General features: G+C 44.9%; 1 protein-coding gene across 1 annotated transcript; it reads left to right on the forward strand.

The window, feature by feature from the left end:
• Positions 1 to 250: 250 nt before the first annotated feature.
• ism2a (isthmin 2a) lies at positions 251 to 43,133 on the forward strand. Its single transcript, XM_068038256.1, has 6 exons — positions 251 to 807; positions 9,611 to 9,862; positions 24,190 to 24,505; positions 39,768 to 39,908; positions 40,929 to 41,006; positions 42,009 to 43,133. Exons 1-6 carry the CDS (start codon positions 673 to 675, stop codon positions 42,524 to 42,526), a joined length of 1,440 nt encoding a protein of 479 aa, XP_067894357.1. The 5' UTR covers positions 251 to 672; the 3' UTR covers positions 42,527 to 43,133.
• Positions 43,134 to 72,089: the final 28,956 nt, after the last annotated feature.

Below are 72,089 nucleotides of genomic sequence, written 5' to 3' on the forward strand. Positions count from 1 at the left end.
ACGCCCCTCGTGTGACTCCCACTCATTCCTCCCAATTTATCTAAACTTTGCTATCATTTCCCGTCCGTCCCTAACTCCAGGGATTATCGCCTCTTCTCTCCCCCTACCCCTTGACCCTTCTCCCCTTTCCACTCGCTTTGAGAAGTATTTATCCCTTCCATTTAAGACTCTCCCCCACCCACACGTCACTAAAGCCGTTGACGTCTCACTGATTTTGGGCTTTTATTCAGCAGCCGAACAGGAGCCAGAGAGAACGACAACGAAATATATTCAACATCCTCCATCCAGAGAGAGAGAGAGACAGAGAGAGGAGCGACCCCAGAGACCGAGAAAGCAGCGCAGGGGACCAGAGGGAAAGACGAGCCTGGGCTCCGGACACTTGTAGTTCCAAGACTCAAAACTTTTTTTGTTGTTCCCTCCTTGTCAATATCGACAGTGTCAGTTTCACCTCGCCCAGACTTTGAAACTGACAAGACATTGATCAGAAGTCATGAGGCAGGCTATGAGGTAGAAGGTTATTTGGTAGCAAGGAAGGCTATTTGGGGAAAGACCGTCTTTATCTTGTTTAGACTGTATTGTGAGAGGGGGGTCAAGCTGCAGGAGGGACCAGCCACTTCTTAAGAGACTGAATCTGTCTTCACAACACACTGAGAGTCACACAGGGCTGAGGTGATGCGGCTCAGCAGACAGACAGTCCGGCTCCTGTTCCTTATATTTCTGACTACTTTCTTCGTTCTGCTCCGGGGAGTTCCAACAGGGAAATATGAGCCCAGCAGCCAGCAGGAAAGTGGCAGTTCAGTGCTGGAGGTGAGTGTTTAACTCTTTTTTCAAAAAAAAAAGTCTTAATGAAAACACAATCCAGCTCATAGAATGAAGAGGGGCACAGCACCTGGAGATGTGAATCACAGATATCATTTCTTTTTAAATGAAATAATTGGAAGCTGGGAATTTATCTCAGTAGAAACGGGACTCCGTGTGGCACTGGAGATTTGTGTGTGTGCCTTTGCCCAGGCTTCACGTTGTAGAGAGTTCTTCCGCTGTTAATGCAGACAACGCGAGGAGATTTCTGTGTTGGAGTTTAACTACAGTCCAATGTGGTCAAACCCCCGGGACCAGGCTGGCAGGGCTCCGGGAGTCTGACCCCAGGTGTTAGAGAGGTGTGGGGGAGGGGGGGGGGCGCGGAAACAGGGGACCGGAGTTATACCGTACCTGTGGGCGTCCCGAAACACTGGGGCTAACGGCGGAAATTTCAAACTACTTCCAGTGAGAATCACAAGATCAAAAATGCACTGGTGGGTGGTGCAAAGTGTGATTTTATAACACGTGAGATTCGTCCCTTTCTAAACACTTTATTAAGCTTCAAGAGTGTTTCCCCTACAACCCCCCTGGGATGATGACCCAGGGAGTGATGAGGAGATGCGCTTGAAATTTCCTGTGCTTCCTGCGGGCTGGTTTAATATTTTGGGGTGAGTTTTGCTTGAAACTGATTTATTTATTTTTGAGTTTTCAATTAGTAAGGGCTTTAATCTCTCGATGTTACACAGTAGTACAGGCATTCCTCCCTCATCCAGTCTCCAGAGTTCAAAAGTCCAAAAATCTGCGAAAGCTGCTCAAACCAGAGGGGGTGTGAGTAGGGGCTGCAGAGATTTGCAGGGTTAACATCCCCTGCTCGGGGGGGGGGGGGGGGGGTTGCTTTGTGAAGGCCGGTGTTAAAGTCAGGGCTCCCTCCCTATTCTCCCCTGGGAGTGGGGGGGGGGGGGGTAGGGGGAGGGAGGGGGCTGCTTCTGCTTCAGGCAGTCTTTCTGCCTGTCGGATAGTCTTTCCTGTTTGTCTATTTGAAGTATGTTTTGTGTTGTGTGTTGGAGCGGGGAAGAGGTTCCAGGTCCAGCAGCAGAATTTACACAAGAAACTACAGATGTTTCCCAAACACACGTGTTACATTTACAACAGATCGTGTGACATTCCTGATGGCGACACTGTCTGGTTAATAGGGATTCTAATGGTGAGACTCAGGTTAATGGAGATCCTGATGGTCAGAATCTGGTTAATAGGGATTCGGATGTGAAACCTCTTTTTAACAAGGTGCAAATCCAGTAAGCCTAAGGAATTTGAACTAAACAAGTTTACCAGATGCCCCACTTTCAGAGTGTTTTATTACCAATCCCCCACTTTTACAGGATGATTTATCTGTGTTTCGAAAGCTCTCATAACTGAACTTCAATATGTTGTGGTGAAGAGGCACAGCTACTTGCTGCTGTCTGATCCCTGATCTGCTTTTGATTTGCTCCAGTGAGGAGGATTATTTCAGAACTCATCTGTTCCTGATTGCAGGTGGAACAAAGTCAGACTCTGTCAGCGAGAAGGCTGGGCACAGCTCTGGCTTTACTGAGTTTCTGGAGGCTTATTCAGCTTTAATGCCTCAGTACTAAAATCCACACATGAACCAAACCCAAACAACGGGCATTTAGCTAAGGGTTAGTTAATGGGCAGTAACATTACTGCCGGTTTCTGGGTGTAACTATGAGGCTGAATATTCTGCATTTTAATAACTTGTTTTGCATAAAAGTAATAATAGAAGGCTCCCCTTAAAAAGCTAAGTGGCTAAGTCTCACCCATTACTCACTGAGGACGGTCCCAGGTCTGAATCCTCAGTTGAGTCAATTAATCTGAGCTCCAGTGCTCCGAGTGGGTTTAGTGTCAGTAGACTAGGGAGTGGAAAGATCAGCCATGGTTTCTGCTCCTGATCCCTATCCAGTGAACCCTGCTGAAAGTGTGCATGTGTGTATATGTGTGTGCATTTGTGTAGATGCATGTGTATATGTGTGTGTGCAACTTCCTGGGTTTCTGACTTGCTCTTCCTCTCTTCTTCCTTACATTCTTTCTCAGTCTTTATTCGGCCTTCTGTCTCATTCCTCTTTTGTTGTCTGTGTCTCATTCTACTTGATACCCTCTCCATCTGTTTCTCCTTTGCAGCTCTTTCTGTTTGCTCATTCTCCTGTCTGCCTTCCTCTTTGTCCACTTCTGTCTGTCAATCTTCCTCTCTCATTCCTTGCTCACTCTCCCCCTCTGTCTCCCCTCTTCCCCCTCTTCCCCCTCTCCTCCATCTCTTCCCCCCTCTTTCCTCTCTCTCCCCTTCTCTCTCTCGCCTCCTTCTCTTCCTCCCCTCTCTCTCTCCCTCTCTTCCTCTTCCCCCTCTCCCTGTTTCCCCTCTCTCACTCTCTCTCTCTTTCTGTTGCCCCCCTCTCTCTATTTCCCCCGTGCTCTCTCCTTTTGCACTCTGTTCATATGTTCTTGGGAGTGCTGTGGACGTTGGGTTGAATATTAATGTGAATGATGTCCTGATACTAGGAACAGGTCAGTAGTTGTGTGGCGCGGTCCTGAGCTTCACTCTCCAGCTGCATTCAGTAGTATCGGTTACACTGTGCTGGGCTGATCAATCTGACATTGAAACAGTTATGAGGCAAAGGGGAAGTGGAGATGACCGAGATTACAATACTACACTCAGGTCCTAGTGCCCACTGGGTTCATTCTACTAACCAAATAGTTATTTAGTTTGCCCTATGACAGCCATGCTCGTTGCCTGCAAAAAATCACTTATTTTTCCTTTTCTTGAAAACCAATAAACAAATCTGAAAGAAAATAAACATACAGGATTTTCTGATTGAGTTTCCGTGTTTTTAACCCTTTATCTCAACTTTGCTCTTATTCTGAAGCTGTTGAATAATAGTGTTATGGAAATCATAGAACATTTGCGAATTAGAAGGGGGCCATTTGGCCCATTGCGTCCATGCTGGTCTTACAGATCCTGAGACACAATGAAATTTCATACAAATTTAAATCTTCATGTAAAAGAAAGACTTGCATTTATATAGCACCTTTCACAACCTCAGAACATCTCGAACCACTTTACAGCCAATGAAGTTTTGAAGTGTAGTCACTGTTGTAATGTTGGAAATGCAGTAGCCAATTTGCACACAGCAAGCTCCCAAAAACAGCAATGAAATAAATGACCAATTAATCTGTTTTGTGATGTTGGTTGAAGAATAATGTTGGCCAGGCTACTGCTGCTCTTCTAACAGTGGCTGTGGGATCTTTTATGCCCACCTGAGAGGGCAGAGAGGTCATCGGTTTAACGTCTCGTCCAAAAGACAGCACTTAAGGCACTATACCTCACCCTCAGTACTGCACTGGAGTGTCAGCTGAGATTACATACTCAATTCCTGGGGCTTCTGATATCAACTGAGCCAAAACTGACACCAGACAGGAAGTATCAGAAGGCTATTTGACTGTGGGAGGCTATGCCTTGGCACATGCTCACACAACATCCACATTCCTGCACTTTCCTGCAGTGGTCAGTGGATAGCAATCGGGAGCAGGAACACCTCCCACATCAGGAGATGCTGAGGTCAATTGAAAACAAATTAATATCAGTTGAATCAGCTGACTCAACACAGACTAGGGATGGAATCTTGTACCTTGCTGGCACTGGGCAGTGCGTTTAACCAATGAACTATTGGGGTCAGTGTGGTCATTATTATTTCTTTAAGAAGGATGGTTTCAGTGTAAAATGGCGTGATTGAGAAAAGATCTCTCTCTGACTTGATCATAAGTTTTCAAACTGCAAGATGCCAATGACTTAGAGGCTGTGCAGTGATCTTAAGAGTCCCACAAGTCCATTCGCTCTCTCAGGTGGATGTATAAAACCCCATGGGAGCTGATTGAAGCAGAGCAGGGGAGTTCTCCCCAGTACCCCGGCCAATATTTATCCTTCAGTCAATATCACAAAAACTGATTACCTGGTCATCATCACATTGCTGTTTGTTGGACCTTGTTGTGCACAAATTGGCTGCCTCATTTCCTACTTAACAATAACAACTTGCATTTATATAGCACCTTTCATGAAGTAAACAGGAGTGCTATCAAACAAAACTTGACACTAAGCAACATGAGACACCAGGACAGGTGAGAGGTAGGTTTTGTAGAGTATCTTAATGTAGAAGGGGAGAGGCTTGTGGGATGGGGGCAGAGTTCCAAAGCTTAGGGGCCTAGACAGGTGAAGACACCCAATGGTGGAGTGATGGAAATTGGGGAATGAACAAGAGGCCAGAATTAGAGAAGCACAGAGATGGTGGAGAGTTGCAGGGCTGGTGAAGGTGACTACAATTCAAAGGTATGTTGATATCTATGAAGTGTTTTGGAGCATCCCAGGGATGTGAAAGGTGCTGTATAAAGGAGAGTTTATTCTTCTCCTTCATCTGGGAATGGGCAGACCAGGAGCACAGTGTTGAGTGACTAGCACATTATTTCTGTTAGTGTGCATTTAATTAAGAATATTCTCCATGGTGGCAGCACTATTTTCCTTTGGGTGTGCAGAAAGTTAGGATAATGAGTCCTCAAGAGTGAGTCACTTTGAAAACTGCTGCTTTGAAGGTGGCACCCCCTCGAGCAATGGTCCACCGTGCATTTTGTCAACACTACCCTTCCACAAGGGTTGGTAGAGTTGCAAACCGGGCTGGGGTTTCAACATTTCTGCCAGAAAGTAGATCAACTGGACGACTCATTCAAATTGTCAACTCTGGTTGGCGTATCCTTGGAGGTTTCATCACAGGACCTCCTGCCCTTAATTAGCCCACCCAGTTAAACAACCTCCTCGCACCCCCCTCACCCCCAATTTTCCAATATTTTTATAACTAATAACAAATATGCGTTCAAAGAAAAGAAGACTTGTTTTTTAAGTGCCCCAATGATTTTGCTCTCAGGTAGCTCACAGCAGCGTCCAGGAGATTAATCTTTAATTCCTGGAGACTTCAGGTCCTGGAGTCCCGACCACTCTTGGTAGCCGGTTACATTGGTACAGGATTGGGAATGCTACTGATTCTGAGACATAGGCAAACTGTGATTTTCTTTCACACGGGACATTGGACTCCTCTGATATAAGCCCTGCTACATAGAATCATAGAGCATACAAGGAGGCCATTCAGCCCATTGTGCCTGGCAAAGGACTATCCCACTGCCTCATCGCTTGTCCATATTCCATTTCCAAGTAGATGTCCATTTTGAAAGTTACGATTGAATCTACCTCTACCTTCAGGCCTTACATTCCAGATCACAACAACTCGCTGCATTAAAAACCTTTCTCCTCATTTCCCTCCTGGCTCTTTTGCTCATTATTTTAAAAGACATTTTAGCCAACAGGCAAAACTGGTGTTAAACAGACAGCTTTACCACACAGCCCTGCACTTTAGATGAAATATCTCTTACCCAGCCAGATAAAATGCTTTGAAAACATTTATTGAGTAAAATAGGTCCATATTCTTGGAGTTTAGAAGAATGAGAGGTGATCTCTTTGAAAAATAGAAGATTCTGAGAGGGGTGGATGACAGGATAGATGCTGAGAGATGGTTTCCCCTGGCTGGAGAAGCTAGAACAAATAGTATAGTCTCAGGTTTAAGGGGCCGATCATTTCAGACTGAGATGAGAAATTTCTTCACTCAGAGGGTTGTGAATCTTTGGAATTCTCTGCTCCAGAGGGCTGAGGATACTCAGTTGCTGAGTATATTCAAGACAGAGATTGATAGATGTTTGGATTCAACTGAATAGCAGAGCAAGCTCGAGGGGCTGAATGGCCTACTCCTGCTCCTATTATGTTCTTATGGCTGAGAATCAGTCACAAAATGTGCACTCTTGTCCAGTAGGGCAATAAGCATGCTGTGAGATTGAGCCCCTCCCTGGAAAATTCCCATGAATTGTTCTCAAATCCTAGTGTTTGGAGCATTCCTCATGGTTTGTCTCTGCAGTTAGTCCATATGAAAGAATGTTAATGCTATACGTGTCAGCTGTGAATTGTACCACAGGAAACCACAAAAGGATATAAAAAGGCAAGAGAAAAAAAAACATGTACATAAGGCAGAGAGAGTGAGCGAACAAAAACACTTGCTCTGTGGGTTGGAGTCTCCTTTTGCTGGTGGAATTTGCTGAATTAATCTTGGCAGTGGTGTCATTCTAAGAGCACTCAAACCAAATGCCTCCGCTTTTGTTGTTCTCCCAAAGATATTTCTCTTGCACCTCGTAACCTTTCCCCTTTTCAACAGCGGTATCCTGGCAGAGGCAGCTACGCAGTGTTTACCCATCCCATTTCCTCTGACAGGCCTTCCTTCCTCTGCGATTTCCTTCGAGCTTTCTTCCCATATCCTTCACATCACAGAATACCATCGGAGCAATGGTGGGGAAAAAGCAAGGAGGGATACGAGCCTGGAATTGGAACAGAAAAATAAAATGTTGGAAGCCCAGAGTGCTTTGATTGCTCTGTCCTACTCTGCAAATGCCCTCCAGTTCCACGTCTCGGCTTGCACCCTCTCAACTTCCAACTCTAGTTTATTGTGCACACATCCGCACCCCCTCAGTTTCATGGACCATCAATGGCAGAGCCATTAGCCATCCTGTCATCACACTCTCCTGGAAGTTTTATACCTCTCACCTTCCCTACAGAAAAAACCTCCTTGAGATCTGCCTCTGCAACCACACCTTAGACTTTCTTGTTCTTAGGAACAAGAGTAGATCATTCAGCCCTTCAAACCTGTTTAAATCATGGCGGATCTGTACCTTAACTCCATTTACCTCATTCCCGTATCCTTCTTCAACAAAAATCTCTCAATCTTTGTTTTTCAATTAACCCAGCCTTTTTGGGAAAATGAGTTTCAAACTTTTCACTAGCCTTTGTGTGAAGAGGTGCCTCCTGGACATCACCCATGAATGACCCAGCTCTAATTTTAATGTTATGCCCCCTTGTTCTTGACTCACCTGCCAGAGGAAATAGCTTCTCCCTCTCTACCGTATCTTTGCTCACCTTAAACACCTCAATTCGATCATCCCTTAATCTTCTACATGCAAGGGAATACCAGCCTGGTCTACGCAACCTGGCCTCATAATGTAACGCTTTTAACTCCTGCTTAATGTGTACTTGCCTTTATTGTAAAGCAATTTAAGACCTTTCTATACACTAAAGGCTGTGCAGATTGTTGTTGAGAAAGAAAAACTAGATTTAATGTTCTTTTTATGAATGAAGGATCCATCTTTTCACTTTAAAGGCAGATCAATTTCAGTTTAAATGGAACAAAGTTTTGTGAAAGCTATTATTGTATATAAAAGTTTTGAGAGAAACCGCCACACTGCAGATGTCCCACTTCAAATGTCAAAAGTATAAAAAGGGAAAGAAAGACAGCCATCTTGTGCTTGTTTGCAGTGACCTGGAGCCCAAAATTTATAAATTCATTCTAAGCCACACAAGCTTCATTCACCAAAAAGCAATTAAACTCTGATTGACCTCAGCTTCTGTTTAAAGCCAAAAATTAGCATAACTCCATCTCAGCAGCAGAATAATACATACTACGTTACACAGAGTCGAAGAGACTTAGTAGTTGACAGGAAAAAAGACAGAGGCGCAAGTGGAGAGCCAACTGTGTAACAGCCCCGACAAACAAATTTCTCTGCAGCACCTGTGGAAGAGCCTGTCACTCTAGAATTGGCCTTTGTAGCCACTCCAGGCGCTGCTTCACAAACCACTGACCACCTCCAGGCGCGTATCCATTGTCTCTCGAGATAAGGAGGCCAAAGAAGAAGAACACAGTAAGACACTGCTATCGTTAAAAACTGGAGTAATGCCACGAGAGCCCCTCTAACAGTCAATAAATACAATCCTTCCAATTGATTTGAGATTGGAACAACTTATGAAACCCATGAGTTCATTGTTTCACAGTGGGTCCCACAAACCGAAAATTGCTTGCTGGGTTTACATCCCCATAGAGGCAGCAGATACCCTGCTTAGGTTGTCCCAGATTAAGGAAAATACATGCTGTTACTAGGCCAGTGAGGTAAGAACAGGGGATACAGTGGTGTAGTGGTAATGTCACTGGAGTAATAATCCAGAGTCCACGAGAACATGGGTTTGAATCCCACCATGGCAGATGGTGAAATTTGAATTTGATTAATAAATCTGAAATTAAAAGCTAGCCACTGGTGACTATTGTTGAAAAAAAACCCATCTGGTTCACTAACGTCCTTCAGGAGGGAAATCTGCTGTCTTTCTCTGGCCTACATGCGATTCCAAACCCACAGTAATGTGGTTGACTCTTAAAAAGCCCTCTGAAATGGCCTAGCAAGCCATTAATTTCAAGGGCAATTAGGGATGGGCAATAAATGCTGGCCTAGCCAGTAACTCCCACAAATGCATAAATAAAAAGTTCAAGCTGATCTCTCTCTGTGCCTGCATTCCATCTCCATAATGAAAAGCTTATAACGTTACAAGACAGCTCTCTCTCTCTTTCTCCATTGCTGCTGCTGAATTAGTATTGATCTACTTCAAAGTAAGGGTTTGGCCCAGTTGAGGAGCAGGGAGCGCTGGTCGGTGGGACAGTCATCTCTGGAAAACCTTGGACAGGCGTTTGTTTGAAATATTACCGCAGCAAGAGTCAGCACCTTCAACAGATGGGGAGTCAAGGAAGACGAAAATACATGAACAAACTTCTTCCTCTTCAAAATAAAAGGTGCTCATGATATTTTCTCGACTGTCACTTATAAATCCAATGTCTTGATTTTGTGTTTCCTCTCAAAGGTCAAAAGGCATTCAATTACAAGGTCGACTCAGGGACCAGAGCTGATGCCAGAAAATAACAAGCTGGAGAGCTGGAAGCAGAACATCCAGCACCGCCACAAGCGTCGGTGGTCACCTCAACAGGCACGGGGCACCCAGGCACAGCCAAAGTTTGGGTCCAACTTGGAGGAACTGAATCCTTTTGTCCTGGACCTGAAGAATTTTCCAGACCTGACTAACGCAGATCTTAATGCTCAGAACCCAAACATTCAGGTGAGAGAAATGGTTTCTGTACTCTGACTGATGGTCCATCAAGACCATTCCTTCCACAGTCCATGTGCAACCTAGCCTATCATAGACTCTACCTCACCCATTCAACCCCTGAGGGCAAGTTCTGTATAAACAATAACTGAACCCCAGATATTATTGAGCAAACTTTCAGAATATTCAACCATCCCAACGTTCCAACCAAATATTCATCCAACTACTTTAACCATTGCCTGTTTTTGCTGGGAGTCTGATTGCTCCATGTATGCTCTATTTTGTGAGTAAAATCTCTTCTGGTCTCCCAAACCCATTCTTCAAGAGGGGTGTGATATAACAACTCAAGCGACAATTCATTGATACACTACAGCACAAATCTGCAGAAGATTGTATACTAGAATCTGTCTAACCTCATTTTTACATCACAGGATGGTCCCAGAGCATTTGAAGGAAGGGGAACCTGTTCTGCCTCTGTACACATTCAACCATTCTTCTTCTCTCCATCTTTGAATGTTTTCACTGAGGACTCCAGCCCTTTCTCATTCCCCACCCCCACTGCTTTGCAACTCTCAGTTGAGTTGAGACTTTTCTCCCTTAAACATATGGAGTTCTTAGACATTGGCAGATTGGGGGCTGGTTCATCATGAACAGAAAGTGCTGGAGATATGCAACAGGGTCATCGGCATCTAAAAAGAGAAATGACAGATTAGTAGCTCATTCATTATCTCTGCAGCTGTTAATCTGCTCAACTGCTCACTCACCTCCACCTTAGATACCCTTGTCCTGAACAAAATCTTCACTGTCTCCCATGCAAGTTATTCTCCTGGTATTACCTCCACCTTCACTGCTTCCAGTTCAAGGTGCACAGACTTGGTGTGATTTGGTGAACAATTGATTTAAACATCCATCACCAGATCTGGCTGGATCATATCCAGCACTATTGGGTCTCATTGTCCTCTGCTAAATGCACCCAATGCTGGAAGATCATCCTACGGAACATTCATAACTCCTGGCTTCTATTCTTCATTACTAATGCTTCTTTAATTCCCTCTCCTCTGCCCCTCTACACTCAGCCCGAACATCAAATGCAAGGAGCTTATAGTCACCAAGTTAGAGACCATCTGTTCATTCCCTCTACTTCCTCCCTATTTCACCAATCCAATCCTGTCACAGAGCTTCCGCAACCCTAACCATGAACCCCCGTTTCTCTCTCTCTAGTTTATCTCCCATCTTCCTCCCAAACATCCTCTCCAAGATCATCTTGTCCGTGAATCCCACCTCCTGCCATCTCAATCCCATTCTCACTAAAATGCTGACCATGCAACTTCCCTTCCTGCTCCCCCGACTAGTTGACATTGTAAGTGGTTCCCTCTCCTCAAGTACTATTCCCTCTCTTTCAAAACCACTGTCATCATCCCAATCCTTAGAAGAAACAACCTTGACCCCTCTGTTCTTGCCAACTATCACCCCATCTGCAACCTCCTTTTCCTCTCTCAAATTCTTGAATATCACAGAATTGTTACAGCACAGAAGGAGGCCATTCGGCCCGTCGTGTCTGCACCAGCTGTCGGAAAGAGCAATTCACATTAGTTGCATTCCCCTGCCTTCTCCCCACAATACTGCAAATTTTTCCTTTTCGGATAACTATCTAATTTTTAAGGCTTCGATTGAATCTACCTCCACCACACGCTCAGGCAGTGATTCCAGATCCTAACCACTCGCTGCACGAAAATATGTTTGTTGCTTCTCAAATCCATGCCTATCTTTCTCACAACTCTATGTCTGAATCTGTCCAATTAGTTTAGTGATACAGCACTGAAACAGGCCCTTCGGCCCACCAAGTCTGTGCCGACCATCAACCACCCATTTATACTAATCCTACACTAATCCCATATTCCTATCACATCCCCACCTGTCCCTATATATTTCCCTACCACCTACCTATACTAGGGGCAATTTATAATGGCCAATTAACCTATCAACCTGCAAGTCTTTGGCATGTGGGAGGAAACCGGAGCACCCGGAGGAAACCCACGCAGACACAGGGAGAACTTGCAAACTCCACACAGGCAGTACCCAGAATTGAACCCGGGTCCCTGGAGCTGTGAGGCTGCGGTGCTAACCACTGCGCCACTGCGCCACCTTTCCTAGAGCATAAGAACAGACATAACCAAATGTCACAAGGTCACAAACTATTGTCACTGTGACTGACTGCAGTTCATTATCCCGCCTCTACCTTACTGCAGCCTTTGGTATGTTTCACCACACTATCCTCCTCCAATGCCTGTCTTTTGTTGTCCAGCTGAGTGGGACGACCCCATCTTAATTCCCTCTTACCTATCCGATCATCTCCAGGAATAGTTTCTCCTCCCATCCCAACTGTCACTTCAAGATTTCCCCAAAGATCTATCCTGATACATTTCATTTTGCTCATTTACACCCTGCCTCTCAGCAACATCATCTGAACACTCTGGGTTCGCTTCCACATGTATGTTGACGACACCCAGCTCTACTTCTCTACTATCACTCTTGAGCCCTCCATTGCATGTTTGCTGTCAGACATTCAGTTTCTCCAGCTAAACACTGGGAAGACCAAAACCATCATCCACAAACCCCATCAGCTTTACCTTCAACTCTATCCCATTCTCTCAGGCTGAAGTGAACTGTTTGCAAGCTTGATCCTATTTAACCACAAGCTGAGCTTCTAACCTCCACCATAAAGAATGCCTGCTTCCACCTCTGTAACATTTCCCACTTCTGCACCTGCCGCCACTCCATCTGCTACTGAAGTCCTCATCCATGCCTTTGTCACCTCCAGATTCGACTATTACAATGCTCTCCTGGCTGGTCTCTCATCCTTCACCCTCCATAAACTTCAGCTCACCTAAAACTCTGCTGCATATTCTATCCATCACTCCGGAACTCACTGACCTGCATTGGACCCCGTTGTCCAACGCCTCAGATCAAAAATTCTCATCCTCATCTTGAAATCTCTACCTGACCTTGTCTAATCTCTACCTGACCTTGTCTCTCTCTAGCTCTGTAACCTTCTCCAGCCCTACAACACCCCCTCTACCTAAACTTTCCATTCCTCTGACTCTTGTTTGCCCCTCCTTGCTTCGCCCCAGGTTGTGTCTTCAGGCACTTAGGCCCCAAACTCTGGAATTCCCTCCTAAACCCCTGTACCTCTCTTTCTTTAAAACCCTTTTTAAAACCCTCGCTCTTAGAACAAGATGTTGGTTTTCCTTTCTAATATCGCCTCCTTTAGCTCTCCATCCATTTTGCCTCACGTCTCTGTGAAGCACCTTGGGACATTTTTCTACATAAAAGGCATGATGTAGATGCAGTTGGTTGTTGGTAAAGTCCACACTCCTTGTCAGAACCAGTTAAACAAAGTGTTCTGTGGATGAGTATTAAAGATTAATGTCTTTTTTTTCCTGCTGTGTTCACTGAAGCTAATAGCTAAAAAAAAGTAAATACTGGATTTTAACTGTTAAACTGCCAACCTATCCAGAGAAATTTCCAGCTCTTGGTTTTGGGCAATTTTTAAAAATCTCCTCAGCTCCCACACTGTTGCTGAGAAAAACACTGAGATTGGATTAAAGTTGCCTCGTTGTGAGGAAAGGCATTATAATTGTAATATTAATCCTGTACTACTAAACAAAGCATAATTAAATAAAAAAGACATGTTAAACCCTTCAGCCTACCATATCTTACTCCATTATCCTCGTCGCTCTCTGTCTGTTGTTCTCTCTCTATCACTCTTGCTGGTGTTATCTTAACTTTTTCAACAAATATTATACCCATTTCCAACACTTCCACTTACTTCCTTTAATACATTTGCCAGGCAATGACCATATCCAATTAGAGAGAATCTAACCATCTCCCTTTGATGTTCAATGGCATTGCCATCACTGAATTCCCCACTATCAACATCCTAGGGGGTTACCATTGACCAGAAACTGAACTGGAGTAGCCATATAAAGACCGCAGCTACAAGAGCAGGTCAGAGACTGGAAATTCTGTGACGAGTAACTCACCTCTTGCCTCCCCGAAGCCGACAAGTCACAAGTCAGGAGTGTGATGGAACACTCTCCACTTGCCTGGACGATTGCAGCTCCAGCAACACTCAAAAATCTCGGCACCATCCAGGACAAAGCAGCCCACTTGATTGGCACCCCATCCACCACCTTCAACATTCACTCCCTTCAGCACCATATACAAGATGCACTGCAGAAACTCACCAAGGCTCCTTTGACAACACCTTCCAAACCCGCGACCTCTACCACCTAGAAGGGCAGGGGCAGCAGATGCAAGGGAACACCATCACCCGCAAGTTCCCCTCCAAGTCACATATCATCCTGACTTGGAACTATATCGGCGTTCCTTCACTGTCACTGGATCAAAATCGTAGAACTCCCTTCCTAACAGCACTGTGGGTGTATCTACCCCAACTGGACTGCAGCAGTTCAAGAAGGCAACTCACCACCACCTTCTCAAGGGCAATTAGAGATGGGCAATAAATGCTGGCCTTGACAGCGATGCCCACATCCCATGAATGAATTTTTAAAAATGTAATTATTTTTAGGCTTGGCTTCCAAGGTTCAATCAAGGACTTTTTGAAGTTGGGGTCCCACTATGGGGCATTTGATACACAATTAGTCTAAAGGCCAATTCTTCAGTCTCGTGCCAGAGCTGTAAGAGTTGACTTGGTGCACTTATAAATGCAACTAAGTCAAACTTTTGACACAACTTAAAGCTTCAAACTGAGAGCCATGGCTGTCTATAACTCTTGTCATTTTGCCTTTAGCAATGGTAGGCCCAATTTCATTAAAAGTGATGACTCATATCTTGCACAGAAAGATTTAATAAATACATTCACTGAATCAGTCATAATGAGGAAGGAAAAATGATTTCAATGTACTACAGATACAGTGTACCAGATTGTAGCGAATCTTGTAGCTAGTGACTGAAGGTTTCAAACAGTTTATATATCAGTCAGCGAAGGGATCATCCGGACTGCTAACAGAATCATTACCCTGATGACACTTTCAGATCTATACTGATAACCTTTGACTTGATGACCCTTGGCCTGACAACCCTTATGATAGCCCTTCTAACACATCCCTTGTAACCCTGGCTCTTGACCCTTCTACATGCTGAATGTTGCTCTGTGGATTTCATAAATGCCCATTACAGCCACAGTTATAGAGCTTTACATTGTTTATGTTCTGAATCATGACAATTGATAATAGAAATTACACAGCCCCATGTAATGGACATTACACAATACCTTATAATGGGTACTACACAGGAACATGTATTGGTGCCACACAACACAGGGCGGCACAGTGGCGCAGTGGTTAGCACCGCAGCCTCACAGCTCCAGCGACCCGGGTTCAATTCTGGGTACTGCCTGTGTGGAGTTTGCAAGTTCTCCCTGTGTCTGCGTGGGGTTCCTCCGGGTGCTCCGGTTTCCTCCCACAGCCAAAAGACTTGTAGGTTGATAGGTAAATTGGCCATTATAAATTGCCCCTAGTATAGAAAGGTGATAGGGGAATATAGGGACAGGTGAGGATGTGGTAGAAATATGGGATTAGTGTAGGATTAGTATAAATGGGTGGTTAATGGTCGGCACAGACTCGGTGGGCCGAAGGGCCTGTTTCAGCGCTGTATCTCTAAATCTAAAAACACTGTCTACACAACTCCATGAATGTACACAGGGACCGGAGTTGCCCATATAGCCATGACCAGGATCACAGGACAATAATAACCACTTATGCAAAACTCATGGAACTGTACCTCAACAACACCTTCAAAGGAGGAGTGCAAGAGAGAAGAGAAAAGTGATCAAAAAAAAGAGAAAATTTGCACTGAAGTGAAAGTAGTGCAGTGATTATGGTAGTGGACTAGTAATTCAGATGTTAAGAGTTCAAATCTGAGCTTGGCAAATTGTGAAATTAAATCTGGTAACTTATGGACTGGGATGTGAAAGCTCCTGGATTGTTGTAAGGACTGGTTTTGTTGTGAAAAAAAGCCCCTGGTGTATATATGACTGCAGTCCCACAATATGTGGTTAATCCTTGATGCCAACAGGGCAGTGATGGGGTGTGGGCAATAAATACATTGCCTGCAGGTTGAGCACAACTGAAAGTGAATGGGGACTCTGTATCAAATTGCCTCCTCTGCCACCAAGTGCACAGGTTGTAGTGCAACATTTCAAAGGTCTGGCTTCACCACAAGGCAGACACATTGCCTTAGGGGTTTCATGCTGTTAACACACAGACTGACTGGCCTGGTATAACTGCAGCAATGGAAGGCCAAAGCACCCACTCCTCAACCAGGAGTCCACTGTGGTTTCAACATTCATTCTTTCTGATCACTCGATACAAATAAAATCATAATTGCATAATTAAGACCAACATTAAAAATGACAGGAAGCAAAGCTATCTTAAGAACAGCCCCCAGCAACACAGCTGGCAATAACTGGGCGTCAATAATCCTCAAAGCAGATGACTATTTTGGGTGAACTCATCACTCAGAACAGGGCCAAAAAGAGGTTTTCTGATCATTTCAAAGCCTTTCCCTGACATCCACTACAAATAACAACAATTCAGTATGTTTGATCTAGCCTCCCCTCACTTCCTTCCTGTACTAATTGGGTGCTTTTATTTTCTATTTTTTGTTTTGACCTTTTTAAAAAAATGTACTCTTTGCCACTCTCTTCATAAGGTTTGCTTACCCCACTTATGCAGGCCACTCCACACACCGATCCCCTGCCTGAGAGTGCAGGCCTGAGGCCTTCTCCAAGGCCTTTGTTCTGTAACTGGCCTTAGATTCTTTATACTTATGTTATTATTTTGTCTTACACTCCTCTACATTCCGATGTTCTTAATCTTGTTTCCATCGGCACAAGAATGCTATGTTCTGCTGCAGGTCCTCATCACTTCTGAATGTGTTCCACACGTGGCCCCAAGGGAAGTCTCACACTCACATCATGTCAACTTAAGCCTCCAGCACGTGATTTCATACAACAAACACACAGTGTTACTTTTATCTGCACTGTAACATATTCTCATCTCCTCCTTCCCCATCACCAGCAGCTAGAGTCAACCCTCCAGGATTGACCTGAAGTCCAAGAATTCATCTCTAGGACACTGCTGCAAGCAGTGAAAAAAATCATAGTGGCATTAAAACACCATGGTTTTAAAATTTTCTTTGAACACTTGTTTATTAGTTATAAAAATATCAGACATGGATGGTAAGGAAATGGCTGTCTGATAGTCAAGAATCATCCAATCAGATAATGGCTCATCTATTTGCTTTCCGATTGGCCGTGGGATGGCAGGGCATCACAAGTACGGGCTTGTTGGGCGACCAATGACATGAGTGTGGGGGCGGGGTGGTTGGAGGCAGGAGGTCATGTGATGTCATCTCCAGGGATATATCCAACCAGAGGTGGCACCCCTACCACCATAAGCACCAACACCAGACTTAATTCTCAAACCTCCTGGTTAAAATATGTTTTATCTCCTACCTTGGATTGGTGATTGTTGGGATAGATTCACATCGAAAATTCAAAAGTACTTCATGGGTCACAATGGGCAGAAAACTGTCTTAAAATTTAAGAACAGATGCTAAATCTGCCTGACTGGTATTCACACATTTAAAATTTACTGGGTCAGTCTCGCTGACATCTTCATTCACACATCCAGGTGGAGATGGGGACAAATTGTAAGGAGCACAAATTTAGTGGAGAGGAAATTTTTCTGTAAGTGAAATTTAAAGGGATTTGAACAGTTAAAAGGAAACATCACAATGTATAGACAAAAAGTGCTGAAGGCCTTTAGAAAAGCTCAAAGCAGACATCTTAAGCCATTAACAGTTCTGGCCGTGGCTGAGGTTGCAGGTGAAAAAGAAGCAACAGTTAAGGCAATGGGCAACCACACCTACAATATGGTTGGTGTAATCTTGGTGGGTGTAGCCGACCTTGGACTAGAAGTAACCCTAAATTTTCTTTTAGCCCTTTTAAACGTTTTGACCTTTACCCTAGAGAATGAGCCAACTTCAATTGGGTGCAATTTTCTGTTGCCTTGGAAAAACAGCAGATAGTGTAGAGAAAGGTAATCTTCAGAATGGCAATCCCACATCATTCAAATGTCGCAATGACGCTGCCATTGCTTGAAGCAAGAGCTTCTATCACTTGCCTCCCCCAACTCCCCAGAAATGTACATCAAAGACACTATCAAGATGTATGTTTTTCCTCATCGGAGCACCCAAAGAACAAATGTTAAGACACAACTCACAGACTCTTCTTCCTACCTCCCTCTGGACCATGACCCCACCACCGAACATCAAGCCACTGTCCAAAGGACTGTCACTGACCTCATCTCATCTGGAGATGTTCCGTCTACAGCTTCCAACCAGTCCCGCAACCCCAGACAGCCCGCTTCTACCTCCTTCCCAAAATCCACAAACAGGACTGTCCCAGCAGACCCATTGTGTCAGCCTGCTCCTGCCCCACTGAACTTATTTCTTCCTATCTTGACTCTATCTTTTCTCCGCTGGTCCAGTCTCTTCCCACCGGCATCCGTGACTCTTCTGACAACCTAATTCATTTTGACAATTTCCAGTTTCATGGTCCCAACCGCCTCCTCTTCACATCCAGGACCAGCATGTTCCTGTGAGGAAGAAGGATAAGTTTGGCAAGTTTCAGGAACCTTGGATAACGCGGGATATTTTGAGCCTAGTCAAAAAGAAAAAGGAAGCATTTGTAAGGGCTGGAAGGCTAGGAACAGACGAATCCCTTGAGGAATATAAAGACAGTAGGAAGGAACTTAAGCAAGGAGTCAGGAGGGCTAAAAGGGGTTATGAGAAGTCATTGGCAAACAGGATTAAGGAAAATCCCAAGGCTTTTTATACGTATATTACGAGCAAGAGGGTAACCAGGGAAAGGGTTGGCCCACTCAAGGACAGAGAAGGGAATCTATGTGGGGAGCCAGAGCAAATGGACAAGGTACTAAATGAGTACTTTGCATCAGTATTCACCAAGGAGAAGGACTTGGTGGATGATGAGCATAGGGAAGGGAGTGTAGATAGTCTCAGTCATCTCATTATCAAAAAGGAGGAGGTGTTGGGTGTCTTGCAAAGCATTAAGGTAGATAAGTCCCCAGGGCCTGATGGGATCTACCCCAGAATACTGAGGGAGGCAAGGGAAGAAATTGCTGGGGCCTTGACAGAAATCTTTGCATCCTCATTGGCTACAGGTGAGGTCCCAGAGGACTGGAGAACAGCCAATGTTGTTCCTTTGTTTAAAAAGGGTAGCAAGGATAATCCAGGAAATTATAGGCCGGTGAGCCTTACGTCAACGGTAGGGAAATTATTAGAGAGGATTCTTCGGGACAGGATTTACTCCCATTTGGAAACAAATGAACTTATTAGCAAGAGGCAGCATGGTTTTGTGAAGGGGAGGTCATGTCTCACTAATTTGATTGAGTTTTTTGAGGAAGTGACAAAGATGATTGATGAAGGAAGGGTAGTGGATGTTGTCTATATGGACTTCAGTAAAGCCTTTGACAAGGTCCCTCATGGCAGACTGATACAAAAGCTGAAGTCACATGGGATCAGAGGGGAGCTGGTAAGATGGATACAGAACTGGCTCGGACATAGAAGACAGAGGGTAGCAGTGGAAGGATGCTTTTCTGAATGGAGGGAAGTGACTAGCAGTGTTCTGCAGGGATCAGTGCTGGGACCTTTGCTGTTTGTAGTGTATATAAATGATTTGGAGGAAAATGTAGCTGGTCTGATTAGTAAGTTTGCGGACGACACAAAGGTTGGTGGAGTTGCGGACAGTGATGAGGATTGTCAGAGGGTACAGCAGGATATAGATCGGTTGGAGACTTGGGCGGAGAAATGGCAGATGGAGTTTAATTCAGACAAATGTGAGGTAATGCATTTTGGAAGGTCTAATGCAGGTGGGAAGTATACAGTAAATGGCAGAACCCTTAGGAGTATTGACAGGCAAAGAGATCTGGGCGTACATGTCCACAGGTCACTGAAAGTGGCAACGCAGGTGGATAAGGTAGTCAAGAAGGCATACAGCATGCTTGCCTTCATCGGTCGGGGCATAGAGTATAAAAATAGGCAAGTTATGCTGGAGCTGTACAGAACTTTAGTTAGGCCACACTTAGAATATTGCGTGCAATTCTGGTCGCCACACTACCAGAAGGACGTGGAGGCTTTGGAGAGGGTACAGAAGAGGTTTACCAGGATGTTGCCTGGTCTGGAGGGCATTAGCTATGAGGAGAGGTTGGATAAACTCGGATTGTTTTCACTGGAACGACGGAGGTGGAGGGGCGACATGATAGACGTTTACAAAGTTATAAGTGGCATGGGCAGAGTGGATAGTCAAAAGCTTTTTCCCAGGGTGGAAGAGTCATTTACTAGGGGACACAGGTTTAAGGTGAGAGGGGAAAAGTTTAGAGGGGATGTGCGAGGCAAGTTCTTTACACCGAGGGTGGTGAGTGCCTGGAACTTGTTGCCAGGGGAGGTGGTGGAAGCAGGTACAATAGAGACGTTTAAGAGGCATCTTGACAAATACATGAATAGGATGGGAATAGAGGGATATGGACCCCGGAAGTGCAGAAGGTTTTAGTTTAGGCAGGCATCAAGATTGGCGCAGGCTTGGAGGGCCGAATGGCCTGTTCCTGTGCTGTACTGTTCTTTGTTCTTTGTTCTATGGACGTCCAATCGCTCTACACCTCCATCCCCCACCAGGATGGTTTAAGGGCTCTCCGCTTCTTCCTTCAACAGAGGCCCAAGCAGTCCCCATCCACCACCACCCTCCTCCGCCTTGCTGAACTTGTTCTCACATTGAACAACTTCTCCTTCAACTCCACTCACTTCCTTCAAGTAAAAGGTGTTGCTATGGGTACCCGCATGGGTCCTAGTTACGCCTGCCTTTTTGTGGGATATGTCGAGCATTCTTTGTTCCAGTCCTACTCAGGCCCCCTCCCCCAACTCTTTTTCCGGTACATTGATGACTGTATCGGTGCCGTTTCCTGCTCCCGCCCCGAACTGGAAAACTTTATCAACTTTGCTTCCAATTTCCACCCTTCTCTCACCTTTACATGGTCCATCTCTGACACTTCCCTTCCCTTCCTCGACTTCTCTGTCTCCATCTCTGGGGATAGGTTGTCTACTAATATCCATTATAAGCCCACCAACTCCCACAGCTACCTCAACTACACTTCTTCACACCCTACCTCCTGTAAGGACTCCATTCCATTCTCCCAGTTTCTCCATCTCCCACGCATCTGCTCTGATGATGCTACCTTCCATGACGGTGCTTCTGATATGCCCTCCTTTTTCCTCAACCGAGGATTCCCCCCCCCCCACTGTTGTTGACAGGGCCCTCAACCGTGTCCGGCCCATTTCCTGCACCTCTACCCTCACCCCTTCCCCTCCCTCCCAGAACCGTGACAGGGCTCCCCTTGTCCTCACTTTCCACCCCATCAGCCTCCATATCCAAAGGATCATCCTCCGCCATTTCCGCCACCTCCAGCATGATGCCACTACCAAACGCATCTTCCCCTCCCTTCCCCTGTCAGCATTTCGAAGGGATCGTTCCCTCCACGACACCCTGGTCCACTCCTCCATTACCCCCACCACCTCGTCGCCTTCCCATGGCACCTTCCCCTGCAATCACAGGAGGTGTAATACCTTCCCATTTACCTGCTCTCTCCTCACTATCCCAGGCCCCAAACAGGTGAAGCAGCGATTTACTTGTACTTCTTTCAATGTAGTATACTGTATTTGCTGCTCACAATGTGGTCTCCTCTACATTGGGGAGACCAAACGCAGACTGGGTGACCACTTTGCGGAACACCTCCGCTCAGTCCGCAAGCAGGACCCTGAGCTTCCGGTTGCTTGCCATTTCAACACTCCCCCCTGCTCTCATGCTCACATCTCTATCCTGGGCTTGCTGCAGTGTTCCAGTGAACATCAACGCAAGCTCGAGGAACAGCATCTCATTTACCTATCAGGCACACTACAGCCTGGCGGACTGAACATTGAGTTCAATCATTTCAGAGCATGAAGGGCCCCCCATTTTACTTTTATTTTTAGTTATTTTTTCTTTTTTACATTTTTTACAATTTTTTTTTTGTTTATTTCATTTCATCTTAGTTTGTTCAGTTTGCTTACCCACTGTTTTTTTCATGTTTGTACTTCAATCTTCAGTCCGTTAACACCCTATCTGTACTAGTGCTTTGTCTTTCAACACACCATTAACATATTGTTTGCCTTTGCTCCATGACCTTTTGGTCAGCTATGTGGCCTTGTCCAATCTACACCTTCTCCTTTGTTATCTCTTGCCCCACCCCCGCCTCACTTGCTTATAACCTTTGACATTTCTAATATTTGCTAGTTCCGAAGAAGGGTCACTGACCCGAAATGTTAACTCTGCTTCTCTTTCCACAGATGCTGCCAGACCTGCTGAGTGGTTGCAGCATTTCTTGTTTTTATTTTAAATGTTAAGAGAGTGTGTGCCAATGGGAAAATGGGCAATGATAGTTTATTTGCTCATGGGCCCTTGTAGATGTTGATGTCTCCGGAGGCCAGTAAGCCAGAGTTAAAAATAAAAAAGCAGGATAAATTTTTTTTTTACATAGTCTAGATTGCCTTTGGGGAATCAGAGGTATTTATTTATTTTTTATTTTATTTAGAGATACAGCACTGAAACAGGCCCTTCGGCCCACCGAGTCTGTGCCGACCAACAACCACCCATTTATACTAACCCTACAAGTAATCCCATATTCCCTATCACCTACCTACACTCGGGGCAATTAACAATGGCCAATTTACCTATCACCTGCAAGTCTTTGGATGTGGGAGGAAACCGGAGCACCCAGCGAAAACCCACGCAGACACAGGGAGAACTTGCAAACTCCGCACAGGCAGTACCCAGAATTGAACCAGGGTCCCTGGAGCTGTGAGGCTGCAGTGCTAACCACTGCACCGCAGATTTCCCTCAGGAGATTCAATAAGGGGTAGGGGTAGACTCCATGATGGCATAGTTGCCCAGCCACTGGTTCTCTTGGCACTTTTGGGTGGAGGTAGATATTTGTTGTCCAGTTCCTATACCTTTTCCCTTGTTCATTTGGACATTGGTAGCATTTTCGTATCAGCTTTAATTGAACATCACACAAGCAACTCTGTAGCTAAATTAAGCTTTTCACTGTATAGTCACACCAGACTTACTGCAGATACCTGGAGTGCCCTGTACCTTGTATCCACTCAGTGGCTGACTGGCCCTCCACAGTTTTAACAGACCCTGTTGAATATAAAACATTCGCAATGCAATCTACTGTACAAGTGGGGATAAGCATTTGAATTGGTTCTAACATTGGTCTCAAACCCCCTTGAAAAGAATGGTTTAAAATCCAGTCAGAATCTATTGCTGTATCCTCCCTGCTGAAGTGGAATATATAGCATTATGAAGTTAAATCCTTTGAGTATAGAAGATTAGGGGGTGATGTAATTGAGGTGTTTAAGATGATTAAAGGAATTGAAACTATTTCCTCTGGTGGGAACAAGGGGGCATAACCTTAAATTAGAGTTAGGCCATTCCCGGGTGGAAGTTAGGATGCATTTATTCATGCAAAGAGTATTGGAAATCTGGACTCTCTCTTCCCAAAAAACTGAGGCTGGAGGGGTCAAAATTTCAAAACTGACATTTAGATTGTTGTTAAGCAAGAGAATAGATGGGGGATAAATAGCATTAAGATACAGCCATGATCAGATTGGATGGCAGAATAGGGCTGATGGGCTGAATGGTCTTCATCTGTTCCAATGATAAGGAGAGAAAAAACACATCGTGCCAGCGTGTTAGCAGCACCTTACTGAACACCTGCCTTCACAACTGGAAAGTTGGGAGTTTGAGTCTCTGACTGCTTCCCACTGTTAAGAGTCCATTCACCTATAGACCGATGAAAGTGGAGTTAAGGCCACAATCAGATCAGCCGTGATCTTATTGAATGGAAGAGCAGGCATGAGGGGCCGAATAGCCTACACCTGCTCTTATTTTTTATGTTCTTGTGTTAGATGGAGCGGAGCACCTCACTATGTGTGAAAGGAAGACTGTCCTCTTTCTGGCTGATCACAGAGTGACGATGGTGACATTTGCAAGAATGGGTTACGTCCAACTTTGGTCACCCAGCTGGTGGTGGTTCCTGGAGAGTAAAAAAAAAAAGTGGGGAGGGGAGGAAATTGTTGATTTAAAACAAAAATGGATTTAGGAATTTGTTATAAACAGGCTTGGTGTTTCCATTCATTAGGTCACGATTGAGGTGGTGGATGATCCTCAGGCAGAAATTGAGATGGATCTCCTGAAGGGTAACCGAAATGACTGGTCCATCTCCTCAGCTGAATGGCTATCCCACAAAGACATCTTCTGGCCCTTGTTTTGGGAGTATCCCGACTCGACCGAAGTCGGCAGCTTGGATTCTGCAAACGGGATGGATGGCGACGAAGAGGATGATTATGCTGTAGAGTATGAGGAAGAAGATACATTCCTCAGCACCTTGGATAGCGTCTGGGATAGGAACTGGCCTTTACAGAAGAGCTGGTCCTCCAAAGAGAAGTTTAATTATGGTGAGTCTGTTAAAACGAGAAGTCCTCAGTGTTTCCGGGTATCTATCTTACACTTCCGGGAGTATATCAAGGTATAGAGTGTAACACAGATTGGGAAGAGGACATATTTTTCAGAATGGTTGTGTCATAGGTATTTCCAAGTCCCATTCCCTCTTTCCTTTCTAAGCAAGGCTACCAAATTAATGTCAAATTTGGCGTTGGCTGTTTCATGGGGACTAATTTTAACCTAACCCGCTTGGTGGAAACTGGCAGGGTCGGACCAGGTGCCTGATTTTACTTTCCATTGTAATCTGGTCTGATCTGATCCAATCCGGTCAGTTTCCCACTGGACAGGTTGGGTTTAAATTGACCCCATTACGATCTTAAAAACTATTAAGGTTAGGTGGCCATATGAGCAAGTTGGTTTCAGTACCTGGGCGTACTGCCCAGAGGGTCAACAGCTGGCATTCCTAACCTTCTATCTCCTATAGATATCCGCTCTGGAGGTTATTTTCACCTGTGTTTTCAATCTATGGTCCCACCTACCTCCCTTCAGCATTTCCTGATCAACGGGCTGATTTTTTTCTCTGTGCACTTAAGTGTAGAAGGACTATAAATGTTGCTATGCTACAATAGGGCCTACACTTCAAGAGTATTTCATTTGTTGTAAAGCATTCCAGGAAGTCCTGATGTCATGAAAGGCACTATGTAAATTCAAATCCTTTCTCTTTCTCACGTACATAAGCACAAATGAAATCTATCATGTAGTATCCTAACCCCAGACTCGATCAATGCCACTCCATAGCTGGTTGGCAGGAGGTGGGTGAAAGCAGGATTGCCAACTCTTCAGGATTATCCTGGAGTCAATAGGAATTGAAGATTAATCTCCAGGACACTGCTGGGAGGAATCCAGGAGAAACATCATGGAGGTATTTTTTTTAAAATCCGCACATTTGTTTGTTAATTATTAAATTACTTCGTTTAAGGGTTGATGAGGGTGATACAGTTGATGTGGTGTACATGGACTTCCAAAAGGCATTTGATAAAGTGCCACATAATAGGCTTGTCGGCAAAGTTAGAGCCTGTGGAATAAATGGGACAGTAGCAGCATGGATATGAAATTGGCTGAGTGACAGGAAACATTTGTTGCGAACGGTTGTTTATCGGACTGGAGGAAGGTATATAGTGAGGTTCCCCAGGGGTCGGTGCTGGTACTCCTGCATTTCTTGATATGTATCAATGACCTTGACTTTGGTGTGCAGGGCACAAATTCAAAATTTGCAGATGACACAAAATTTGGAAGTCTTGTGAACTGTAAAGCAACTAATGATAAACTTCAAGAGGACTGACAGGCTGGTGCAATGGGCAGACAAGTGGCAAATGATATTTAATGCAGAGAAGCGTGAAGTTATTCATTTTGGTAGGAAAAATGAAGAGAGGAACTATAAATTAAAGGGTTCAATTCTAAAAGGGGGTGCAGGAGCAGAGGGACCTGGGGTATATGTGCACACATAATTGAAGGTTGCAGAGCCGGTTGAGAAAGTGGTTAATAAAGAATATGGGATCCTGGACTTTATAAATAGAGGCATAGAGTACAAAAACAAAGAAGTTATGATAAACCTGTATAAAACACTGGTTCAGCCTCAACTGGAGTATTGTGTCCAATTCTGGGCACCATGCTTTCAGAAGGATGTTAAGCCATTAGAGAGGGTGCAGAAAAGATTCATGTGAATGGTTCTAGGGATGAGGAACTTAAGTTACATGGATAGGTTGGAGAAGCTGGGTCTGTTCTCCTTGGAGAAGAGAAGATTAAGAGATTTGATGAGGTGTCTGGACAGAGTAGATAGGGAGAAACTGTTCCCATTGGCTGAATGATCCAGAACCAGAGGATACTGATTTAAGGTGATTGGCAAAAGAAGCAACAGCGACAAGAGGAAAAACTTTTATGTGCAGCAAATGGTTAGGAACTGGAATGCGCTGTCCAAGAGTGTAGTAGAGGCAGATTCAACCAAGGCCTTCAAAAGAGAACCGGATAATTATCTGAAGAGAAAACATTTGCAGGTCTATGGGAAAAAGGCCGGGGAGTGGGACGGGGTGAATTGCTCTTGCAGGGAGCCGGCACAGACACGATGGGCCAAATGGACTCCTTCTGTGCTGTAACCATTCTTTTATCTATGATTCTATGAAATGTTGGATTTGTGAAAAGGAAGGCTGTTTGACTGACAACGGTCATCCAGTTGGCATGGGAACGTGTTGCACCAAGAGAATAGACATGTTAGACAACCAATAGTGGGAGTGTGGGGGTGGCACAGTTGGAGGGAGAAGATCATGTGATGATCTCCAGGAATACATGTTGCAACACTAAGTGAGAGTGGCACAGATTCACCCCTGGACTTTTATCAGTGGTAGTAAAAGTTACTAGGAATCTTTGTTTCTACTTAATTGCATTTCTGAGAATTCTGCATTACCCTCTTGATTGACAGACAATGGTGGTTGATGTGTCTCATATGCTTGCTGAGCGGCATTGCTTTGTTGTTGGTTCCCTGCTGATTGTGTTATTCCTGGGCCTCAGTGGTTTCATGTCTTGCTGATGGTTATGTTGGCCCAGATTTTACTTGCAGATAACTGGTAACAGATTCTTTGTATTGTGACCGTTCCCAGTGAGTTTTTTTCTCTTCAATGTGCTATTTTTTTGGTATTGTACACATTTCAGGTTCATAAAATTCAATTGTCAGAATATTACTGAATTCTTACAGGTGGTGCTGATGGATCAATAGTGTTAGTTTGAACTAGTTTTATGTTCCTTATAGGTTGAACGATATAGGAATCATTTTACCGTCATTTCAGCCGTTATTTACCAACGATGTCTTCAGTTTACTGCTTGGGCAGTCTGGTTCAAACTCGGTGCCTCATTATAACACTCAGGCACTGATTATTAAGTCCTTAGCCAATATGCACAACAATAACAACTAACATTTATATAGTGCCTATAAACTAGTAAAATGCTTCACAGGAGCATTGTCAAACAAAATTTGACAGCAAGCCGCATAAGGGGACATTAGGACAGCTGACCAAAAGCTTGGTCAAAGAAATAGATTTTAAGGAGCGTCTTAAAGGAGAAAAGAGAGGTAGAGGGGTGGAGGGGTTTAGGAAGGAAAGTTCAGAGTTTAAGGACCAAGACAACGGAAGGCACAGACACCAGTTGCGGAGCGTTTAAAATCGGAGATGCGCAAGCTGTCAGAATTGGAAGAGTGCAGAGAAAACTAGGAGTGGAGGAGGTTACAGAGATAGGGAGTGGGCAAGACAGTGGAGGGATTTGAAAAACAAGGATGGGAATTTACGTGAGCCACTTATAATTTTCTGAAGTGTGGTGTTGACTGCTTGCCTAGAAGCAATCCATGACTGATAGACACTGGACGTGTTTAATAAATTCCTTTTTACCTGATCTGATTATTATAAATTGACCTTTCATTTACTGACTTTAAGATATTAATCTGGACAGACCACCTGTTTGTTAGGCTGATGTCCTTCTCAGTAGCCATTGTAAACCCTTGTGACTCAATGGCATTAAGTACTGGGCTAGACAAAATCGGAGCAAGGGAGTATCTAAAAGTGCTCTTATTATATCACTGGAGAAACTAGAGGGGTACCTTCCACTGAGAAGGGCTTTACCTGTTTGGTATTATTGATTTGCGGAAATGTCCGCAGTTGAAGGTCTCATTAGACGGGGAACCATTAGTTCCGACTGAAGCCGAGTTCGGGAGCAGCCAATGCTTTGGGGAATTCAGTCATGCAGATCAGGGAGGCTCCAGGGCAAGGCTGAGTTAGCTGATCACAATCAAAGCAGTAATTGGTGCAGCACAGCCAACATTAGCAATCCTGGGCAAGAGAGGGCTGGAAAATAGCCGGCTTTCCCGGTTCTGATTAATATTAGTGTTGAAAGGTGGATGTCGAATGAGAGCAGGATCATGTTTGAATCTAATGCACACTCCATGTTCATCCCCATCCACCCTATCCAATTAAATAAATTGCTAACACTCACTGTCTAAGTTTGCAGAGAAAACCTGGGAGGAGGGTGCTCAGCAGTGCCACCGGGTCCATCCTGCCCTCTGGTGCTTCCATATCTGGAAGAGCTGCACTCAAGGGGACCCAACTTGCATTTATATAGCGCCTTTAGCATGGTAAAACATCCCGAGGCGCTTCATAGGAGCATTATCAAACAAATTTGGCACTGAGCCACTTAAGGAGATAGTAGGGCAGATGACCCAAAGTTTGAGTAACATGTTGGGTTTTAAGGAGTGCCTTAAAGGAGGAAAGTAAGGTAGAAAGGCGGAAGGGTTTAGGGAGAGAATTGCAGAGCTGAGGGCCTTGTCAGTTAAAAGCGTGGCCACCAGTGGTGGAACAATTAAAATCAGGGTGCTCAAGAGGCCAGAATTAGAGCAGTGCAGATATCTTGGAGGGCTGTGGGCTTGAGGATTACAGAGATAGAGAGGAGTGAGGCCATGGGGGAACATAAAAATCGAGGCGTTGCTTAAATATAGGTCAGCAAGCACAGTGGTGAGATTAATGGGACTTGGTGCATGTTAAGACAGGGGCAGCAGAGCTTTGGATGACCTCAAGTTTATAGAGGGTAGAATGTTGGAGACCAGCCAGATGTGCATTGAAATAGTCAAGTCTAGAGGTAATGAAGGCATGAATGAAGGTTTCAGCAGCAGATGAGCTGAGGCAGGGTGGAGTCGGACGATGTTAGAGAGGTGGAAACAAGTAGTCTTAGTGATGGCATGGATATGTGGTCAGAAGATCATCTTGGGGTTGAATATGACACCAATGCTGTGAGCAGTCTGGTTCAGCCTCAGACAGTTGCCAGGGAGAGAGATGGAGTTGGTAGTTAGGGAATGGAGTTGGTTGCGGGGGCTGAAGACACTGGCTTTGGTCCTCCCAATATTTAACTGGAGGGAATTTCTGCTCATCCAGTACTGGATGTCGGACAAGCATTTTGATAATTTAGCAACAGTGGAGGGGTTGAGAGAAATGATGGTGTGGTAAAGCTGGGTGTCCTCAGCACACGTGTGAAAACTAACACCCTTGAGCCATAGGAATCACTCTCCTGTTTCACATTGTAGTATGCTTCCACTCCTGATGTAGACCCAATGTAGGATGGAGGCCCACATATTACTCTGCCTTTGACAGCAACATTCAGGACACATTAAAGATTCAGGTCTCCAGCGCCATCAGCAAAGCAAAGCTCGTGTTGCTTACAATGATGAACAAGGGCGGCGGCACCATGAGGGTCATGCTACCCATACCAAATCGCCATGGTAAATCTGCCCCTATATACCAATCTGAAGAAATCCATCGGTAAAAGAGCCATGTATCCCTGAAATCTGACCTTGCCCAGTCAATGCTACTTAATTAAAGTGATGGATCATTTCTGTTGATGACACCAGTTGCAGCTCACCTCCCCATTATCTGTGATACTTCCTGTTCGATAGATCACCTGGTCTCCATCAATAGGATTCAGCACTTTTCCTGCTCCTCCTCTCGCACTCCAGTTAGAGAAAGCTTCCAGCTTTGGATATATACTTGAAAAGGGGGAAGAGTGGGGTTTAATTGGAAAGCTCCATCAAAGAGCTGGCACAGGCAGGATGGGCCAAATAGCCTCCTTCTGTGTTGTCAGATTCCAAGTTAGATGGAAGTTTGGAACAAAGTTTAGGTTGTAGAGAAGGAAAATTACATTTCCAGATTTTTTGTTGACTGATTAACTGGGCTTTGTTCCTATTCCAAGGATTCTATAACTCTGTTGTAAGATCTTTTGTATCTGTTCCTTTCCTTTGTTGGACCTCTTCCAGTATTGAAATATTGAAAGCAGTTGCTTGAGCAAGACTCCAGCTGCTATCTTGATGTCTTGGCATAGGGTTGGGTGTTTCCTGGGGGCAGGGTGAAGTGGTCTTGGGGGCCTGGTGTGAGACTTGTCACTGGAGCAAGGAGAAAGGACGTTCCAGGTGAGTCAGAGGAAGGCAGTGTTGAGGAGAGAGTGAAGCAGATGATATGGAACAGATTTTTGCAGTGAGGCTCCAGATTGCTGATATAAATGAGAATGTTCTGTTCCTAGTAAAACTGTTTGACACATGAAATCCATGTGGAATATCCACTTGCTACTCATAAACACTTGTGTGTTCACCAGATGTTGAGAACACTGAATGCGCTATTCCAGATGGTGAGCCTTGTGTTCTGTACATGGGTGTGTATCAATAAGATAATTAGAGTTAGCCACAGCTCTATTGGTAGCACTCTTGTATATGAACCACCAGGTTGTGGGTTAATGCCTCACTCCAGAGACTTGAGCACAGCAATCCAGGCTGACACTCCCAGTACAGTACTGAGGGAGTGCTGCACTGTCAGAGGTGCTGTCTTTCAGATGAGACTCTAAACTGAGGCCCCATTTGCTCTCTCAAGCGGAAGTAAAAGATCCCGCGGCTCTATTTTGAAAACAAGCAGGGGAGTTATCCCCTGTGTTCCTCAATCAAGATCACAAAAACAGATTCTCTGTTCATTACCACATTGCTGTTCGTGGGAGCTTGCTGTGCATAAATTGTCTGCCACGTTTCCTACATTCAACAGTAACTATAATTCAGAATGACTTCATTGGCTGTGGGAAATCCTAGGTTGTGAAAGATGCTATATAAATAGGATGGCACGGTGGCACAGTGGTTAGCACCGCAGCATCACAGCTCCAGTGACCCAGGTTCAATTCTGGGTACTGCCTGTGCAGAGTTTGCAAGTTCTCCCTGTGACCGGGTGGGTTTTCGTCGGGTGCTCCGGTTTCCTCCCACAGCCAAAGACTTGCAGGTTGATAGGTTAAATTGGCCATTGTAAATTGCCCCTAATGTGGGAAGGTAGGGAATATGGGATTAATGTAGGATTAGTATAAATGGGTGGTTGATGGTCAGTACAGACTCGGTGGGCCAAAGGGCCTGTTTCAGTGCTGTTTGACTCTAAGTCTTTCTTGTTACTGGTTGCGACCGATTCTCTCCTTAACGTCTGAAATAGTCTGTTCTTCTCCTCCAAAAACTGTGTAAAGGTCATCAAGTACCTTAAATAAGAACTGCATCTTTCCACCAACAGATGTGGTTCTTATTGTCTCTGCATAATTATGCACAAAGTCATATTGACCCACCAATCTGGCAGAGTTGACATCTGTCCCATCGCTAGGCTGTTAAACATAAATCCTGCAGGCGCTGTTATTTGAATTGTGGGACAATGTCTGCTTGAAGTACAAATGTGCAAAACTGACGGGTAGGAAAAGACCAGCTTGTCCATCAAGTCTGCCCCCCACACGATGACGATAGGAGCATCCCCTCCACAGGTATGTATTCTCCTGGGGGATATAGAAAGAAAACCTGAACCAATAATGGGAAAAAGTCTGGAAAATTCCTCTCCGACCCCCTCAGACAATCGTCCTATCCAGTAGAACACATGGACCTCGTGTACGTTAACTTACCTTTTATACAAAGTGATCTCTGCCCCAGTCAGGAACTGGTCCAGCTCCCTCTCGAAGGTGTTGGAGAGTCAGCATCCAGCACATCAGCCAGCAATGCATTCCAGAGGCTCCTTACTCTCTGGGGAAATAGACTGGATGTTAGGCAGTTCTATTCCCACTTCTGTGTTTGTTTAAATGCAAGACATCCCCTGTTCCTCCCCTGGCTGTCAAACTGTATCACACCCAAAAGCCATTTTCTAAGTACAGGCCCAGACAGAGGCTCCTCAGGAGGTCCATCCAGAGTTACTGGCCAGCAATACTGTTGCTCCAGTCGGGCCATCTGAATGCCAGGTGATCTGAATGATGTCAGGATTGTGGAGGATCACAGCTGTAGTGCAATCCAACAGATCCAGTAGAGTGTCAGGGAGAGGTTGGGTGTTGAGACAGAGAGGGCATCCCAGAGAGAGAGACCATTACAAAGAGAGACACTGTTCCAGTGCCACCAGACAGCCAGAAGCACTGCCTCTTAACTGACCCCAAATACACATGTGCCACTCCCGCAGCTGCTGTAGGCCTGCAGGTTAATTGCTGCTCACTTCAAAAGACTTGGGGGAGACATTTCAACAAATACTTCAAACTGGTGATTGAGAAGCTGTCAGTAAAACCCAGCTGTTAGTGTTTACTGAGCATTGAGCAATCATTGAAATCAGTAGCTGCCCTGCTCCTTGTTCATTGGAGCTTGTTAATCATTTGCTTTTCTGGCCTTGCGAGTAAACCAGATGTGAGGAAAATTCCAGAAGCATTACACGCGCAGAGACTTGGTGACAAATCTTTTACAACACAAAACTAGTCGACAGAACGTCAAACTCATGTGAAATTTATCAAACCCACGTCTTCAGGCTAAACATCCTCACACAGCAGTGCTCACAATATGTCCGAGAATATCACATTTTATAAAGACAGAGGTGTTACACCATGGAATGCACAATGCATTTCTGTTGCTAAGTGGTGCTGAGCTCCTTCATGGCTCAGTTGGTAGCACTCTTGCCTCTGAATCAGAAGGTTGTGAGTTCAAATCTCCCTCCAAGATTTCAGCACAAAAAAAAAATCAAGGGTGACTTTCCAGTGCAGTACTGAGGGAGTGCTGCACGATCAGAAGTGCCATCTTTCAGATGAGATGTTAAACCAAGGCCCCATCAGTCCCCAGATGAATATGAAAGATCCCACAGCACTGCTTTGAAAAAGAGCTGGGGCGTTCTCTCTAGAATCCTGGCTAATATTCATTCTTCAACCAACAGTCTTAAAACCGATAATCTGGTCACTGTTTGTGGGAGCTTGCTGTGCACAAATTGTCTACCATGTTTCATACATTACAATTGTGGCTACGCCTCAAAAGTACTTAATTGGCTGTTAAGCACTTTGGGACATCCAGTGGTCGTGAAAGGTGCTATATAAATGCAAGTCTTTCTTTTCTATTTTAAGGCTGCAAAGTCTTATTGTGGTTTAGCAAATACAGGCTGATACCGTTCAGAGTGTTGTTTGCTTAAGGAACTGTGCAGATTAGAACCTAATGGTCAGTTTAAAGCTGAAGGTTAGAAATGGAAGTCAGAAGCGACCAGCTTTTTGAGATTTGTTTTCAATCTGTAACCAAGCAAGACAGCTAAATTTCCATCAGTAATCCTATCATAGACCCTATATATATATATTCGAGAGAGAAGTAGGCGGGACCCTCATTGGTCCTTATAGATTGAGTTCTCATGACATAGTTGAGACACCGATACTATTGTAGGTTTTTTTCGGTGACATCTGCCTGAGGTAAATCAACCCACTACACAAGAGCAGGAAACAGCGAAAACCACCATTGTTTAAAAAGATTACTGGATGCTGGTCTGGGTATTTAATATTTGATCTTCACAAATGTTGGAATGCTCAATGTGAGATATAGAAATATAATTTGTGTCCGTGTGTGCACATATATGAATGTGTGTACATATATATATATATATGTGTGTGTGTTTGTGCACACTCCCATCATTTTTCTGGGTCTAGGAGAGTTGAAACTTCATTCTGGATCAGCTTGTTTGGGTAGCTCATGAGCTACATTCAATTCTTGTGTTGGTTGTCACTCCGTATTGGTCCAAAACTGGTGCCACTGAGCTATAGGTTTTGCGTTCTGGCAGCATCAGAGGAGCCATATTGGGGTAACCTGCTCTAACTTCTGGTTTCCGCTGAAAATTTACACTATTGTTGGTGGAGCATTTCAGCGTGTTTGACCATTCAAAGTTGAGAAGTTAGGAGGAGCTGAATTCATGCATCAACAACAGAATCTCCAATCGAGGGACAGAGGGGTACTGGTGTTCTAGCTAATTTATATAGAACCATAGAAACTTACATTAGAGAAGGAGGCCATGTGACCTCTTGGGCCTGTGCTGGCTCTTTGCTTAATGTGCATCCTCACTTTTTGTCCATAACACTGTAAGTTCCTCATCCTCAAGTAGTTGTCCAACTCCCTTTCAAAATTATTTATGGAATCAGATTCCATCACCTTTTCAGATTGAGCATTCCAGATCCTGGCAACTCTCTACGTGACAATATTTCTCCTCATCTCCCCTCTAGACCTTTTGCTAATGATTTTAAATCTATGACCTCTGGTCATTCCACTCACCAGGGGGGAATAGTTTTTCTCTCTTTACTCTAGCAAAATCTCTCACCATCTTGTAAACCTCTAATTGGGTCGCCTCTTAACCTTCTCTGTTCCAAGGAGAGCAGTCTTAACTTTTCCAACTTTCCTCATAACTGAAGTCCCACATCCCTGGAAACATCCTGGTAAACCTCCTCTACACCCTTTCTTGAAGTGTGTTGCCCAGAATTGTCCACAGTACTCCAGCCAAGGCCTGACCAGTGATTTATACAGTTCTAGCATGATCTCTTTACTTTGATATTCTATTCCTCTATTAATAAACCCAAGTAACCCATATGCTTTTGTTAAACACCTTATCATCTACCCTGCCATCTTTAAGAATTAGTGTTTATGAACACCAAGGTCTCTCTGTTCATCTGCACTTTTCAAAATCCTGCCATTTATAGTATAATGGCTTTCCATATTAGTCCCACTCAAAGTGCTTCACATCACACTTCTCTGCATTAGACTGTATCTGACATACTTCCATCCATTTCACCTCCTGTCTGTGTCATCCTATTGGCAGTTCTATGGGCCAATCCCTGGGCAGGGAAGGAGTTAGAGGTCAAACTTCCTGTGCAGAGGGGCCAAAACAGAACACCGATTCACATGTTCAAGGTCAGCTGGGCATGTGAGCAACAAGAGACAGGATCCCAGGCCTCGCCTGGAAATGAAGAGAGAAATGGCCAGTTTTCATCTTGGGATAGCTGGAAAGATAGAGACCAATATTTAGCCCACTACCTGGAATAGCATAGCATGATTTGTTGTTACAGTAGCACATTAGAAGCTCTGGAATTGATACTTTGCTCAGTCATATATATTCTATAAAATAAACTAACTTGACTTTACGTTCACCTGGTTTCACCAGGGTGTTCCTCGGTCCCACCTTTCTGAGGATTGGAACAACACGAGACGTCACGTGTTAGGACTCAGATATCCAGTTCATATAATAATGGGGTCTCATTGTGGTTTCCCATGTTATGCCATTGTATTAGTATTTAATTAATACCTTTACTTAACACAAATGCCTTTTGCTGCTGTATATCATTTAAACATTCTGCACACTAATATATTCACGCTATGATATTTCAAGGCTAGTGTGTGTTATATCTCCAGATCGTTACAGCAATTGCCATTTTATACAGAAGCTGGGCATTTCTTTTAGAATGCTTTCATGGGAAGGCCAGTATTTATTGCCCATCCCTAATTGCTCGTAAGGCGTGTGTTAAGCCAGCAGCACCCTGAACCGCTGCAGTCCGTGTGGTATAGGGTACACCCACAGTACTAGGTAGGGAGTTCCAGCATTATGACAGAGCCATACACAACAGTTGCAGTTTATTCCAAAATGCAAAGCTGCCCAGGAGTAAAGTGTGCTGATCACACACAATTTTCCATGGTCAGCCCATTATCTTATTGGCTCATAGCAGAATTGTTCATGTGCAGGGAACAAAGCTATTTAAATCTGGTCCAGGTCACTTTTTGAGGATGTTTATCAACTTGCCTTGTTGAAATCATTGAGTTTGTCTGTAGCCTTTAAAGAGATTTAGTCAAAATGATGAGAAAAGAAAATACAGGGTGTTTCTGGAATACAGGGAGCTAAGGTTCCCTTATAAGAGAAGTCTGAAACACAGGAGCCAACAACATCTAGAGTGAGAAGGAAATCTAACTTCCAGTTTGGCTGAAGTGAAATTGATGCTGTGAGAGTTTTTTTTAATTCACTCATGGATGTGGGCGTCGCTGGCTAGGCCAGCATTTATCATCCATTCCTAATTGCCCTTGTTCTTCTAGGTGGTAGAGGTCGCAGGTTTGGAAGGTGTGAGCAGAGTGACCCTGTTTTGTACTTCACAATATCACCCACATAGATCAATGTTGCAGCAAGACTGGAAGGGGGTGGAGGCAGGTTGGGGTCCACAGCTGTGACTGGCTGTGTCAGCCCTGTGAGGCAGGGTGGTGTGGGTACACCCACAGTGCTGTTAGGGAGGGAGTTTCAGGATTTTGACCCAGCGACAGTGAAGGAACGACGATATAGTTCCAAGTCAGGATGGTGTGTGGCTTGGAGGGAACTTGCAGGTCGTGGTGTTCCCATGCATTTGCTGCCCTTGTCCTGCTAGTTGGAAGAGGTCATGGGTTTGGAAGGAGCCTTGGTGAATTGCTGCTGTGCATCTTGTAGATGGTACACACTGCCGCCACTGTGTGTCGGTGGTGGAGGGAGTGAATGTTTGTAGATGGGGTCCCAATCAAGTGGGCTGCTATGGCCTGGATGGTGTCGAGCTTGTTGAGTATTGTTGGAGCTGCACCCATCCAGGCAAGTGGAGAGTATTCCATCACACACCTGACTTGTGCCTTGTAGATGGTGGACAGGCTTTGGGGAGTCAAGAGGTGGGTTACTCGCCGCAGGACTCCTATTCTCTGACCTGCTCTTGTGGCCACAGCATTTATGTGGCTGGTCCAGTTCAGTTTCTGGTCAATGGTGACCCCCCAGGATGTTGATAGTGGGGGATTCAGCGATGGTAATGCCATTGAAAGTCAAGGGAAGATGGTTAGATTCTCTCTTATTGGAGATGGTCATTGCCTGGCACTTGTGTGGCATGCATGTTACTTGCCATTTATCAGCCCAAGCCTGAATGTTGTCCAGGTCTTGCTGCATATGGACACAGACTGCTTCAGGACCAGAGGAGTTGTGAATGGTAATGAACATCGTACAATCATCAGTGAGCATTCCTACCTCTGACCTTATGATGGAGGGAAGGTCATTGATGAAGCGGGTTGAGCCTAGGACACTACCCTGAGGAACTCCTGCAGCGATATCCTGCGACTGAGATGATTGACCTCCAACAACCACAACCATCTTCCTTTGTGCTAAGTATGACTCCAACCAGCAGAGAGTTTTCCCTCGATTCCCATTGACTCCAGTTTTGCTTGGGCTCCTTGATGCCATACTCGGGCAAATGCTGCCTTGATGTCAAGGGCAGTCACTCTCACCTCACCTCTGGAGTTCAGCTCTTATGTCCATGTTTGGACCAAGACTGTAATGAGGTCTGAAGCTGAGTGGCTCTGGCTGAACCCAAACTGAGCATTAGTGAGCAGGTTATTGCAGTTTAAGTGACGCTTGAGAGCACTGTCGACAACACCTTCTATCACTTTGCTGATGATCGAGAGTAGACTGATGCGGCGGTAATTGGCCGGGTTGGATTTGTCCTGCTTTTTGTGGCTAGGACATACCTGGGTAAATTTCCACATTGCCGGGTAGATGCCAGTGTTGTAGCTATACTGGAACAGCTTGGCTGGGGGCGCAGCTGGTTCTGGAGCACAGGTCTGCAGTACTATTGCCGGAATGTTGTCAGGGCCCATAGCCTTTGCAGTATCCAGTGCCTTCAGCCATTTCTTAATATCACATGGAGTGAATCGAAATGGCTGAAGTCTGACATCTGTGATGCTGGAGCTCTCAGGAGGAGGCCGAGATGAATCATCCACTCGGACCCTCTGGCTGAATTTGCTTGCAAATACTTCGGCCTTGTCTTATGCACTCACTTGCTGAGCTCCTCCACCATTGAGGATGGGGATATTTGTGGAGCCTCCTCTTCCTATCAGTTATTTAATTGTCCACCACCATTCATGACAGGACTGCAGAGTTTAGATATGATCCATTGGTTGTGGGATGACTTAGCTCTATCTATAGTATGCTGCTTCTGCTGTTTGACATGCAAGTTGTCCTGTGTTGCAGGTATCCTTGCAGCAGATGGCACAGCTCACCCTCTGGTAATCTGCTGACCCAGACCCTGTAATAATAGTTCCTTACAGTTCTTGGCAGTTAGGCAAGCTCAAGTGTTAGCTGTGGCACTGTGGGTCTTGCCTCTGAGTCAGAAGATTTGTGAGCTCAAGCCCCACTCCAGAGGCTGGAATGCAAAATCTTGGCTGATACTCTAGTGTAGTACTGAGGGAGTGCTGCACAGTCAGAGGTGCTGCCTTTCAGATAAGACATTAAACCAAACCCCTTCTGCGCCCTCAGGTAGATGTAGAAGAATCTATGGCACTATTTTGAAGAAAAACAAAGGATTTTTCCCCAGTGTCCAACATGTATTCCTCAACTAACATCAATAAAACTAATTATCTGGTCATTATCACAGTATCTATTTGTGGAGCTTGTAGTAAACAAATTGACGACTGTGATTACAACAGTGACGATACTCCAAAAAGTAACTCATTGGCTGTAAAAATGCTTTGGGACATCCTAAGGTCATGAAAGGTGCTATATCAATGCAAGTCTGCCTTTCTTTATGCTAAAAATATTGTTATTGGCATCTTGGTGGTTACATGCCAGTGAGGCTACCCCTACGTTTGATGACACTGGTAGATTGTTTGTTCATTCACTACAACTGAAAGAATGACACATTGTGATTGGAATGCTTCTGAAGAACCATTCAGCATAACAGATAATCAGACATCCACAGACTGTAAAATTAAAAACAGATAATGCTGGAAGCAGTCAGCGGGACATGCAGCAACTGTGGAGAGAGAGAAAGAGAGTTAATGTTTCAGCTCGATAGCATTGTGTCAGAACTGGTCACAGATTGTATTTGTGCTGTTGGGGCTGATCTTCTGTGCTTTCTCACTTTTTATATCGGAGATGATCAAGAAATCACACAAGTATTAGAACGAGAGTATACTACTTCGAAATAAAACCCCCCACTACTCCCAGATAACTAACTGTTGGTGTTAGGGTGTTGAAATCCTCCTAAGGGATAGTAGGAGGGATACAGATTCAAAACATGAAACACAACCCCACCGATCCACCAAATCACATGTTTCGCAAAGATTTAAATCATTTTCATTTACGCTCATACCCTTTACCAGATAGAGCAATTAAGCCTTAGTTTAGCACTGTGTAACAATATTAGTCTCATATAGACTATATTGATCTTGAGGAGTTCCCTGTCCTAATATCTCATTGAACAAGACCAAATGGACTGTATGAAAAGTGTTGATGTGATGTATAAATTTTTGGTCCTGTGTTTCAAGCTATATTCTCCCCTATCCTCCCTCTCTCCCTCATGAAGATGCTATGGAATGCACAAGCAAAGCGCTTGCAGCATATCTGACGTGTTTTCCTCTCAACTTCGCAGAATATGAAGAAAACGAAGACTGGAGTGCTTGGTCCCCCTGCACTGTGACGTGCGGCACCGGCAACCAGAAACGCACCAGATCTTGTGGCTACGCCTGCACTGCCACCGAGTCACGGACCTGTGACCTGAAGCGGTGCCCAGGTGAGAGCTGACAACCTCCAAGGGAATATTTGGACACGAGTCAGCACCTGAGCTGCTGAAAAAACGAATTATTTTCCCTAAAGCTATTCGGCAGCATCTGGTATATCTAATATTTAAGGGGAGAATTTGCTGATCTGGAGCCATTGAATTTCGTGAATGCAGCTAATAAAGGAAAATCAAGAGGGAAGGAGTGAACTACCCAAGCAACTTTCCACTCTTTATATTAATAGACAGAAAATCAATTTTTGTTCTTGGGATATGAATGATGCTGGCAAGGCCGCATGCATTGCTTATCCTCAATGTCTTGAGGGCATTAAAAGTCAACCACCTATAGTGGGACTGGATTCACATGTAGACCAGGCCAGGTAGGCGTGGCAAGTTCACCTTCCCCAAAGGACATGAGTAAATCAGTTGAGTTTTCGTATCAGTCCAGTGGTTTTCCTATTTATGTTATCTGATGTCATCCCACAAATGAGCAGATTTATTGATTTTAGTTTCCAAACTTGGCATGGTGGGATTTGAGGTCATAACCTGTAAGCTACACACCTCCCCACCTGATCTTTCCACATTCATTGCGGCCAGGCACAAGTCCGGGAAGCACTTGTCTATCGTGCAACTAATACACAGTCACCCACAGGATCCACGAATTCAGCCACATCCTCACCAAATTGTCCATAAAATATCGGGAGTCCAGCAACTTAAACATTTGCACTATTAGAAAGTGTAACGGGCTAGACATTTAACTCCGTTAGCGGTCCAAGAATTTAGAAACCTACCCAATTTAGAGAATCCAGGATGTTGGACAAACACAATAAGAGCACATGGGAAATTGATTGGAAATTGAATGGTTCTATAGAAATTTTTTTTAGTCCAACAAAAATGAACGCGAAAAATGTTTTTGGGGATGGTTTTCAAATTGGCATTGTGTATTCAAATCTGGATTTACCCCATGTGCTTTGAGTAACTAAAGTGTAGGTTTGTTGGGCCACACTTGACACTCACGGTACTCTTTTCCTGAAGGGATGGAAGATGATCTGAATGCAGCAACTGAAAAAACTCTGGCTGAGAAGGAAAATGGAACAGATTTATTTGACTCGGGTGAGTATTCTAGAACAACACCACTAACGTGACAGGACATCAGCTGAGGTATCTCGAAACATAGAAGAAAATAGGAACAGGAGACAGACCATTCAGTGAAACCTTGGCTAATCTGTCTAAAATGCCAGGGTTGAGAGACAGCCAGGAGTTCATCAGCCTTGCAAAGTCGGGGGAGGGAGAGGGGGAGGGGTTGGTGGACGGTGTGGGAAACCTTGCCACAAGCAGTTCAATCTCTTGATGGCACTGACAGTACAACTATTAGGCTTTGCATGAGCTCCGCTGTTGGTTTATTGGGTAAATGGTGTGGCACTGAACTCTATCGGGAGAAGGGAGATGGGTAACATGTAACTTTGGCAGTGTTGGAAAACTGGAGCTGTTGGATCACTGCACATTATGCAGCCCGTTCGATATTCCTTTTTATTAAAGTCGATGAAAAGAAAATTTGAACAAGCTGAATAACGGGTGCCAGTGCAATCCTGCCAGTTACAGAGAATTACATAGAATGTACAACACAGAAACAAGCCATTTGGCCCAACTGGTCTATTCCAGTGTTTATGCTCCACATGAGCCTCCTCCCATCTCTCTTTATCTCACTCTATCAACATAACCTTCTATTCCTTTCTCCCTCATGTATTTATCTAACTTCCCCTTAAAAGCATCTATGCTAGTCATTTCATTTGGTAGTGAGTTCCACACTCTAACCACCCTCTGGGTTAAAGAATTTCTCCTGAATTCCTTATTGGACCTATTAATGACAATCTTATGTTGATGATCTTTTGGTTATTTTTGTGCTGAACAAGATGAGGAAGTCACTTTGATAGGCTGTGTGGCCTTTCCCTGTTCCCTGCTTTTCTTTTGTTCTTGCATCAGTGTTTAACGATGCATGACTTGACAGGTTTTACTGCAGTCCTTAAAGCATTAACGACCTTGCCAAATGCCTGTGGGCAAAACAGCTTCCAAGTGAACCCATCGTTATTCCGCCCTTTTACTTTCCTTCCACAGAAATGGACAGCTGCGATAGATGGTTGAACTGCAAGAGTGAATTCCTGAAGAAGTACCTCATGAAGGCCCTGACCGATTTACCCAGTTGCCCCTGCACCTATCCCACTGAAGCTGTGTACAGCATCGTCAGTGTCCATGAAGATGGCAAGGGAAGATTCTACCGATGGCGAGACGCGAGTGGGCCGAAGGAGCGCCTAGACATTTACAAGCCCACCTCCAAATTCTGTATCCGCTCCATGCTGTCTTTGGACAGCGCCACGCTGGCGGCCCAGCACTGTTGCTATGACGACCAGATGAAGCTGATAACGAGGGGGAAAGGCGCGGGGGCTCCCAATCTGATCAGCACGGAGTTCTCGCCGGAGCTCCACTACAAGGTGGATGTGTTGCCATGGATACTGTGCAAAGGGGATTGGAGCAGGTACAATGACGTGCGTCCACCAAACAATGGCCTGAACTGCTCTGAAAACCCTTTGGAAGATGACTTTATGGCTCAGCTGAAGGAAGCAAAAGAGTATTGAAAGTAATAAATAAGGGTCTGCAAAGGGGATGAAAGAAATAAAATGGATCTTTCCAATAATGGAAACCCCATCTCTTCCCCACCTCCGATATTAGCCAACGTTTACACCACCAATGATAATTAGAAACAGTACCAGATTGGCTGCACCATTAAAAAATATATATTTACATATAACCACTTGCTCTCCTGAAGAAAATACTTTCAATACATCAAATGAAAGGAAAAAGAAAAATATTCTATTGAGACGTATCATCAATCCATCATGGCTGTCTATATTTATAGCTCTGGGTGTTATGTAGAAACATAGTGGTTCTGTCAAACCCGCAAAAAAATTTGGAATTCCAATATTGGATCTTCGCACTCACTTTCTCTGGATGCAGAGTTCTCAGTCTCTTTCTCTCACTTACTCTGTAAGCATCCCTGATTCTGGCTTTTCTCTGTTCCATTTTGCACCATGGCTAAAGAGAATCTCGTCACTTTTAAAACAAAAATCCAATAGTTGCAACAAATCATCAGCAACCTTCACATCTCTTGCGGTTGACCCTGCCCCTTTCTGTCGATTCTGCAGCTCACGTGGTTAGCGAGGAGGGGGAGCTCCTAGTTTGATCAGCGCAGAATTCTCACCAATCTTCACTACAAAGTGGATGGTGGTGGGAGGTTGGGGGGTGGGTAGGGCGTTGAAAGGGAACTGAGCCCGGTATTATACGGAAGCTGAACTACCATCCATGGTTGACGTTAATCCATGGGAGCTTGCTGTGCCCAAATTGGCTGCTCTGTTTCCCGTGTTCCAACAGTGACTACACTTCAAAAATATTCCATTGGCTGTAATACGCTTTGGGATGTCCTGAGGTCATGAACGGTGCTATAGAACTGCAAGTCTTTCTATTGATTCTGAAGCCACTATTCCATGGGATGATGACTGATTCTCCATCAGATAATTCAGACTGTCGGGCCTAGTCGTCTTTTTCAAATTGCTAAATGAGACTGAAAGGGCTGGATCTACAGAAATAACAGAGGCCAATTGGAGATGACCTTCTCCCCTTAGTGTCTACATGTAGCAAATATACTGTCGTCAGTCTTTGATTTGATTCATCGTGTAATCTAATCCTGGTGCAACAGGGCCTAAAGTTAACAGAGTTTGTTTCAACTCGCTTTCAGTTTATGTCTGGTTTAAGAAAAACAAACTTCTCAAAACAGGTATCACTGCTTTTAATGTGAGGAAACTGGCTGCTGAATGGGAAGTTCAAACTGTCTCCCACTCTAATTCATTCTTTCCCTGGAATTCACAAATGCGGAGTATCCTACCTCCCTCAGTCTCCTGTCCCTTCAACACTACACAGGCTTCAACAACCCACGTTTTGGAAGCCAGCTGTTTTATCTTATTCTTCTCTGCCTCGATGGTGTCCCTGCTCTATAGATCTTGACAAGTCTCCTGGACTTCTCAAGCAAGAAAAAGAGAAACACAATTTCATTGGTAGGGAGAAAACATTAAAATGTTTTCCTTTTATAGAAAGAGAGACACTGAAATGAACACGGCGCATTACCAGCCACAAGTTATGTCGGGGGGAATCATACAGAATCTCTCGCTCTCAGACTCTGGTGATGCATGAATTGGAATGACTCCAAGTGTTAATTGGAAGGTGCAAAACAATTGGTAAGGAGTTCTGAGATTAGCTGGTAGCAGCAAGCCCAACATGGAGGTGTTACACTGATATACAGATGTTTCAGGATCCCCAATCCAGTGTACAATCTTTCTGGCACTGAGCAGAGGAATGAATTTCTGGATGAGAAAAGACCAAAGTCCATCTATTCCACCTTCTGGTAGCTGCATGAAAAAATGCCAATAGATTTGTTGTACGCCATTGGCTGCAGATTGCTTTTGGACATCCTGAGCTTGTGCAAGGTGCTATATAAATGCAATTTTTTTCTTTCCCTTTTTAATAATAGCAAGCAATCCCTGTCAATTAAAACCTGCTACCCGACCCGAACCCGACGACATGTGTCGGGTTCGGGTCAGATTGAGCTGCTTTTCTGGGTCCCACTTTCAGGCTCAGGTCGGGTCGGGCCGGGTCCGGGTCGGACACACACAGTATTGATTGGACTTGAAAGGTTGTTTAAAAAGATGAAGATTGGAGCCACGAAGTCAGTGATTGTTTGGTCACGAGTTAAACAGAAACCCACGGAGTTGTGCCCAGACAGGTTGTGCCACACTGTACCAGTATCTGTATTGCTTGAAATAAACACAGCAGTTGCCCGAAGGCTCAGCAAATATCATTATACATTACCTAGACTCCTGCTTTACAGGTTGAAATACTTGCTGCAAGTTTATCCAGTGAGCAGCTGAGATCAAGAGACCAGGAAGGTCCTGAGTGATTAATTATTATAAAATATACAGTATTTATATAAAAAATATAAAATGATCATGGTCAGGACTCTAGTCTACACACATACAGTACTGTACTAGAGTCCTGACCATGATCATTTTATATTTTTTATATAAATACTGTATATTTTATAATAATTAATCACTCAGGACCTTCCTGGTCTCTTGATTTCAGCTGCTCACTGGATAAACTTGCAGCAAGTATTTCAACCTGTAAAGCAGGAGTCTAGGTAATGTATAATGATATTTTCTGAGCCTTCGTGCAACTGCTGTGTTTATTTTAAGCAATACAGATACTGGTACAGTGTGGCACAACCTGTCTGGGCACAACTCCGTGGGTTTCTGTTTAACTCGTGACCAATCACTGACTTCGTGGCTCCAATCTTCATCTTTATAGACAACCTTTCAAGTCCAATTACAGTTTTTGTTGCTTATCTGCACAAACTGAAAAAGTGAAAAACAGATTCGGAATCGGAAGGTAGGTAAAGTGAACATTCCGGTGGTCGGGCTCGGGAAAAAATGGAAGCACTCGGGCCGGGTCGGGCTTGGGTCCGCTGTGGTTCTGTCGGGTTCAGGTCGGGTTTTTTGTTCCTGACCCGAGTAGTCCTTTACTGTCAATTAGTCTACAATAGCCCCTGAAATGACATGAGGATAACCTCAGTGGTGGAGAGCTTTGGGAGCCATTGGTCCAAAATCACCTATTCCACCCAAGCAATACTACACGTACACATGTCACATCTCAAATTCGTCTTCTTCTGTATCCCAAAATGTTATTTTCTGAAAGAAATCTAATTTGCATTTGGATGACTCAATACGAACGGCTTCCACCGTCTCCCGAGGGAGCCTGTTCCATAGATTAGACACTCACTCCCTGAAATATATCCGCAGTCAGCCGAGAGCACATTCAGACGTCTTCAAAAATTGGTACACTTTATGGATGAATGGGGTTCTCTTCCTGACCCATCCATTCGAAATTTCAGGGAAGAATTTTTATCTCCCAGATTTCAACAGTGTTTTTAATGAAGTTTCATGAGTCCCCAGCATGAGTTCCTTAAATCCACCAAAATCCAAGGGGCCAATTGTTTCTCCAATAGAACATAGAAGAATCATAGAATGATGTAGTACAGAAGGAGGCTATTCAGCCCAGCATGACGGTACTTTCTCTTTGGTAGAGCTAGCCAATTAGTCCCACTCCCCCTGCTGTTTTCCCAGAGCTATGTAAATGTTCTTGCTTCAAGTATTTATCCAGTTCCCCTTTGAAAGTTATGATTGGATGGCTATAGATTGGAGAAAATGTGGCTTGTTAGCCTCTTAGCTGGGGTACATAGAATCTATCAGCAAAGTAGGAGGTCATTCAGAGCATCACATCACTGCTTTGTCCCCATAAGTTAGTCCTCTTCAAATCCACGTGGCCGAGGTGTAGCAGGACCAATATGATGGAGTAGGTCGGTGTAGAAAATAGCATCTTTTCTGACACACCTGGAGTAGCCATTGGTTTACACAGAGTGAAGTGTTTCTTACAGGGAGAAAAATGACAAATATATTCACACCTGAACATAAATAGTGTAGAGAGAGCCCGGGTCACAGACTGTTATTCTGCAATAGAAACACAAACCATAATTCTTCATGTGTCAGCTCCCCTGGGCTGGTGGTGCTCGTAGCCTCTTGAGTCAGAAGGTTGTGGGTTTCAAGCACCACTCCAGGACACCAGTGTTTAATCTAGGCTGACACTTCATTGCAGTACAGAGAGAGTGCGGAATTGTCAGAGGTGATGCATCAAGCCAAGCTGTCATCTGCCTTTCTAGATGCATGTAAAAGATTCTACGACAGTAAAGCAGGAGAATTCTCCTGGTGCCATGGCCAAGGGTTCATTATTCGTTCTCTCTCTGAGAAATTCTACTCCGTGTCCGAAGGTTAAAGTTGCTTTATTTTTTTATTTCATTCAACTGGGCCCTTTCTGGCATTTTTATTCAAGAGCCTGAGGAAGGTGGGTATAAGGGAGCTTCCTACTTTTCAAAAAATAAGCAATCTACCTCATCTCCACTGAGCTGATTTGCTGAGAATCCATTGTTCTATAACCTGAGAGTCTGTTGGTGCAGTAGCCTCTAGGACTCCCAATGTGTATTACAAAATGATTTGATAAAGTCACTATGCTCCTGTCATCATGCATCAACAGTAAGAAGCATATTTGCCAATAGACCTGAAACTTGTATCCATTATTCTATATATAAACCATCTGAACCTCTCAATTAGATTCCAGTCTATAACTCACTCCCAGGTATCCATTATTCTATATATTAACCATCTGAACATCTCAATTAGATTCCAGTCTGTAAGTCACTCCCGAGTATCCATTATTCTAGATATAAACTATCTGAACTCCTTGATTAGATTCCAGTCTGTAACTCAATCCCGAGTATCCATTATTCTAGATATAAACCATCTGAACCTCTCGATTAGATTCCAGTCTGTAACTCACTCCCAGGTATCCATTATTCTATATATAAACCATCTGAACCTCTCAATTAGATTCCAGTCTATAACTCACTCCCAGGTATCCATTATTCTATATATTAACCATCTGAACATCTCAATTAGATTCCAGTCTGTAACTCACTCCCAGGTATCCATTATTCTATATATAAACCATCTGAACCTCTCAATTAGATTCCAGTCTGTAAGTCACTCCCGAGTATCCATTATTCTAGATATAAACTATCTGAACTCCTTGATTAGATTCCAGTCTGTAACTCACTCCCGAGTATCCATTATTCTATATATAAACCATCTGAACCTCTCTATTAGATTCCAATCTGTAACTCACTCCCGAGTATCCATTATTCTATATATAAACCATTTGAACCTCTCGATTAGATTCCAGTCTGTAACTCACTCCCAAGTATCCATTATTCTATATATAAACTATCTGAACCTCTCGATTAGATTCCAGTCTGTAACTCACTCCCAAGTATCCATTATTCTATATATAAACCATCTGAACCTCTCGATTAGATTCCAGTCTGCAACTCACTCCCAGGTATCCATTATTCTATATATAAATCATCTGAACCTCTCGATTAGATTCCAGTCTGTAATTCACTCCCAGGTATCCATTATTCTATATATAAACCATCTGAACCTCTCGATTGGATTCCAGTCTGTAACTCACTCCCAGGTATCCATTATTCTATATATAAACCATCTGAACCTCTCGATTAGATTCCAGTCTGCAACTCACTCCCAGGTATCCATTATTCTATATATAAATCATCTGAACCTCTCGATTAGATTCCAGTCTGTAATTCACTCCCAGGTATCCATTATTCTATATATAAACCATCTGAACCTCTCGATTGGATTCCAGTCTGTAACTCACTCCCAGGTATCCATTATTCTATATATAAACTATCTGAACCTCTCGATTAGATTCCAGTCTGTAATTCACTCCCAGGTATCCATTATTCTATATATAAACCATCTGAACCTCTCGATTGGATTCCAGTCTGTAACTCACTCCTAGGTATTTGTTACCTGATTCCCTCGTGATATGCTGCCATGTCTGTCATTTCTTATATATTGAAGTAACAATGGGTGACATGAAATGAGATGGGAACCCAGGGCCAGTGATTATGATATTGTTGGCTCCATTAACTTTATGTGGATGAATGATCATTTTCGGGTGTGTGTTGGATATTAATCTTTGTCCAAATCCAATTGGAAAAGCCAGTGTTTTGATTGGTTACATCATGCGGGCTCCTGCACTGCACCCAAACTCAGCTTTACGTGGGTATCAGAACCATCTCGACGTCCCACCACCCGAGGACAATGCCTTAATTTGCCTCAAAGCCACAAAAAGACTTGAGAAGTGATAGGGATCATCGTTTTCAAAAGCAATCCTTGCTTTCTGCAGGGTTGAGTAAACACCAGATTGGCACTGAGATTGTACTGGCTGCCTGCTCAAAAACTGCCATAGCGATACTGGTACATCTGACAGTGTTTCCTGTGCTATGTCAAACTGTGATTTATAGGCTTTTGTGGTTTTGGCAATGGGAGCTGGGACCTGAGAATCCTCAGTATTTTTAAACCATCAGCAAAATCAGGCACCATTCCCCTTGCTGTTGTGGATCATATCCAACTCTCTCTGCGATTATGTCTAGAGTCACACTAAATGAATGCAAGCAAAATATACTAACAGCCAGCATTAGCCCTCATCCCTCATCTTCAATTTCTCGCATTTGGGCACTAAAACTATACACATGCGCTCTTGAGGGGGAAAAGTAGTTCTTTGTTAAAGGTATGTTAAGTGGATTTAGTTTCTAATTATTTTCAGGCTGAGTCAGCCAAGAAAACTAAGAGATACTATTTATAAAAGGAAAACTGGATTCAGCTCCAGTTCTGGCGGGATTTAACTTCCATATTTCCATAGCACTGAATCATAGTGTTACATCATCTTTTTATGTTAAAGTAGTTTTCTTTCTAAAGGTTGTCCTCTGACCTCCAATAGTTCCGCACTTACTTTTGGAATTGACTGCTTTCTATTGCTATCTACGTTATTGGGAGGAAAAGGGAGTGTGAGGGGCATCTGTAAACTCCACCTCCACTCCCATAGGTCTTGTTTTTTGCCTGGGTTATGCCCTCCAAAAACAGCATATGGTATGGAATTGTCAAATGTTTCTACTCTCTGATGCTTCTGCTAGCTCTTCCTCAATACTATGTGGATCCCTTCCACACTCAGTTGATGCAGTATATGAAGAGTGATTGCTGACTTCCCTCCATATGCAACAAATGGCAGCAACAGGAACCTGGCTCGTGGGAGGAGTTTCCCACTGAACCCCTCTCAGACACCCAAAGTCAAGGAACTTTGATCGCAAGGTCTGCCTGATGAGTTCATTAGGTGAATATAATCACCGGGATTTTCCTCCAGAGGGTCTTCTGATCAGCAGAGACCCTGGATGGACAGGGAAATGTTCAACCATCTAAGGTGGGATCCCTAGACTGCCCCTGTTCACTGGTCTTAGGCATGGTGGCAGTAAGAGACACCTGGGTTAAAAAAAAACAGCAAATCAGGCATGGCTTCCCAATCTTATTTACGAGCCAATAACCCACCTGATGGGAAGTGAGCAGGTGAAGGGATAGGTAAGGATGGGAACAGGCTCTGCTGGGATGCTCCCCATCACCCTCAATGGTCAAACCTCTAGGTTTACTTGGAGAGATGACAAGAGGGTCTTGGGTACCATAGTACCATATGTACGCCAGCACGGGTCGCTATGCCAGGGCAAGGAAGGGTGTAAATTAGGAGGACAAATGATAAAAGAATTTGGCTGTGTGTAACTTTTTGGAGTAACTCTCGAGTGATTGCTCCAGAACTGAGGCACTTTACTTCGAATTTCCCATTTTTATTCTGTTGTTATATGTAAGTTGTGTCCCACTGTTCCCGAAAGGATTAGTTGCAAACAAGATGCTGCAGATGGTTTTTGTGTTTGAAAAAATTCTTGCGCATAATATAAGGACTTAATAGCTTACTGTAATTGTGAGTTTCTTGTACAGTATTTATTGTCTGTGTTTAATGCTTAAGAAATGAGACTTAAATATTTTACATGATTGAAGGTGCACTACTGTGAAACAACTTGTTTCTAAGGGACTTCTGTTCTACATGAAAGGGAAGCGTCATTTATCACCCATTTTGTCTTTCAATAAAAACATCAAAAATAAAATAGGACTGGCACTTCTTTTGAACTTACGGCTTCTCTCCCCTCTTATCTTGGGTTTTGGTTATAATGTTTCTTGGGCTGCACATTGGATGAAGCATTAACCCCTTGAGAACCACAGCCTGCAAAATGGCGATTTTCCAGGTCCATCTGGATTGGAGGATTGGATGAGGGAGTGCGGGGAGAGGAGTTGCAAGAAGGGAACTATCGCAGGTTACACCCACCCTGATTATGGAATGCTGCCCTGATTGGCCTCCCATCTTCTACCATACATAAACTTGAGCTCATCCACAAATTCTGCTGCCCATATTCCAACTCACACCAAGTCCAGTTTACCCATCACCCTGTGTTTATTGAACTACATTGATTCCCAATCCAGTAACGTCTCAATTTCAAAATTCTCATTCTTGTTTTCAAATGCTTCCATGGCCTCACCCTTCCCTATTTCTATGATCTCCTCCAGCCCCTCAGCCCTCCGAGCTCTCAGCACTTCTCCAATTCTGGCCTCGAGCATCCCCGATTTCAATTGCTCCACCATTGGTGGCCGTGCCTTCAGCTGGCTGGGCCCTAAGCTCTGGAATTCCCTCCCTCAACCGCTCCACCTCGCTTTACTTCTTTAAGACCCTCCTTAAAACCTACCTCTTTGATCAAGCTTTTGGTCATTGGTCATAATCTCATTATGTGGCTTGGTGTCAAATATTGTTTGATAATGCTGCTTTGAAGTGCCTTGGGGTGTTTTATTATATTAAAGGCACTGGCCAAAAAAATCCAGCTCCATAGTGTCCTTAGATCTGGCGCTACAGCAGGTGGAAGCGGGCACGGTGCCCCATGTTGGGAAGGGCACTCACCTTGCGTGCTCCAGAAGCTTCCCAAATGACCATATAATGGTGTCAAAAAGCCACTCCGGTTGATTTGATGCTGCTAGTGCAAACAGGCCACACAGATCCACTGAATGCATTTACTTTTCGCTCAAAGCTGATTATGCAGTGTGCTGCCAGAGGGAATGCCCCCAACACCCCACAAACTGCTGCGATTTAAAGGGTCAATCGTCCATTCATGTGAGGTGATCTTGAGTAACTTCTGCTATTGGAAAGGTTGTGGAAGTGCTTTGGACTGTTTTTGGAGATGTTGCGGTGAGTTGCTGGATTTGGTAGGGAGTGTTGCTGCTTCGTCACAGGGAGGGTGCAGGATCAGGTGACCTTTCCACACAAAGACTGTAACAGGTACTGGAGGGTGGGGGGGAGGGGTGTAGGGGTGCCAGCGCCTCTGGGTCTACAACACAACAGGGAGATGGAGCAGAGGCTGTGAGGAGGGGAGGAAGAGGTTCTGATCAGTTCTGATGAAGGGTCACTGACCTGAAACGTTAACTCTGCTTCTCTCTCCACAAATGCCTGCTGAGTATTTCCAGCACTTCCTGTTTTTATTTCAGACTGCACCATCTTGGCATGGGAGGCAGCAGTCTGAGCTGGCAGGGAACAGCAAGGACACTGGTGGCGTGGCAGGAGTGGGACAACGCAGGCCATCATCCTGAAAGTGGGTCTATAGTCTCACTGTCACTCCTCTGGGGCGGTGCCTCAGCAATCCTCATAATCTGCCAGTGCACAGATTGCTGGACTGCTATGAGAGCCTGCAGGTCTTTTTGAGCACTGGTATCCACAGCCATGGTGGCAGCAGTCTGAGCCTGCATGGCAGCAAGCATGGATCTGGTGATCTCTATCTGAGCTCTCACTGCAGCACCCAGACATTGGGTGGCTTCTGCTTGTGCTGCAGTGGAAGCTGAGACTGCAGCTATTATGGCTGTGATGGAGATGGCCACTACATCCACGCTGGAAGCAATTGGCTCAAATCTCTGTGTAATAGCCTGTGCCACACTGGAGCCGGACTCCTCCATGGTCCTTGACAGTGACAAGAAGCTGTCTTTCAGAACTCCAATGCCCCAAGCTTCTCGGTGTGCATGACCATCAGCATTCTCCCGTAGATCGCCAGATTGAAGTTCTCATCTGAGCCCCTTGTAGCAATTGTTGGAGCTGCAACCATCCAGGCAAGTGGGGAGTATTCCAACAAACTCCTGGCTTGTGCCTTGTAGACGGTGGACAGGCATTGAGGGGACAGGAGGTGAGTTACTCACTGCAGAATTCCCAGCCTCTGACCTGCTCTTGTAGCCACAGCATTTATGTGGCTGGTCCAGTTCAGTTTCTAGTCAATGGTGACCTCCCCCCGCCAGGATGTTGATAGTGGGGAATTCAGTGATGGTAATGCCATTGATCAAGGGGAGATGGTGAGATTCTCTCTTGTTAGAGATGGTCATTATCTGGCATTTGTGTGCCCCGTATGTTACTTGCCACTTATCAGCCCAAGCCTGGATGCTGTCCAAGTCTTGTCCCTTGTTCAGATTCCTTTCGCAGGGTGTTCCTTGGGGTTCTCCTAGCCCCCTGTGGAAACATGACCTTCTCCACCATTAAGGCCTCTAACACCCCATTGATGAACCTTGGAAGCCTTTCTCATCCCTGCTGCTCCATTTGTGCATCTCCTACATGAAGCCAGTGTCAGTACAGACAGCCAGTAGCAGCACCCCTCCACTGAGTGCAGCTTCTCTTTAAGAGGGGCAGACTGCCTTTAAGAAGGGCAGGCTGTCTGTTCCACATGATATCAGCGCATGCTGTCCAGCCCTCTGCTGAGCACTCGGGCCATGACAACAATCATTCAAATTAGCATTACATTTACATCCTGCCTGCCTCAACGGTGCTGGTAGATCATGAATCATGACCAACCCCCACCCCCCACACACCCACAGATTGGGCCTTCACTAAATTTTGGGCCACTATACAAATGCAGGTTGTTGTTCAGAGCAAAATCGGAAGTGCACCAACCCGAATCGCACTCAGATACCATCCCTTCCCCCACTCTGCACCCACCTCCCCCACCCTCGGTCTCTGATGTAGGACAGAAATCTAAAAGCCAGGCGTGCTTTTGGCCCTGGATCCCAGAGGTGAAAGGTTACCAGCCCACTACACCAGTAAGACACTCCTGATATCTTTTAAATCCTGAACATCATCCACAGAAAACACTCATTCATCAAAATCGGTACACAATGTTATTGGGGAGTTTTACAAAAACTGTCAGGCAGAAAACCTGTGTGTTCTATTGGAGAGACAGTAGAATTCAGATATAGCCCAGTTCCGCCTCTAATGCTACTGTAGGACAACCTGGAATAATCTCAATAATAGAGAGAGCACTCTGGCACCACAAGATTTTAACATCTCATTCCGTTTATCTAATACAGTTAATAAGATGTTTTTGAACAAAAATAGCCCGACTCCTGCTGCACTCCCAGTGTCAGGGCCCCGACTCCTGCTGCACTCCCAGTGTCAGGGCCCCGACTCCTGCATGGGACCTCCCAGTGTCAGGGCCCCGACTCCTGCATGGGACCTCCCAGTGTCAGGGCCCCGACTCCTGCATGGGACCTCCCAGTGTCAGGGCCCCGACTCCTGCATGGGACCTCCCAGTGTCAGGGCCCCGACTCCTGAATGGGACCTCCCAGTGTCAGGGCCCCGACTCCTGCATGGGACCTCCCCTTTCTTGAATTCAATTTCTTAGTCCTGGAAAGCCCCTGAAGGCAGTAGAGTGAATGAATACTGAAATAGTGTTTTCAAGATTAAGTTAGACAAACCTGAACTCCTCAGTCTTGACTGGAAGTGAATGAATGAGGCACCTATCGAGGTATACAAGACACTGAGTCCAATAGAAAATGGAATAATCCATAGAAAGAGATTAAGAGAAGTATTTCAGGTCAAATCCATGATGGAGAATTAAGAGTCATAGATACAAATTGATAAAAGCTGGGCTGAGGACTGATGTCAGAAAACACATCTTCGCAAAGAGCGTGTGACAAATGGAAGCAAATAGTCAGAACTCAGTTCGGTTTTTAGGGCTCACAATTTCAGTTGACAGATCAATAACCTATCTCATCTCTACTTCTCCTGAGCATTGGTAAGCTTCCCGCATCTAGTGCAGCTTGGGTCACCCAACCCATCAGGATTATCCGGAAGTGAGCAGGAGGGACCATTGCCCCACGTGCTCAGGCAGCTCCCATCATTGAACCGGGATACCCGGGCCATTCGTTTCCTGGACTGCTGCGGACCACCTGCCTTAGGGCATTGGCCGGGTCCCGATCTCCCACTCCCTCCCAGGTGTTCCACCATGGACTCAACTCAATAATAAAAAGTCAAATGATGTCATCTGATTCCCACAATGGTCAAACTAACTGTGAAGGGCAAAAAGGATTAATGTTGCTTTAAGGGTAACCAACCTTGTAACCAAGTGAGAATAGCCACAGGTGCCAATGCCCTACCACAAGGGAGACATAAATGCATCAATCCAATACTTTAAACTGAGCCCCCTTTTGGCAAAGTATAAATTAACATGGCAGGCTTTACAGCAGGAGCAAGGCCTAAACTGTATTTAGTGTTCTGTGCAAACAGAGGTATATTGTGACGGGTTGACTGGAAGTGAAGAAGGGCTGGTGTGAGGGATTTCAGCTCTGTGGCCCTCCCCTGCTGCTCGGATCAACCACCACCTGGAGAAGCAAAAGCTGAACTAATCCTTTCAATCTGTTCCGGGCAGACAGTCTGGCCTTAACTCTTTGAGGGCGGCAGAGCTGAATCAATAAAACTGTACCCTTGTATAAACTACCAGAGCAATATAATTCAACAATCTTCATTTAAAAGGTGTAAAGATACAGTCACTTATTTAACAGTGTCAGGAAGCAGGAGTACAATAAAGGCCTCTGCAGCATCAATCCTGCTCCTTCCACAGACCATGTACAATTTACACAATCGTGCACCTAATTCATCCGATTTAATCTCCTGAGGGAAAACCCTGTTTAAAATATTTTCCCTTATCAAAAGAAATTGAGCAATAATCCCCAAAAATCTGACCCTGCCTCCTGCATCCCCATTGTTCTAACCCGGTCCATTGTCTGGTCTGCCTATTCCCATGGTTGAATCCCTGATCGATTATCTGACCTGCCCAACTCCCCAGTGACCAATCCCGGTCCGTTATCCCACTTGCCCATCCCTGTGACCTTCCAACTCTGACCTCTTGTGCATCCCCCACTCCTCTTTCCCCACCACTGGCAGCTGTGCCCATAGCTGTCAATGCCGTATGCTCTGAAAATCCCTCCCTAAACCTCTCCACTTTACCTCTCCTCCTTTAAGAGCCTCCATAAAACTGTCGCTTTTAGTCACCCCTCCTTCTCTGGCTCATAGTTAATTTCTGTGTGATTATACCTCTTGGAAGCATCTAGGGCTGTCGTCTACATTAAATACGCAATTTAAATGTTCACCAATAACTTTCCCTTGTCACAGTGTCACATATACTATTGTGTCCCATGGAGTATTTCATCATAGAAACATAGAAAAATAGGAGCCGGAGTAGGCCATTCGGCCCTTCGAGCACCGCCATTCAATACGATCATGGCTGATCGTCCAAACTCAGTACCCTGTTCCCGCTTTCTCCCCATATCCCTTGATCCCTTTAGCCCTAAGAACGACATCTAGCTCTTTCTTGAATATATTTAATGATTTGGCCTCAACTGCTTTCCGTGGTAGAGAATTCCACAGGTTCACCGCTCTCTGGGTGAAGAAATCTCTCCTCATCTCAGTCCTAAATGGCTTACCCCTTATCCTTAGACCGTGACCCCTTGTCCTGGACTCCCCCGCCATCGGGAACATCCTTCCTGCATCTAGTCTGTCCTGTCCTGTTAGAATTTTGTAAGTTTCTGTGAGATCCCCTCGCATTCCTCTAAACTCTAGCTAATACAAGCCTAATTGACCCAATCTCTCCTCATATGTCAGTCCTGCCATCCCAGTAATCAGTCTGGTGAACCTTCGCTGCACTCCCTCCATAGCACGAACATTCTTCCTCAGATAAGGAGACCAAAACTGCATGCAATTCTCCAGATGTGGTCTCACCAAGGCCTCGTATAATTGCAGCAAGACATCCTTGCTCCTGTACTCGAATCCTCTCGCTATGAAGGCCAACATACCATTTGCCTTCTTAACTGCCTGCTGCACCTGCATGCTTACCTTCAGCGACTGGTGCACAAGGACACCCAGGCCTCGCTGCACCTCCCCCTTTCCCAATCTATCACTGTTCAGATAATAATCTGCCTTTCTGTTTTTGCAACCAAAGTGGGATAACCTCACATTTATCCACATTATACTGCATCTGCCATGTATTTGCCCACTCACTCAACTAGTCCAAATCACACTGGAGCTTCTCTGCATCCTCCTCACAGCTCACACTCACACCCAGCTTTGAGTCATCTGCAGACTTAATTCCCTCATCTATATCCTTCATATATATTGTGAATAGCTGGGGTCCCAGCACTGATCCCTGCGGTACCCCACTAGTCACTGCCTGCCACTCGGAAAAAGACCCGTTTATTCCTACTCTTTGTTTCCTGTCTGCCAGCCAGATCTCTATCCATATCAGTACCTTACCCCCAATCCCATGTTCTTTAATTTTGCACGCTAATCTCTTATGTGGGACCTTATTGAAAGCCTTCTGAAAGTCTAAATACACCACATCCACTGGTTCTCCCTTATCTATTCTACCAGTTACATTCTCAAAAAATTCCAGTAGATTTGTCGAGCATGATTTCCCTTTCATAAATCCATGTTGACTTTGTCCGATCCTGTCATTGTTTACCAAGTGCTCTGCTATTACATCTTTTATAATGGACGCTAGCATTTTCCCCACTACGGAGATCAGGCTAACCAATCTATAATTCCCCGTTTTCTCTCTATCTCCTTTTTTTTCTTTTAAATAGTGGGGTTACATTAACTACCCTCCAATCTGTTGGAACTGTTCCAGAGTCTATAGAATTTCTGGCTATTGCTCATCCAGGACTTCCAGCTCCAATGCCTTTCATAACCAGATATCCATTCAGTTCTTATTTTTGAAGAAGTTTCTTGATAAACTATGAGCTGTTTTTATTCGGCCTTCTCTCTAGCCTTCCTTCGTGCTTGAAACTGTACGTTTGTCTTCTAGTTTGGTGTTGCACAGACGCTGTTTCCTCTTATCTAACTGCTCCTTCCACAAGCTCCACCTGCTCCTAACCACACCCCAGCAACTTGCATTTACATCGTGTCTTCAGAAAGATGCTTCACAGAAGCAGGGTGGGGAGGAAGCTGGGAAGTAATGGACACAAAGGCATCAGGGAGAACTTCAGCCTTGCCAGAAACTAGCCTCAGCACCGTAGGATCCAGGATGGCCTCATTTGCGGAGCAGTCTCGAAGGGCCGAATGGCCTACTCCAGCTCCTAAGTCCTATATCAGATCCTGTCCCCATCTCTTAATAAGCCCATCGATGTAGAAGTTTAGTGGGGGCTGGGGCACAGTGGCGCTGTGGTCAGCACCGCAGCCTCACAGCTCCAGCGACCCGGGTTCAATTCTGGGTACTGCCCGTGTGGAGTTTGCAAGTTCTCCCTATGTCTGCGTGGGTTTCGCCAGGTGCTCCGGTTTCCTCTCACAGCCAAAGACTTGCAGATTGATAGGTAAATTGGCCATTAGCAATGGCCCCAAGTATAGGTAGGTGGTAGGGAAATATAGGGACAGGTGAGGATGTGGTAGGAATATGGAATTAGTGTAGGATTAGTATAAATGGGTGGTTGATGGTCGGCACAGACTTGGTGGGCCGAAGGGCCTGTTTCAGTGCTGTATCTCTAAAACTAAAAACTCTGATCATCGCCGTTCCCGTGCCCTTGGCAATTTGGTGATACCCAGTGTATGGGCCAGAGGGGGTATGTCTCGTAAGACCTAGAGAACCAGCTGACCAAGGGGTGAATATGAGGACCACCAGGGGATGGTGGTCTGGACACTCACAATGGGGGGCTTGTTTCCAAAAAATTATTTAACATAAATTTGTAAGAGGGATCATGGAGGTAGCTAAATTTAGTTTCCAGGGGAGGTGTCCCAACAGCAGCTTCCTCCACACCCACAACCCCACCCCCATCATCCCCAACAAACCCCCACCTCCCCAAACAACTCCTCCCAACACCCCTCACTCTCAGTCCACCAATGGCAGATCAATAATGCCAATGATCCCAATACATTTGGCCAGACCAGGGGAAACAACTTGAGCTGTTCTGTAAACACAGATTTTTGGAGATCTCATGCTAATATGCAAGAACTCAAGGATGCTTTGAAACGAGAACTCATTAAGGCCAAGCCTTCCATCGATGATGTTTGATGTTGACTGCCTCAGTCATGGATTTACCCCAAGATCTTAGCATTTCTCTTGTATTTAGCTTCCTTTAATTTTGTGACGAAACCACACCTGCCTAATAGAATCATAGAGAGATACAGCACTGAAACAGGCCCTTCGGTCCACCGAGTCTGTGCTGACCATCAACCACCCATTTATACTAATCCTACATTAATCCCATGTCCCCTATCACATCCCCACCTTCCCTCAATTCTCCTACCACCTACCTACACTAGGGGCAATTTACAATGGCCAATTTACCTATCAACCTGCAAGTCTTTGGCTGTGGGAGGAAACCGGAGCACCCAGCGGAAACCCACGCAAGGAGAATTTGCAAACTCCGCACAGGCAGTACCCAGAACTGAACCTGGGTTGCTGGAGCTGTTAGGTTGCAGTGCTAACCACTGACCCATATCAATTTGTCATATGGAACACTATTTGAAATTTTACTGGACATTGAACATAACTTGTTTAAAAAGACCACAGAGCTGAACGGCTGAAAACAAGGCTGCACATTTGCATTCTGAAAGACAGTTGCATCGGGAGACAATGGGAGTGCTCCCTGATTCAATTAGCCAGATGGGTTTTGTCACTAGTGATGATCAAAAGACATTAAGAGTCATTGTCTGTGTACAAAACAGCACCCCATCACCCTGCACCACCACTCCCCCCCCCCCCCACCCGAGTGTGTCTAGCAAGCTTTGAAGAATCAACAACCCTCGCAGGCGATGCCATTTCAAACAAAAATCTGGTCACATGACTAACCTGGTCAACCTGGGAATTGATTGAATTGTGCCTCACAGAAAAATTTGGGGCAGACTGCAATTGAACTTCAAGAAGAAAGCACCCTTCTTTCTCTCTGTTTCTCTCCAGGAACCCAAGGAGGCAGCTCAAGAGGACCTCTTCAGCCTTCTGGTACCAGCAAAACAAGTTTGAAAGTATGCACTGGGCTCCAATGAGAACTGCAAGACTTAACTCCAATCAAGGTCTTTACATCCAAACCAAAGACAGTAACTGAATTCCATCTATTACTCCAAACCTTCCCCATTTAATTCTTTCTCCTCCTCTGTATCTATTTGTGTGTGTGCTTAGCACATATGCATGTGTGGTTGCGTTGCATATTTTTAGCAACTTTAACTGAGTTAGAGTGTAAAGGTTAATAAACTTACCCTTTCTTGTTTAAACCTAAGAATGCCTGTCTGATTGGTTCCTTTACAATTACAATTAAAGAGTTGTGAGTAAGGACTCATTGAGGTGAAGCTAAAACACTGTTTTTAAAAATTAAACCCTGTTATGGCCAAACCAGGAAAGGGGCCAGAGGGGAGCCCGAGACCCCTTCCTCACCCGGTCATAACAATGTAGTGTTGACCCATATAGAACAGGAAGATCCCAGGTTTAATCATCAGTCTGTGCTAAATTAGTTGACCTGAACCAGGAGGGTTAGAGTGAAGTACAACTGCCCTCAACTAATTGGATGGAATTTAGTTCTCATGGTGGTGGTGGGGGGGGTGGGGGGGTCCCGACGACAGGCCCAAAAGCTGAAGGGGGGGGGGGGGGGCAACCCTGCCTCGGCCGCCTGCAGGGCCCAGAGCTGGGGAGGGGGGGTGGTGAGGGGGTGTCAGGTAACTAATTGGTTGCCATCATGGATGCTGGCCGCCCCAGAAGCTGTTGGCCAATTGGAGGGCTGGAAGCTCAGCAGCGCCACTGGGAGTGCACCACTGCTGGGACTGCGCCTGGAAGAAGAGGACACCATGGAAGGAGGCCCCCCTCCAAACCAGGTATCTGGAGTCTGGGGGCACCGGGGTCAGTCAGGCAGGCCGCGGAGAGGTGGAGGGGTGCTAGTTGGTGAGGACATGTGGCGTCGTTGCGGTGGGGAGGCCAGTACCGCCATGGTCGGGGGCCAGAGTGCCCAAATAGGAGGGCTCCCTCCCCAAACCTGCTGGGAGGCCACCAGGGTTTACCTGGCGCAGAGGGCCCACCCGTTGCTAGTAAAATGCCAGTGGCGGATGGAAGAGGCCCTTATTTGGCACACCCCCCCAGGCCTCCCAGCCCATTCTCAGAGGGCGGGTAAAATCCAGCTCGTTGTTTTCCTCACTCAGTGGGAACAAAAAATAAATCTTGATTCCAACTCCTGATCCAATGACTCCTGCTGGACAATGTGCATGTTTATCAGGTGAGGGCGTGATCAGACTTGGCTGGAATGGACACAGTCACACAGCCCCACAAACACTGATTATCACAAGCCACACATAAAGAATGGACAATTGGAAGAGGTACCTCATGAATCCGTCACCCGCCCCAAGGAACACTGCTCACAATCTACTCATGACGACATCACATGACACAGAGTTCGGTCCGCTGAACATCTAAGCATCTAAGTCCTCAGCGACCACCAACCAGCAGTTTTAAAGCATGTAATTGGGTCAGCAGTGATGCCAGAGAATAATATGAAGCGTACAATATCTTACTTTCTATCACTTAGGGCAATTCAACTCATTGATCTCAACGCCAATTCTGTTTGTTCACCCATATTACCCAGAAAAAGCTCCGATTGTACTTCAATAATTAAGTCAGGAACAAGGGGTGACTGGGGGGTGGAGTTGGGGAGGGAACTTGAAGCAGGTAATTTATTATAATGGCTGCACTGATACTATAGCATCTGGTTCCACTAAAGACTTGTGAACAAAGATAGAAGGCTGAAGTAAATTAATTCAAACATCAGAGAGCACAAGATTGCTGACACATGTTAAGAATGAAGAGAGTCCTTTGAAGATTTTGAAGAACACTGCTCCCTTTACATTAAATGCAGTTAGATATGCACACAAACAGCACACAGTGATCAACATTTTAACCTGGGCTGGTAATGCTTCATCACCTGCATTGATATTAATTAAGGAAAGATCATTTTTGTCAATTAGTAATCTATTGGAAGTGGATCAACCCATCATTCCTGTGACCCCAGCCGAGCTGTCTACTCCAGCCCCATTTTCCTCATCCACCTTTTGCCATTTTTTTAATCCTTCAATGGTTTATCCAATTCTCTCAAATATCATAAAAACATACGAAATTGATAGGCAGGAAAAGACCAACTGGTTCATCAAGCCTGTCCCACACACTCATGATGGCCAGAGCATTATGATTAAACACGTCACCCCTCATTCCCTCCTTCTGTCCTGGAAGCCAAATAATCTCCTGGGACAGCCAAAACGAAAATCAGAAAAAAATGTCCAAGGCAAATTTCTTTCTGAGCCCCTCAGATGATCGAAACGAGTCCAGAAGAACACATGGACCAAGTGTTATTTATAAAGGCTTTTTTCCTTCTATATGATGCAATCTCTGCCCAGGCAGGAACTGATGCAGCTCCCTCATGATCGTTCCAATTTCAATGGCTACTTGTCTCGAGAGACAATGGGTAAGCGCCTGGAGGTGGTCAGTGGTTTGTGAAGCAGCGCCTGGAGTAGCTATAAAGGCCAATTCTAGAGTGACAGACTCTTCCACAAGCGGTGCAGATAAAATTGGTTGTCGGGACTGTTACACAGTTGGCTCTCTCCTTGTACTTCTGTCTTTTTTCCTGCTAACTGTGAAGTCTCTTCGACTCGTCGCTCTTTAGCCCCGCCTTTATGGCTGTCCGCCAGCTCTGGCGATCATGGACTTGTAATCAATGTCACAGGACTTCATGTCGCGTTTGCAGACATCTTTAAAGCGGAGACATGGACGGCCGGTGGGTCGGATACCAGTGGCGAGCTCGCTGTACAATGTGTCTTTGGGGATCCTGCCATCTTCCATGTGGCTCACATGGCTAAGCCATCTCAAGCGCCACTGGCTCAGTAGGGTGTATATGCTGGGGATGTTGGCCGCCTCGAGGACTTCTGTGTTGGAGATATGGTCCTGCCACCTGATGCCAAGTATTCTCCGGAGGTAACGAAGATGGAACGAATTAAGACGTCGCTCTTGGCTGACATACGTTGTCCAGGCCTCGCTGCCGTAGAGCAAGGTACTGAGGACACAGGCTTGAAACACTCGGACTTTTGTGTTCTGTGTCAATGCGCCATTTTCCCACACTCTCTTGGCCAGTCTGGACATAGCAGTGGAAGCCTTTCCCATGCGCTTGCTGATTTCTGCATCGAGAGAGTTATTGGTGATAATTGAGCCTAGGTAGGTGAACTCTTGAACCACTTCCAGAGCGTGGTAGCCAATATTGAAGGATGGAGCATTTCTGACGCCCTGTCCCATGATGTTCATTTTCTTGAGGCTGATGGTTAGGCCAAATTCGTTGCAGGCAGCCACAAACCTGTCGATGAGTCTCTGCAGACATTCTTCTGTGTGAGATGTTAAAGCAGCATCGTCAGCAAAGGGGAGTTCCCTGATGAGGACTTTCCATACTTTGATCTTCTCCCTCAGACGGGCAAGGTTGAACAACCTGCCATCTGATCTTGTGTGGAGGAAAATTCCTTCTTCTGAAGACCTGATCACATGTGAGAGCAGCAGGGAGAAGAAGATCCCAAACAGTGTAGGTGCAATTTATAATTTATAGGTGGTTCACTGGCTGAGTTAGGACCATAGAGCCAGATGGATGCTTAGCAGGGACACTCCATGAAATAATTAATTTTGTTAAAACCATGCAAGCTGTATCTTGGGGCACATAAGCAGCCAGTCACAGCAGAAGAATAAGCTGAAAGAGGTTTGAGGAATAACATGAAAACTGAAGCAGAGGTTTAGGAACCATTCTGTTTTGAAATGCACTTTGCTCCGTCATCCAGAGTGACGTTTCGAAGCTTCATTGTTAGCAAACAGGTGAGGGAAAGAACCAGGAGAGGTTTTAATTATGTACAAATGTTCACAAAGCATTGTCAGCTGGGAGGGAAGACTGGGCACTTTCTACACAAAGACACACACATGCATAAACAAATACACGTGCATATATGTAAACACACACACAAAACTAGGCACATACAAGCATACATGCACCCACATACATGAATTAATTTCAGTTAAACAGGAGATTGACATTGTTTTATATACTGAATCCAAGGGAGAGTTTTTAACCATGCTTTTTTTTTTAAAACAGAAGATTGCATTCTTGCCTGACGCCCAATCCTGGTATTTCAAATCGAAAACAGCTGTTAGTTAACTTAGGGCTTGTTCAATGGAACCCTGCAGGTGATCCAAATAACTTTATTTAACCAGACCAACCCCCCTACCATCACTAAGTTTAATTAACTCAGTCCATTGGTATTCATTTTATTTTGATATCTCTTCACACCACCCACAGCAGATGGGGGGAGGGGGGATGGGGGGAGGTGGCGTGGGGTGGTGTGGTGTGGTGTGGGGGATGGGGGGAGGGGGAGTGGTGTGGGGGGTGTGGGCATGGGAAGCCTTCTCCCTTTGCTGTGCCAACCCTGCTCAGGATGAGGCTCCCACGCTTAGCCTTCTGCTCCCTCACTTTTCTCTGGAAGGTGACAACTGACTCCAGGGTAACCATAGTGGCCCCCCTCCCCCTCCCCTCTAGCAATCATTCCCCATGTATGATGAGCCGGTGCTGAAGATGGAAACAGGCAGGTTACTATTCCAGGGGTGCTCTGCCAATCTCAATCCCCGAGGATGAACGAAAGCAAGAAAAAGCCCTTGTATCACTTCCCTCTGCCCTTCAAATAGGCTGAATAAGATTGTGAAGGCTCCAAGCAGGGAGTGACAGGGGTCGACATGCAGCCAAGCACTCTGTGCAGCCAATGCTCTGCGGCTGCCTGCATTATCCTTCACCGTGTTGCATAATGCACCTTTAGATTTCTACGTCTAAATATTATCGATAAGACCAGGACGAGAGAGATAGAGAGAGAAAATGAGAAGGGGAGAGAGAGATAAAGAAAGGAGACAAGAGAGAGAAAGAGAAAGTGAGAGTGATAAAGAGAGAGAAAGAGGGAAGGAGAAAGAAGAAAGGGAAGGAGAAAGAAGAAAGGGAAGGAGAAAGAAAAATTCAGAAGGGAAGAGAGAACGAGAGTAAGCGAGAGAAAAAAAAACAGCCACAAAAAGGGAGAGGAGAGAGAGGAAAAAGCGAGGGAGGGAAAGAGGAGGAAAGAGAGAAAGGGAAAGAAAGAGAGGGAAGAGAAGAAAGCGAAAAGTCAGAGCAAGAAGAGAAAGTGGAAAAAAAAGAAAAATAGAGGGGGAGACAAAGAGAGAGTCGGGAAAAGAGGGAGAAAGAGAGAGAGATGACAAAAATTAAAGAGGCACTCAACATGCAAAAGTACTCAGCAAACCTTTGATTACAAACACACAGGTCTAAGCTGAATCAAAGTGTAACACAGACGTTGCTGGAGGTAGTACAAAACTCAAATGTCACACACCAAAAAACAAAGTTTACCAAATTTTTTTCAAAGGCAATAACTCTTTAAAGATCAGCGAGAGAGACAGAGATCAGGCACAAGTTAAGTGTGAGGAGGATGAAAGAAGGGACAAAGGAATCAAACCAAATGGAGCAAAATCAGTGACAGGAATTAAAATAAAGAGAGGCGAAGAGGAGGCTAAAAATGTGAAAAAAGAGGTAAGGGGGACAGGGAGGAGGAGTGAAAGAGAGCGAGTGATGGAGAGCTATACTCCAATGGAATGGTGAAAAGGATTTCCAAATGGTGAGCCAGGAGGAGATTTAAAGACAGAGAAAGGTGAGGAACAAAAAGAAGGAGATACAGGAGAGACTATTACACGATCCATCACCATCAGCTCCATTTCCCAAAGGACTTGTTTTTTGTATCAATGCCAATTTTCTGACAGTGAGAGCAAGGTCCACTAAGCTGCCCTATTGTAGCTGTGACAGCTGCCCACAGCCCCTCCCCCCACCCACACACACCCTGCCACTCCTCGACCATTGTCAGCTCCTCCACCAGACACGGGGGGTGGGGGGGCAGGAAGACAGTGATGGCGCGGTCAGGGTCACACTCTTGACCTCCCGGATCAGGGTCCCCTCCCTAATCCTTGTGTCTTACTTCATTTGTTTTGCTTTGACACTAGAGTGAGACCATTGAAGTAATGAGCTGCCTGCAGTGTGCAGAGAGAATGCGCCAGGCAGCGTCTGCTGGCTGACTGTGTCGGCACCGACACTAATAACCAGCCTGACCTGCCAAACACGGACACTCCCGGGACCTGAAACATAGGAGAGAAAATTGAAGCCTGCACTCAATAGGAAAACCAATCACTTCCAAAGCACTTCAGCAAAGAGCTGGGGAATATTTAGGAATATATTTTTTAAAAATAAACAAAGGAAAAACTTGCATTTATATAGCCTCTTTCCTGACCTCAGGATGACCTAAAGCACTTTACAGCCAATCAGGTACTTTTGAAGTGCAGTCACTATTTTAATGCAGGAAACACGGCAACCAAATTCTGCACAGCAAGATCTCACTAACAGCAACTGACCAGATAGTCTGTTTCTTAATGATGCTGGATGAGGGGTAAGTGTTGGCCAGGATACCAGGGACAACTCCTCTACTCTTCTTTGAGCAGTGCGATGGGATCTTTTATATCTAGCTGAGAGGACAGACAGGGCCTCAGTTTAACGACACATCCAAAAGACAGCACCTCCAACAGTGCAGCACTCCCACAATACTGCATTGGAGAGTCAGCCTAGATTTTGTATTCACATCTCTGGACTGGGACTTGACCCCATGACCTCTTAAATCAGTGGCGAGAGTGCTACTCACTGAACCAAGATTGATGCCTAATGATTATAACTTCCCTTTAACATGGAATGTTCTAGAAATAGCAGAGTTCTTTGATGAAGCAGCAGAGGGGGTTGATGAGGGTAGTGCGGTTCATGTTGCGTATTTGAACTTTCAAGAGGTGTTTGACAAAACCACATAATAGACTGGTTAGCAAAATTAAAGCCCATGAGATTAAAGGAACAGAAAAGAATTAGGTTTTAAGTAAGTGAGGTGGGGTGGGGGGGGGGAGGAGAAAAGAGGGGCAGGGAATGGTGGGTAAGAGAAAAAAAGTGGAGGTGTGTGATAAGGCAGGGGCAGGAGAGATTCAGTGATCATCAATGCAAGCTCGAGGAGCAGCACCTGATGTTTCGATTAGTCACTCCACAGCCTTGTGGACTGAACATTGAGTTCAATAACTTCAGAGCATGACCGGCCTTTTTTATATTTTTTATTTTATTTTTTAACCATGTGCCTGTTTTTCATGTAGTCAGAGCTGCTCATTATTCTGCTATTAACACTCTCTCTGGACTAATGCTTTGTCTTTCACCACAAGCATTAACACACTCTTTGCCTTTGACCCAGGACAGCTTTGTTATTTAACCTTTCCTGCCCTCTGTCCTATCACACAGCTTCCCCTTTGTTCTCTTCCCCCACCCCCCGCCCCCACTTCACTTGCTTAAAATCTAATACTTTTCACCTTTGCCAGTTCTGATGAAAGGGCACAGACCTGAAGCGTTAACTCTGCTTCTCTCTCCACAGATGCTTCCTGACCTGCTGAGTATTTCCAGCACTTTGTTTTTATTTCAGGCTACTGGTAAATGCCCGCAATAGTGAGGGAGAGCTTCAGAGGAGATAATCTACAATTCCTGCCAGGGCCAATGGGCTCCTCCCCAATTAAATCTTAGACATTAGAAATATCAAAAATATTAGCTCCATCTGGAGTTTCACAACCTTTAGTTTCACAGCTGACAGGTGCTTAGAGCACAGACAGCGCTTCCGAACCTCAGACAAGTTCAGGGTTTTCTTGGTGGGGGCGGGGGGGGGGGGGGGGGGGTTCCGATTTTTTTTTTTTTTTATAAAGAGCCTGCCAAAAAAATCCAAACTAAGCTGTGAAACACACGGCTGCAATTTAAAAAAAAAAACTGAACCACAAAGCTGCCCGGGGAAGAGTTTGCGTCTTTGCAATGATCAGAGAGAGAGAGTGAGAGACAGACAGAAAGAGAGACAGAAAGACAGACAGACATACAGACAGAGAGAGGGAAGGGGGTACAGAGCTGGGGGAGGGGGGGGACAGAGAGAGAGAGAGCGAGCGAGGGGGGACGACCTGGGGAGGGGCAGCAACTCAGGGGAGAACACAAATGGTGGAATGCACATAGTAAGATGGAGAGACAGAGACACAGAGTGAGAGAGATGGGAGAGAGAGCGATCAAGATCACTCCAGACAAATGGACTTCTATCCGGCATACTAATCACCAATCGCTACAACAGGTGTGCAGGCAAATATTGACTACTCGTGCAAGCAAGAAAATGCCAGGTACCTCTCTAAATCAGTGTCCAACATAGTAACCAGAAATTAAGTCAATAAATTAGTCTCCTCATTTAAAGCTCTTCTCAAAAATGCACTCGTTTTTGTTTTGATTAAAAGATAAATTTTTAATGCCTTTATCTTTCCGAAATAGTCTCACCAGCCCCCATGTTGAGACAAAAATTGTAATGGGGCCCCCCCACGTGAAAATGCTGGACATCCTTGCTTCACGCCTTTAACCTTGTATTTTGAAATAATAAAGCAGCTAGGTGGTACAGGAGCAGAGGGACCTGGGTATATATGTGCATGAGTCATTGAAGGTGGCATAACAGGTTCATAAAGCATACAGTATCCCAAGCTTTATAAATAGAGCCATAGAGTACAAGAGCAAGAAGGTTATGTCAAACTTGTATAAAACACTCGTTCGACCTCAGCTGGAGTATTGCATTCAATTCTGGGTGCCACACTTTAGGAAAGATGCGAGGACATTGCAGAGAATAGAGAAAAGATTCATTAGAATGGTTCCAGGGATGAGGAACTTCAGTTATGAAGATAGATTGGAGAAATTGGGACTGTTTTCCTTGGAGAAGAGAAGGCTGAGAGGTGATTTGATACAAATATTCAAAATCATGAGGGGTCTGGACAAAGTAGATAGAGAGAAAAACTGTTCCCACTCGTGAAAGGATTGAGAACGAGAGGGCACAGATTTTAAGAAATTAGTAAGAGAAGCAAAAGTGACATGCGAAAAAGTTTTTTAAGCAGCAAGAGGTTAAGGTGTGGAATGCACTGCCTGAGAATGTGGTGGAGGCAGGTTCAATTGAAACATTCAAAAGGGTTACGGGGAGAAGGCTGGGGAATGGCACTAAGTGAATTGCTCTTTCAGAGAGCAGGTGCAGACACAATGGGCCGAATAGTCTCCTTCTGCGCTGTAACAATTCTGTGATTCTGCGATTTTAAAACACAAGTTTAAAGGCTTGTGTTACGTAAACGCATTTTAAAATGGCAAAAATCACTTAGGGACTGTCGCAATTTCTACACTCTGGTACACATTACTTTCACCTGGGACACAAACTGAGTGACATGTTGAAAGTTGCTGGACTTTTACTCCCTATATAGGGGAGGTGGAGGAGTAGTGGTATTATCACTGGACTAGTAACCCAGAGACCCAGGGTATTAGTCTGGGGACATGGGTTCGAATCCCACCACAGCAGAAGGTGGAATTTGAATTTAATTAATAAATCTGGAATTAAAAGCTAGTCTAATGATGGCCATGAAACCATTGTCAATTGTTGTAAAACCCATCTGGTTCACTAATGTCCTGAAGGGAAGGAAATCTGCTGTCCTTACCTGGTCTGGCCTACATGTGACTCCAGACCCACAGCAATATGGTTAACTCTTACATGCCCTCTGAAATGGCCAAGCAAGCCACTCAATTGCACCTAACTGCTACAAAGTCAATAAAAAGGAATGAAACCGGACGGACCACCCGGCATCGACCTAGGCATCGGAAACGACAAGTGCAAACCCAGCCCTGTCGACCCTGCAAAGTCCTCCTTACTAACATCTGGGGGCTTGTGCCAAAGTTGGGAGAGCTGTCCCACAGACTAGTCAAGCAACAGCCTGATATAGTCATACTTATGGAATCATACCTTACAGACAATATCCCAGACATTGCCATCACCGTCCCCAGGTATGCCCTGTTTCAGTGGCGGGATAGTGGTATACAGTAGGGAGGGAGTTGCCCTGGGAGTCCTCAACATCAACTCTGGACCCCATGAAGTCTCATGGCATCAGGTCAAACATGGGCAAGGAAACCCCCTGCTGATTACCACCTACTGCCCTCCCTCAGCTGATGAGTCAGTATTCCTCCATGTTGAACACCACTTGGAGGAAGCACTGAGGGTAAGGCCATGGTAGGAGTTTGATCTCCTCAGACAGGAACCAGCCCTCTGAGACTGTTCTGATTTAAGAGCATCAGTACAACTCTGGCTTCCCCCCGCTCCACCGATTGTCAGAGCAACAAACAATATCTGTTATAAGCAAACTGCTGCTTTTTATTAACGTTTCTTTATGGTTACAATGCCCTGTAACGACCTATGGCAGACTTTTAACCTCATGCAAAAACTGTGTGTTTTTGAATAGGTTGTGATTTTGAGTTCAATACAAGGTTATAAACATATTATCTAGGCAGTAGTGAGGGACTGTGTTGATACTAGAGATGACGCCCTGTCGATGAGATATTAGCACAAGACCTGTGCCCTCCTGTTTTGTGTTGTCGTCTGTTTGGGTCATTAAATCAGGATCCATTCACCTCTTCTACTAGTTCAGGTACATGTTAAAGATCTCATGATACTATTTGAAAAGTTGGAGGGCATTCTTCTCATGTCCTGTCCATGACATTAACTTCATCTCATTGCAAACAACAATACAAGGATGAGAAACTGGAGAGGCTTATTCAAAGCCTCTGTTTGACGGAATTAACCACCCTAGTGGCTGGTACAAAGATGGCTACAGCCACGGAAGGAGCGATTAACTGTCTGACAGGCCACGCCGTAATCAGCTGGCCAAGCCACCTACTGCTTCACACTATCCTCTGCCAGAGAGGGGTGGCGAGGAGAAAAGACAAATCGAATGGAAAGAAGAAAAATTAGAAAGCGACTGGACAGGAGATCCAACAACATATAATACGGAGTAAATCTCTGCTCCCTGTCGTCTGGGATATAACAGAAGATAGGAGATATTGAAGTCAAAAAGTGCTGGAAATATTCAGCTGGTCTGGTAGCATCTGTGAAGAGAGTGTAAATTAAACTTCAGGTTAATGACTGTCAATCAGAACTGGAAAAGGTTAGAGCTGCAATAGGCGATCAAAGAGGCAGGGCAAGTGGGCAACAAAAGTGCAGGTTTGAGATAGTGAGAAAAGCAAAAGAGAATATATGTGACAAAAGAGATGATGCAAGATTAAAAGGGGGTGCTAATGGGACAAGAAAAGAAACAAAAAGGTGTGTCTAGCAACGGTGTAAATGGGAAAAGCAGAATCATTGCCAGCACCTGCTATTTGAGAAACAGGGAAGTGGTGGATACGATCTGAAATTGTTCATAGACCCATTGAAAGTTTATGGCACAGAAAGAGGCCGCTTGATCCATGGTGTCTGCAGCAGCCAAAAAACGAGCCCAATCCCACTTTCCAGCCTTTGATCCACAGCCCTGCACGTTACGGCACTTGTTAAACTCAATAAGAAAAACAAAGTGCTGGAAATACTTGGCAGGTCTGGCAGCATCTGAAGAGAGAGAAACAAAGTTAACATTTCAGGTCTGTGACCTTTCATCAGTTCAGACCTGAAATGTTGACTCGGTTTCTCCCTCCACAGACGCTGCCAGATCTGCTGAGTATTTCCAGTACTTGGTTTTTATTTCAGATTTTCCGCATTTGCGGTACTTTTCTTTTGTTAAACTAATGTTGAGTCCAGAAAGTGTAAGTGTAAAGTGCCTAATCGAAAGATGAGGTGCTGTTCCTCGAGCTTGAGTGGAGAGGGGAGAAGTTCAAATATATTTAATGATTTTTGTGCCTCCGAGTGAATGAAATTGTAATAGTCAAAAGAAATAAAAATCAATCCCTCCACAACAAGGCCCCCCAAAGTGCACGATACCTGATCACTTCAAAAGCTCCACAACTCCTTCTGCCAATATCCATTACATCAAAACATGCAAGGTATTTATAAAAAGAATTATTCAAAGCAGATGCCAATAACTGAGCCATGTTTTGCGATGGTTGGCAAATGTTAAAAGGCACTAAGGTGAGCTAAGGGGGGAAAGAGTTACTGAAATATAGACGGCGACCGCTGGAAGCAATAAGCAGGTCTGGCAGCACGTGTGGAGAGAGAAGCAGAGTTAAGGTTTTAGGTTGATGACCTTTAGTCAGAACTGGAGAGATGAACAGCTTTTAAACGAGTGCAGAGCCAAGGAAAAGGGGTGCGGCGGTGGGGAAGGAA

Source organism: Heterodontus francisci, chromosome 9 (genome assembly GCF_036365525.1).
Source record: "Heterodontus francisci isolate sHetFra1 chromosome 9, sHetFra1.hap1, whole genome shotgun sequence".
Classification (NCBI taxonomy): domain Eukaryota; kingdom Metazoa; phylum Chordata; class Chondrichthyes; order Heterodontiformes; family Heterodontidae; genus Heterodontus; species Heterodontus francisci.

Bases quoted from the DNA above. Each gene is read 5' to 3' on its own strand.
- ism2a (XM_068038256.1), top strand. From the start codon at position 673: ATGCGGCTCAGCAGACAGACAGTCCGGCTCCTGTTCCTTATATTTCTG. The intron at 24,506-39,767 runs GTGAGTCTGTTA...TCAACTTCGCAG, and splicing joins CAAAGAGAAGTTTAATTATG to AATATGAAGAAAACGAAGAC. The intron at 39,909-40,928 runs GTGAGAGCTGAC...CTTTTCCTGAAG, and splicing joins TGACCTGAAGCGGTGCCCAG to GGATGGAAGATGATCTGAAT.